This window comes from Glycine max, chromosome 8, assembly GCF_000004515.6.
Source record: "Glycine max cultivar Williams 82 chromosome 8, Glycine_max_v4.0, whole genome shotgun sequence".
NCBI classification, from domain to species: Eukaryota; Viridiplantae; Streptophyta; class Magnoliopsida; order Fabales; family Fabaceae; genus Glycine; species Glycine max.
The window spans coordinates 15,170,422-15,239,727 of NC_038244.2; the positions used below are offsets into that span (position 1 = coordinate 15,170,422).

The 69,306-nt window shown below is 33.0% G+C and overlaps 9 protein-coding genes, 1 non-coding gene and 2 pseudogenes across 13 annotated transcripts in view; 8 read left to right on the plus strand and 4 right to left on the minus strand.

Moving 5' to 3' along the window:
• LOC100800006 (ATP-dependent DNA helicase Q-like 4A) overlaps positions 1–6,294 on the minus strand; it is an 8,448-nt gene extending 2,154 nt beyond the window's left edge. Inside the window, exons 1-20 of one of the 2 annotated variants that reach the window (XR_005892604.1) lie at positions 5,997–6,294; positions 5,858–5,895; positions 5,610–5,771; positions 4,951–5,008; positions 4,308–4,601; positions 3,646–3,816; positions 3,428–3,558; positions 2,804–3,173; positions 2,602–2,733; positions 2,358–2,444; positions 2,132–2,259; positions 1,888–2,008; positions 1,650–1,801; positions 1,443–1,578; positions 998–1,121; positions 852–922; positions 700–768; positions 406–534; positions 161–319; positions 1–33 (exon numbers count right to left, since the gene is read on the minus strand). The exon at positions 1–33 is cut by the window's left edge and continues 48 nt beyond it. Coding sequence is in view for 1 of the 2 variants with exons in the window: in XM_003532945.5 (XP_003532993.1) it covers positions 1–33; positions 161–319; positions 406–534; positions 700–768; positions 852–922; positions 998–1,121; positions 1,443–1,578; positions 1,650–1,801; positions 1,888–2,008; positions 2,132–2,259; positions 2,358–2,444; positions 2,602–2,733; positions 2,804–3,173; positions 3,428–3,558; positions 3,646–3,816; positions 4,308–4,601; positions 4,951–5,008; positions 5,610–5,771; positions 5,858–5,868 (2,538 nt within the window). In the remaining variant the exon portion in view is untranslated. The remainder of the gene's footprint in view (positions 34–160; positions 320–405; positions 535–699; positions 769–851; positions 923–997; positions 1,122–1,442; positions 1,579–1,649; positions 1,802–1,887; positions 2,009–2,131; positions 2,260–2,357; positions 2,445–2,601; positions 2,734–2,803; positions 3,174–3,427; positions 3,559–3,645; positions 3,817–4,307; positions 4,602–4,950; positions 5,009–5,609; positions 5,772–5,857; positions 5,896–5,996) is intronic. The other variant, XM_003532945.5, reaches the window with a different exon arrangement.
• A 3,157-nt stretch (positions 6,295–9,451) lies between these two features.
• LOC100811722 (thiamine biosynthetic bifunctional enzyme TH1, chloroplastic) lies at positions 9,452–14,827 on the plus strand. The gene is made up of 9 exons (XM_006585433.2): positions 9,452–9,603; positions 9,778–10,101; positions 10,236–10,311; positions 10,689–10,764; positions 11,031–11,165; positions 11,677–11,741; positions 12,369–12,496; positions 12,655–12,908; positions 14,028–14,827. Exons 1-9 carry the CDS (start codon positions 9,547–9,549, stop codon positions 14,536–14,538), a joined length of 1,626 nt encoding a protein of 541 aa, XP_006585496.1. The 5' UTR covers positions 9,452–9,546; the 3' UTR covers positions 14,539–14,827.
• Positions 14,828–16,299: 1,472 nt separating this feature from the next.
• Positions 16,300–19,669, minus strand: LOC100812259 (serine/threonine-protein kinase SRK2A). 2 transcript variants are annotated; one of them, XM_006585434.3, is made up of 10 exons: positions 19,589–19,669; positions 19,099–19,255; positions 18,814–18,888; positions 18,591–18,692; positions 18,000–18,053; positions 17,799–17,891; positions 17,611–17,703; positions 17,132–17,236; positions 16,946–17,044; positions 16,300–16,770 (listed from the first exon to the last, which is right to left on the minus strand). In XM_006585434.3, the coding sequence occupies exons 2-10, from the start codon at positions 19,216–19,218 to the stop codon at positions 16,453–16,455; spliced, it is 1,059 nt and encodes a 352-aa protein (XP_006585497.1). In that variant the 5' UTR covers positions 19,219–19,255; positions 19,589–19,669; the 3' UTR covers positions 16,300–16,452. The 2 variants fall into 2 exon arrangements, with proteins under 2 accessions (XP_006585497.1, XP_025985454.1); XM_026129669.2 differs by lacking the exon at positions 19,589–19,669 and having other exon boundaries at positions 18,591–18,700; positions 19,099–19,150.
• Positions 19,670–25,019: 5,350 nt separating this feature from the next.
• LOC100800535 (transmembrane 9 superfamily member 1) lies at positions 25,020–31,174 on the plus strand. The gene is made up of 12 exons (XM_003532946.5): positions 25,020–25,200; positions 26,414–26,606; positions 26,697–26,801; positions 28,161–28,178; positions 28,272–28,369; positions 28,457–28,609; positions 28,746–28,880; positions 29,021–29,187; positions 29,417–29,511; positions 29,600–29,973; positions 30,210–30,483; positions 30,657–31,174. Exons 1-12 carry the CDS (start codon positions 25,123–25,125, stop codon positions 30,722–30,724), a joined length of 1,758 nt encoding a protein of 585 aa, XP_003532994.1. The 5' UTR covers positions 25,020–25,122; the 3' UTR covers positions 30,725–31,174.
• Positions 31,175–31,330: 156 nt separating this feature from the next.
• LOC100812803 (ferredoxin-A-like) lies at positions 31,331–32,952 on the plus strand (annotated as a pseudogene).
• A 474-nt stretch (positions 32,953–33,426) lies between these two features.
• On the minus strand, positions 33,427–37,827 carry LOC100801624 (MLO-like protein 4). Its single transcript, XM_014779097.2, has 15 exons — positions 37,581–37,827; positions 37,425–37,482; positions 37,086–37,306; positions 36,776–36,892; positions 36,302–36,362; positions 36,037–36,128; positions 35,700–35,774; positions 35,312–35,397; positions 34,979–35,028; positions 34,853–34,893; positions 34,587–34,757; positions 34,466–34,501; positions 34,309–34,376; positions 34,127–34,187; positions 33,427–34,044 (listed from the first exon to the last, which is right to left on the minus strand). The coding sequence occupies exons 1-15, from the start codon at positions 37,704–37,706 to the stop codon at positions 33,637–33,639; spliced, it is 1,671 nt and encodes a 556-aa protein (XP_014634583.1). The 5' UTR covers positions 37,707–37,827; the 3' UTR covers positions 33,427–33,636.
• Positions 37,828–40,730: 2,903 nt separating this feature from the next.
• LOC100813339 (multiple organellar RNA editing factor 1, mitochondrial) lies at positions 40,731–43,257 on the plus strand. 2 transcript variants are annotated; one of them, XM_006585435.4, is made up of 5 exons: positions 40,731–41,235; positions 41,385–41,482; positions 41,565–41,630; positions 41,783–42,621; positions 42,877–43,257. In XM_006585435.4, exons 1-5 carry the CDS (start codon positions 40,859–40,861, stop codon positions 42,883–42,885), a joined length of 1,389 nt encoding a protein of 462 aa, XP_006585498.1. In that variant the 5' UTR covers positions 40,731–40,858; the 3' UTR covers positions 42,886–43,257. The 2 variants fall into 2 exon arrangements, with proteins under 2 accessions (XP_006585498.1, XP_006585499.1); XM_006585436.4 differs by having other exon boundaries at positions 41,783–42,587.
• A 1,121-nt stretch (positions 43,258–44,378) lies between these two features.
• Positions 44,379–49,681, plus strand: LOC100813876 (cleavage and polyadenylation specificity factor subunit 3-I). The gene is made up of 3 exons (XM_003531546.5): positions 44,379–45,342; positions 45,584–47,340; positions 49,434–49,681. Exons 1-2 carry the CDS (start codon positions 44,911–44,913, stop codon positions 47,216–47,218), a joined length of 2,067 nt encoding a protein of 688 aa, XP_003531594.1. The 5' UTR covers positions 44,379–44,910; the 3' UTR covers positions 47,219–47,340; positions 49,434–49,681.
• TRNAR-UCG (transfer RNA arginine (anticodon UCG)) lies at positions 44,715–44,788 on the plus strand. The gene has a single exon. It is a non-coding gene; the product is annotated as a tRNA-Arg (tRNA).
• A 1,899-nt stretch (positions 49,682–51,580) lies between the features above and the next one.
• LOC100814414 (dnaJ homolog subfamily C member 2) lies at positions 51,581–55,774 on the minus strand. The gene is made up of 2 exons (XM_003531547.4): positions 55,624–55,774; positions 51,581–53,742 (listed from the first exon to the last, which is right to left on the minus strand). Exon 2 carries the CDS (start codon positions 53,674–53,676, stop codon positions 51,763–51,765), a length of 1,914 nt encoding a protein of 637 aa, XP_003531595.1. The 5' UTR covers positions 53,677–53,742; positions 55,624–55,774; the 3' UTR covers positions 51,581–51,762.
• Positions 55,775–67,195: 11,421 nt separating this feature from the next.
• On the plus strand, positions 67,196–67,636 carry LOC102668663 (zinc-finger homeodomain protein 6). The gene has a single exon (XM_006586338.4). The coding sequence runs from the start codon at positions 67,196–67,198 to the stop codon at positions 67,634–67,636; it is 441 nt and encodes a 146-aa protein (XP_006586401.1).
• Positions 67,637–67,656: 20 nt separating this feature from the next.
• Positions 67,657–69,306, plus strand: part of LOC113002390 (linoleate 9S-lipoxygenase 1-like) — an 8,567-nt pseudogene continuing 6,917 nt past the window's right edge.

Consider the following 69,306-nt stretch of genomic DNA (forward strand, 5'->3'; position numbering starts at 1 on the left):
GAACCTCTGTCCTGTTAGCTTAACAAGTTCAACCTAAGCATAAGATAACAAAAAAAAGTAGTTGAAACTGAGAACGAGAGGACTCAAATATTACAAAACTAAAAGAAATTCAATAAATGGAAGGATGAAAAAAATATATAGATAGAAATTGCTTCCAAACCAATTGATTTGCAATCTCAGTGACATCCTTCTCAATGAAACTTGTGATCTTTAAGCAATTATCACATGTTTTCTGACAAGTTGAAGAATTGAACTTCTCCCCAAAATGAGCAAGCTGCAGAAGGCGCCGACAATCAACATCATTTTCACAATAACTGACCTGAGACAGTTCAAGAGAAAGAATTAGTAACATAATAAAAATTTAAAAAAAAATATAGAATCTCAAAGTTCTTTTAAAAAAATTACCATTCGCACAAGGTTTTCAGTGTTTGTTTCTAGTATCCTTCCTGAATTTATCATATTTGAACGGTTGTATCCAGATGTCATGGAACTTTGCTCTATTGCTCCTTGGCTTAACATATGCTTAACTCGTATCTGAAAATATGAGATGCAATTAGATATAAGCAATAAAAGAAGGTAAGGAGATAGGATCTCAATCATCACTTGTTTCATATGATTTGCCAATAATGAGTGTTAACTTAGTTTCAAGAAACATACAAATTATAGTCAAGAAGTAAACAGGTTGTAACTGATACTAACATAATCACTATAGTTATAGTATAATATACAGGATGAACGTTGACCATCTCTACCAGCTCGTCCACATTCCTGAAAGGAAAATATATATCATACATGTAAGCCAACAGAAGCAAAACCTATATGCCAAACACATTTTTATGTTCTGTCAGTACCTGATGATAGCCTTCAATAGATTTTGGGAGGGAATGATGGATTACAAAGCGGACATCAGGTTTGTTAATACCTGAAATACCAACTTTAAAATATGATCCCATTCAATTAACCAGTGCAGCAAGCCGTAGCAAGGAAGTAAATATACCCATTCCAAATGCCACAGTAGCACAAATTATATTGATCTCATCTTTGCTCCACTGCTTTTGAACAGAAGCACGTTGAGCAGGGTCCATGCTACCATGATAAAATGCACATTTATGCCCACATTCCTGAACAATGAATATAACTAGATAATGTATTCACAAGCCAAAAAATAGATGTCAACTTCCACAGTTTTTTTCATTAAAAAAAAATCAAGCAGCTTGTTAAAACCGGGCTTCATGTGCAGGAAGGTCACCAGAGTGCACTTATGGTTTTATCAGATACCCATATCATCATGCAGAAACAGCAAAACATAACACAAACATGAACCATAATGAAAAAAAGAAAGAAAAACAAGAGCAAGCTAGAAAACCACAGCCAATTCATCACATCATACATTCTAGTCAAATATACAAAATATAAAGTAATGGCTAATGAAAAGAACTAACCTGTAATTTTTCAGCAACCTTTTCACAGTCCATACGTGAAAGACAATAGATAATGCCACATTCATCAAAATGATTCACCCTAATGAATTTGTCAATGTCCTCCAAACACTTTTTAGTCTTGGGGACAACAGAATACCTGCAATGTTGAAAATGAACATGATTTATCCATTGAAGGTTTAGTAAGAAGTCAATCTTCGTATAACGCACCATAAGTTTGGGCGATTAAAACTTTGCCGAAAAATGATGCAGTTAACAAGACCAAGTGCTTGCACTACATCTTCTTTTACACTAGCTGTTGCTGTAGCTGTTAAAGCTAAAACAGGAGTATTTGGGAATTTCTGCTTCAATATACCAAGTCCCTGGGAAAATTAACAGTGGCAATTAAAATTTAAGCAATATATTATCATGTGATTTGCATGAATTTGAAGGGTACCAAAGCTCCAACCTGATAATCTGGTCTAAAATCATGCCCCCATTGGCTCACACAGTGAGCCTCATCAATTACTATCCTTGCAAGCAATTCACGAAAATGTAAATTGTCCAAGTGGCGTAGAAGATTATCACTTCTGCAGTCAAAGTAAAAACAATAGCATTATGGAAAAAGAAGACTATGGTTCTTAAGTTAAAAAATGCATATGTCAAGTAAAAATGTTTCAAAGAGTAGAACAGCTATAAATAATGGCACTCACCTGGCAACCTTTTCGGGTGTCACATATAATAACTTGTATTTACAATAATCAGAATTAAGTTCTCGGAGGATCTCCTGCTGTTCAGCCCATTCCATATTGGCACTTAAGTAAGCAGCTGGTATATTTGCCTGTATACAAGCCAACAGGAGCTAATAAGCATATGTCCATCTATCAGAAAAACACATGACGTAAAAAGAAAGCATATTAGTTACAGAATCAGCAATACCTGCAATAGGTGCATTATTTGATCTTGAATAAGGGACACAAGGGGAGAAATTACTAATGTTATACCAGGACGAATAAGAGCTGGTAACTGCATGGCAAGACAATCCAAAGTTGGAAGTTCGCAACATTAGTATAATCTAGACAAATCAATCACTAAAACCAATTAAGTATTATCTACAGTCTATGTGTAAATTAGAAAGGGAGAAGGCCATAACTCAAAAAGGTCTCTTGAAAGATCATATTACCTGATAGGTCAGACTCTTTCCACCACCAGTGGGCATCAGAACAAAAACATCACATCCACTCATTGAGGCATTAATGATCTCTCTTTGATTGGGGCGAAATGAGTGATTTCCAAATACTTTTTTATTATTAACCTAAAAGTAAGGAAAAAGTTATAAAGATGAGTTACATTCACTGGAAACTGACAATAATTCAGTTAAATACCTCTAACTCTTTTGTCCAAGGAAAATCGTAGCTGCTCCAGCGTTTGTCTCCAGAACCTTCAATGTAATTAACTTCAATAATCTTTGGGATGAACGCTTCCCTCCCCACCGAACCTAATGGCATGTTACAATTATCTACAGAAAAAGATGGAAGAGACTGGAACGATGACCCATATGTCTCATTACCCATATAAGCCTGGGTATCATATCTCTTAGATCCATTACAGAGGACAGTTTGCTGAGGTGTTTCATACACAAAAGATGTAGGTGGTGCCGTGGATGCAGAAAAATGTGACTTTTGCCTTTCCTCATTAAGATTTCCAGAATGAATATATTTTTCAAGCTGCTGAATTTGCTTATTGAGCTGTGACCTAGCATTAGCAACAAGTTTTATTTTCAACTCAAATGCTATTCAATTTAAAAGGAATATGCTGTAACATTTTTCTTTTTCAAGTATAATGATTCAGCATAACTATATATATATATATATATATATATATATATATATATATATATATATATATATATAAATCGATGATGAAGCCCTTGAGCTTTTTTCTTGGATTGTATGTGGTATATAATGAAAATGCTAAAAACAGGATGTAATCCCCAGAGAAAGGCACACCTATCATGGCGAAGCTTTGCTATCTGTGTAGAATTGAGGTTTTCACCATTGTCAAGCAGCTCATTAGAGATTGCAATTAGATTATCCTTCATTTCCTGCAAATGACTTGCTGCTTCAGGGCAAAACCCTAACTGCATCCAGTTTTAAGATTAGGCATATCAATCTGACAAATAAACATGGATAACTTGTGAAAGATCAAAATGTCTGAACAAAAATACCTTGTAACCATGGATGCAATCTAAACACAACTCTGGTGGCAAAACATTATCCCCCTGTCTAGCAAAATTATCTTTATCTGCAGTTGGTGTTATAGGAGGAAACTTGGATATTGATGGTTTGGGAGTGCAAGTTGACTGGTGTTCCTCAACAATTTGGTCAACATCAATGTTCTTAAAGACAGTCAAAAGCAGGACAGAAACAAAAAGAGAGAAATCAGCATCTACATGGATGTAAACAGTTAGGATACACTTAAGTAATGGCTTATTAATAAAAAAAAGAAAGAAAACAAACCTCCTTATTAAAAAAACAAAGAAAACAAACCTCCTCATTGGCAAACGAGTGAATAAAAGAACATAATTATAATTACAGAGTGAATAAAACAAACCTCCTCATCAGTTGTGATTTCACAAAATAATTGGGCAAACTGTTACCTTCAAGTTGGAATAACTCAATATAAATTCATCAGCAAACTAGTAAAAGACTAAAAGTTAAATTGTATAAAGCTCTGTATCAATGTGACTAATAACTTTAGTTAGCCCTTTGATGTTATAATCGTTCATTAAACCACAATCAAATCAAGCAAGTTAAAATCAAGCAAGCCTTGTAAGAAAAATCCAAATGAATTTGACTCATTCAACTTAACCAAAGTGTACTAAATTACCGCAAGTATGGCATCATCATCATCGTCAATATCTACAGCCATGCAGTTAGAAGACTTGATGATTTGGCCTGTGTAATTAGTATGATTGTTCACCAAACCATCCAAACCCCGAGAACTATGATTGTTAACAATCGGAGTTACAGTGACATCAGGACATATCCGGCTGTCATTCTCATAGCGTCCATGGAAGGAAGTTGTTCTCCTATCTTCATGAAGCTGAGGAGTAACCTGTGTTTTTCCTAGTTGGACATAGATCCTACTAGAATTTTGTAGACTTGAATGAGCAGTTAAAGCCTGTTGGGAATTGTTTCAACAGAAGTCATTGCAAAATTATAGAAGTCTCATGTAAGAACATTTACATTGATTCAAGTGATTCAGAACCAAGAGATAGGAAAATAAATGTCAAGTTCAGGTTGATCTATATGATTATAAGAAAAACCATGACACAGAGAATGCAAGTTAGACTTAAACCAGCATATAGATTATCAGAGAAAATATATTGGTTTCAAAGGAAACATGTTTATCAATAACATGGCAGGAAAAAAACATCCCAATAAACAAAAAAAAAATGTTAACCAAAGAGAACAAAGTGATAACATGTAATAAAACTACTCACGCTTATATAACATTTATACTAGTATACCTTCTCGACTTGTACTCTGTGTGAACCTTGAATAGTTTCACTTCGTCGAAATACAAACCTGAAAGAATGAATGCATTAGAGAGCAAGTTGAAAGTGTGCTGAAACCCAGATACATTTGACAGAAGAAACAGAAAAATGAAAATCCTTTCAGAAATGATCTATGCACTGACTAGCAAAAAGTGGAATAAAAACATCATAATCCAAAATGGTAACTTTGAACTGAAACACATTATACTACTTATACTACTGTGTTAGCAAAGCAATAATTGCCTATAGAAGTAAATGAAATGCCTATAGTGTGCAGTGCAGCCACTAGGAACGAAATTGCTTCCGTATATTCAGCCACATATATGATGCCTAATCATTATATGCAAAAGCCTAAATCCCATTGTCTAGGAACTATAGACATGAAACTTTCAACCAAGGTTTTAAATATCAATCTCGGTCATGTTCGGTTTCGTCGCGTTTGTTGAAATATGGCAGATGCAGTCCCAATTGCGGAAGCTGGACAAAGTTAAAAAAAACCTTGATGTTGTGGCCCAAATCACGGTCGCCGACCGTTTTTTAAAAACCTTGCTCTCAACTAACTAGCAATAGAACAAAGAATAAAATTGGGTGATTGTTGGTTGTTGAAGTAAATAATAAAAAGGCAAGCATACCCGGCAGTCCCAGGGTTTGGTTCTGCGTGGTGTGGCGGCTTCTTAGGTGGGACAGAAAACAGAAAAGTGGAGCTCAAAAATTTGGCTTGGGAGGAGAAATTCTCAAGAGCATTGGCATGCTGCAACAAATTGACCTTGGGACCCTGGGTCGAATTGGCTTCACTGACAGCATTCAAAAACCTTATTAGAGACTAAACGATGAAGTACAGTGAATGGTGGAAACGAATAAAGGAACAATAATACATTACCCTTGTCTCATTTCAGTAGCAACCAAACAACATATTCCCTGCAGATTCAGAATTCAAATTCAAATGTAACGAAATAATAATAATGATTTCAGTTTCAGCGGTACAGAAAAATGTAGAAAAAAGCGATGACATAGCATACCTTAGCTTAATTTCGGAAGAGAAATGCGATAGAAAAGAAAACCCTAGAAAAAGTGATTATTGCGACGATTGGATTGAAACAGAATGAAAGAGGGTTCTCTACTTCCAAATGCTACTGCAACAAAGCATTGGCGGGATTTTTCATTTCATCTCTCTCTGCAAAAACTCTTTTTAGTATTTATTTACTTTTTTTCTGATTTGAGTGTGTAACTCAATAAAATTAAAATTAATATGTACTTTACATGACGAGAAATTTGGATCATTCGGATTCGGATGCGTTTGAGTTTGAGATTTTGCGCGGTGAGGAGAAAATGAGGGAAGGGAGAAAATATTTAAAAATTTTGCTTTTTGAAAAAAAAAATCTGACCATGGTATTTTTTGTATTTTATTTTCTCTTGATTAAACATACCATTTAGGTTTTAGTACATAATTAGAAATTTGGATGAGTTTATTTAAATAACTTATATAAGAAAGAAAATTTGAAAAACAAAAGTTAATAAGTATCTTGATGATAATTACTTTTTTTAAAAAGGATGATAATTATTAAAGAAATGAAAAAATATATATTTTATAAAAAAAACCGTTATAAACATATTTTTAATATAATTTATTGTAATTTTTAAGAATTTTTTCCTTATTTGAGAAAATTCACTATAATTAAATTTATTAACTTCATTTAAAAAATGAACAGAATATCTAATAATTACTCAAATAAATAAATATAAGATTGCTTTTTTTGGTATTACAATTTCATAATTTCCAAGAACAACATTATTAAGAGAGCAACCAATATGTGTGGGTTGGTATTTTCTTTTTTGAAAAATAAATGTATTTTGAGCTTGTGAGTATACAAATACTACAATTTTTGTCAAAAAATTATAATTTATTTAACAATGTTTTATTGAGTGTTTATGAGTATGTCGTATTAAAATAATAAATTTAATATATTAAATATTTTAAATTATATTTTTATAAAGTATTAAATACTTTAAAGTTTGAATTTTATTTCAAAGGTATTAAATATTTTGCATTCTTCCGTACATTAATATTTTTGACATTTTTAATATAATAAATATTTTTCAAAAAAATTGAACTTTTTGTTACGCATTTATTGGAACATTATTTTTTTTCTTCAATTCAACATTTTCTTGGGATTTCATATTAATCTAGTTCTATCCGATTAACAATCAGATTCAGTTGTAAAATTTTGATACTCATCTTTAATTTTTACGAATAAAAAAACTCATATTAACTAGTAAACAATATAGTGAGATGGAATAATAAATAAAATTTTTAATAATGTTCCAATAAACATGAGCATGAATTTTACGCAAGTGAAAATAAATGGTTTCATCAATATAAAAAGATTAAAGAAAGAAAAATAAATGGTTTCATGCGAGAAGTTAGTGGTTTGTTAACTTTTTAACCATTAAAATTTTAAGAAAAAATTGAGATTTATTCCGTTTACATTTCACTTTTTATTTTAAAAACTCTTTTTACTTTTGTTGAGGTAATTGAATCTTGGCTTAATATAACTTTTTTATTATTATATTTTATAATTGTTTTGTTCTGATATATTAAATTCACAAGTTTCATTTTGGTCTATTTTGATGTTTTTTTTTTCAATTTTTCGATTGAAACATTAATCTTTTGTTAACACTTAACTTTAAAAATAATTATTTTACCATACAATTAAAAATTATCACTATTTAAGAAAAAAGAGAGATCTCACAAGAAAGATGATGGAATCATCCAAATACCATTACCATTGTTCATTATCAAATTATTTTCCCCAACACTATCACGCGATGGCATGCACAATGATTGACGGTGGTTCTACAGTTAAGTGAAGGCGCGTGGGAGTTGTTGGTGGCGTGCACCAACTATGAGGTTGGAGGGAGAGGTGGTTCTGCGTGTATATTTGGGCTAACGGAACTCGCAATTTTCAAATCTAAGAAATAGAGGATAGTTTGTGATTTTCCAAATCTGAGAAAGGGAGGGCAATTTGTGATTTTCTAAATTGAGAAACGGAGGGTGGTTCGATGGTGTCGTCCTGTTAGTTGGGAAGAGTTCATCGTTGTCGTTACGGTTACGGATGTTGTTGTCCTTCGATTATGTTGTCATGGTTGACTTTCTTTGATGATGTTGTTGTGGTGGTAGTGATGGTGGTCTATGACGAAGAAGAAAGAAAAAGGAAGAAGATATAACTTGGGTGGTAGTTCTCAATCTTGGTTGAAGGAAATGATTTTTTTTTTTTTGTGATTTTTAATCTTAAAAATAAAACAGAGATAGTCAATATTTTTAGCTGTCACTATATTAATTAATTATTTTAAAATCTAAGTGTTAACACGATACTAACATTTGGTTTGCTAGCCGAATCGGAAGCAATAACCAAAATGAGACACTTTAAAAACTCAAAGCAACAAAATGCAACTTTTAAAACTTAGGACTAGTTTGTTGGATGAAATAATTATCATATCATGTTAATATATTGTTTGTTTGGTGCACCAACATGATATGATTTATTTATCTTATTATCTATCCTATCCTGTTTGGGTTGTGTATTTCTTATCTTATAGGGGGAACTGAGTTAGGAAGTAATTGGATAGGACAGTCGCTATCTCTTCCTCTCTCTCCCTCTAATTGGCTCATGCCACCACTACCACCTTCGTCAATCCTATCATCATTGTCGCTGTCGTCACCATCACCCTCAGCATTGTCGTTGTCGTCACCGTCACTACAACCATATCCATCTCCATCATAGCAACCACCATCATCCATCACCGTCATAACAACCACTACCACCGTTGCTATTATTGCCGTAACCACCGCCGTTGTCATTGTCAATACTTTAATTATTACTATTATCATCATTGTCACCATCGTCACTGTTATTACTGCCATTGTAATCATCATTGTCATTGTCACCACCATAACTATTACCACATCATCATCATTGTTATCATCATCATTGTTGTCATTTTCTATCATTCTTTGGTTCGTATCATATTGCATACCAAACACATTGGATAGAATTAAAGTTAATCATACTCTTATCATTTGGTGTTCATATATCTTATTTTATCATATTCTGTATTGACTACCAAACGAGTTCTTAGTGTATTAAATGAAACAATGAAAAAATATAATGGATAAAAAAAATTATCATGAGGCCTTGAGATCTTTTAAATAAGTAAGTCTAATTTTTGAAACCTAAAGAAAATAAAAGTGTAATTAGGTGAAATCTAGAAGGAAAAAAAAAACAGCAGCTTTTTCTAAATTTAATTCTGCACGACTAAAATTAATTTAATTTAATACAGTATATATGAATTTTGATTCCTTTATCAGTTTTTCTCTCTATTTCATTATCTTAATAGTATCAATTATTACTGTATTTTATTATCTCAGTGCTGTAACTTTCACGCATCCATCCAAACAAAACTTAATCCCGTGATTAAAGTTAGGTCAAATGAATGAAAAGGCCAAAAGGGCAAATTTGTTGGATGGATAGATATAAGTCAGAAGATGATTAATTATGCGGTCTGAAGCTAATGGCGACTCAGCTGCTTTGTATGTGTTGCGGTGCTCAGCCTCAGCCTCAGCCTCAGGTAAGTAAGGATTCATTCACCACTTCACTTTTTTTCTCATGAATATAATATCATGTCACTCATTCAACAATAACAAACCCAAAATCATTGAACAACACAAGATAAGATTTAAGATAGATAATTCATAACTTGTCGTCGGTACGTGTATGAAACATGTGTTCCTTGTCATGGCAGGCAGCACCGTTTATGAGGTTCCCATTTTGGAATTCAGTTCATCCAAAGAATCCAACAAGTGTAGTAAGGGTGCAAGCAGAAGCAGCAGATATGAATATGAATTCAATCCCACACGTGCTGAGTGTTGCTGGGTCTGATTCTGGGGGTGGTGCTGGAATCCAAGCTGATCTTAAGACTTGTGCGGCTCGCCGTGTCTACTGTTCCACTGTCATTACTGCTGTTACTGCTCAGAACACTGCTGGGGTTCAAGGACTCAACATTCTACCTGAGGATTTTGTGGCAGACCAGTTGCACTCTGTGCTCTCTGATATGCATGTTCATGTCGTAAGTCTAACTAATGTTTTAAATAGCGGTCGTGGACTGCTATTTAAAACCATGAGTCTAACTAATGACTGTCTGCAACTCCTATAATTTCCAGCATGTTATGGATTGCTAATGTTGTGTTGCTATGTCTCTAGGTCAAAACAGGCATGCTGCCCTCTCTTAATATAGTCAAGGTCCTTTGTCAGACCCTTAGGAAATTTCCCATCAAAGGTATTAATTCACTTGTTCAAAAATTGCTTCCCTGTTTAGTACTCCCTCCTGTCTCAAATATATAAGCAACAAAAGTGTCTTATTTTTTTTGTCTCAAATATAAGCAAATCTCAATTACCTATGTCTTATTTAATCAGACTATCTCCAAAATATCCTTCATTTTATAAGGTCAAAGACTTTTTTTATGCTTGATATCAAGTTCCACTGAAGGATAGTTTATAAAAAATGTTTATTTTCTTAATTGGAAATGACACAATTTAATGAAATTAACTAATTTTCTTAATAAGTGTGAAGTATGTCTTTTTATCAAGACTAGAGGGAGTATTTAATTGCAATTGGAGTGACTTCTATGCTTTCTTCGTCTTGGCTGAAGGCAGCTCTTGTGGTTGATCCTGTCATGATATCTACCAGTGGGGATGTACTTGTTGGTCCTTCCGTTCTTGCTGGATTTCTGTATGTGTTTCTGAACTTGAACTGTTCTGTATCTGTTTCACATCAAAGTATTATTCATATTCTTCAGTCTTCACAACAGGATCTAGATTCAAATTATGTCTCTTGGTTTTTTCAGTTATTGGTGGATAACATTAAAACAATGATATATTCAAAATTCAATTTTATTTTTCATCTTTGTTACTGTTTCTAAAATTATTTCAAAATTCAGATTTATCAATAAAACTGTAGGAAATTGGCTCCACTTATTTATTGGATCCTGAGTGCAGGGAGGAGCTGCTTCCCATGACTGACATTGTAACCCCAAATATAAAAGAGGCATCAGTTTTACTTGGTGGTGTGCCGCTGAAATCAGTTTCTGACATGCGCACTGCTGCCAAATTGATACATGATTTGGGTCCTAGGTTTGTGGCTCTTTAATATATTTGGTTCTTCCAGTCTAACCAAGCAATGTTTTAAAACTATTTTTTGTCTCTTACTGTTTACTCATAATTTTTTGTCTATGCTTTAAGAAACTTATATTAATATCAAAGAAGTTTTTTCCTTTAGCAAAACTTACCTGCATGAGTAGTAGACTTCCAACCTTAAACTGCTTGTTTGGTAAAGCTTGAACTTTACAATATGATTCATGGACCTTTTAAAATTTCATTTCATATTTTTGACGAAGTTCAAACTGTGAGGAAATAATTACTGAGGGCCTTAGTAGTAGTACTTTTGGAGTTGAGAATACATTCTGTGCTTATCATACCACTGTTTATATTGACCTGCACAAACTAGATGATTAAATTGTTTCCCTAAAGTAATGATGCCCAACAATTGCTTTGCTTGCTTGCTTCCTAGGTCATAATAATAAATATAAAAAAACCTTCAACTTCAGAGTATTGTGATTTTACTGATTCTTAATTTTCATTGCAGGAATGTACTTGTCAAGGGTGGTGACCTCCCTAATTCGTTAGATGCTATTGATGTATTCTTTGATGGTGAGATTCAAGTCTTCAATTCTGAGACACAATGTTTCCCCAAAAATTAAACAAAATCTGAGACATAGCAACTTCTTTCCTTTACTTTTTGCTAATGTATGTTTAGGCATGGCAATGGGGCCCGAACCCGTGGGGCCCGCCCCGATTTTGACGGGAGAAACCCGAGTTGACCGGGGTCGGATTTTCCCCGACAGCCAAAGTCGGGTTCGGGGATGGGATTATTAATATCCAACCCGAATCCGTCCCGCTAATAATTAATTTTAAAAAATATCATTACATATATATAACACACTAAAACATGAAACTATTGGATTGAATTTTATGCTACTGTTGGATTGGATTTTATGTTGTCATGTACAATCTAAAAATATGTTATGATTGTTATTTAAAATTGTATTTTTCATTCTATGAAAAATTATAATTTTTATAGAATTTTATAAGCATGTCGGGGGCGGGGGCGGGAGCGGGACGAGGAAAATCCGACCCCGTCAGGGGCGGGGGGAATGGGGAGTCGAGGGCAGGGGTGGGGTAAGCAAAATCTGGTCCCGACCCGTCCCGTTGCCATGCCTATGTATGTCCAAATCTTTGTTAAAAATGAACTCAATTTCTAGGTCTTGAGTTTTGCAGGTGAGGAGTTCTACGAGCTGTGTTCACCGCGTGTAAATACTCGCAATAGTCATGGTACTGGTTGTACCTTGGCATCATGCATAGCAGCAGAGCTGGCAAAGGGTTCATCAATGCTTTCTGCAGTTAAGGTTTGTTCAACTATCTCAATTGAATTCATATTAATATTGAAGGATCTCATTGGGCAATGCCCATGATTTACTCCCTTCTTTTCACTCGATAAATAAAAGAAATTGAAAGATGGACTATGGTATAATTGTAATATTTTTACATATTTGGATTCTGGCAGACAGCTAAACATTTTATTGAGGCTGCCTTGGATTATAGTAGAGATATGACAATTGGAAATGGAGCTCAAGGCCCTTTTGACCATTTTTTGGCACTTAATATCAATCAGAGTTCTTGTAGGCTGAATAGGTTCAATCCAAATGACTTGCTGTTATATGCTGTAACGGATTCGGCTATGAATAGGAAGTGGGGCCGTTCTATTGCTGAAGCTGTTAAGGCTGCTGTAGAAGGAGGTGCTACCATTGTTCAATTAAGGTTTGCTTCTTCAAATATGTTTTACTTTTTTTGTACTATCCTACACGTGTTAGCGAATATCTGAGATTCTTGCCATCAGTATTTGATAGCAGATATAATTCTCCATGGTTTAATATGCCAAGCAGACTATCCTAAAGATCTGGAAATTAATAGCACTATTTTGTTTCTTGTATTTCCTTCTCTTTCATTCCCTTCTCTGCTCAATACAAGAAGAAAAATGATTAAACATCCAGTAGAGTCAGGTGTTCAATTTCTTGGCTGAACAGTTGAACTCTAGCTAGCTATTACGCCAGGAATAATTCTTTTCTATTATTTTGTCCAGATTCCTCATCTCTTGCACGGGCAATTAAATACAGGGGATAAGAAAAAACTCTGCAAAGTATATGCTATATTCCACTTGATATTTATATCAAAACAGTTTAAGCTGCATTACTGCATGCAGATCTTGTTGAAGTTTGTCTTGCAAACTTTCTTGTGGTGCTGCCTTTAACTGTTTGAAATCAACTAATCTCATTCAGCTAATTTTATCACCACCAAAATCTGTCTACTCCATTTCTTTCTTTGATCATATCTCAGCTCGGCTTAACCTGTTACTTAACCTAAACATCTCAGGCTGGCTATCTAACATTGTGCCTTCCATGAAAACAGATAGGGTATCATTAGGCTATCTTCTAAAGAAAACATTCCGCTGAGACTATAATTCATGTTGTGCCTTGACTACCAAATACCAATTTATAAAGTTAATCCTCAGGCCAATGATTGCCTGATCATTATTTGTCTTTGTGATTACTAATATTAATTGAATTAAGAAATGTTTGTTTTGTCACTTTATTTGAAGTGTCTGATGATGCGTGTTTGATTTTTACTTCCTATTAGGACTTAACTGCAGGCATTGTTACATTAAATGTAAAACATCCAAAATATCTTGTTTTATTATTTAACCAGGATTGAAAGTCTACTACACATATAAACGGAGAGTAATGTTGTCTTCTGGATCACTTAGAAACACAACATAATATTCAGTCCTTATTCTCTCCTTTTCCTCAGTCAATACCTAAATCTCCACAATTTCAACAGGCACAAATTATTTTATCCTGATTTACGTCAATGACTTTTCAGGGAGAAGGATGCTGAGACACGAGATTTTCTTGAAGCTGCCAAAGTGTGCCTCGAAATATGCCATTCCTATGGAGTACCTTTACTTATAAATGATCGTATAGATGTGGCCCTTGCTTGTGATGCTGATGGTGTTCATGTTGGTCAGTCTGACATGCCTGCACGTCTTGCTAGAACTCTCCTTGGTCCTGAAAAGATAATTGGTGTATCGTGCAAGACGCCTGAGCAAGCCCACCAAGCATGGATTGATGGTGCCGATTACATTGGTTGTGGTGGTGTTTATCCAACTAATACAAAGGCAAATAATCGTACTATAGGCTTAGAAGGCTTGAAGGAAGTATGCCTGGCCTCTACACTTCCTGTGGTTGCAATTGGTGGCATTGGTCTGTCAAATGCACGTGAAGTCATGAAACTTGGTGCACCAAATCTCAATGGGGTTGCTGTTGTTTCTGCTCTATTTGACAGGGAATGCATTTTGACTGAGACAAGAAACTTGCACGCATTAGTAAGTTAGGCAGCATTGTTGATACAATGAATATATTAGAATGTGGGAGCAATTTTGCTTGGTTCTTTCTAGTCAAGGAAGTGATTACTAAAGTTGTAGTTGCTTTTGCCTCTAGGATGGAAATATATAACTGCATATTCTTTTCGGCACCGTGCTAAACTTACAAAACATACCAATTAAGTAGTTTATGATTGCTCGATACTGGGGCAGAACAAAACATTTGGAGGCTCATTCATTTGCCTATGTTGGATGTTCGTACCTGTTGATTTACAAATAATGGTTTGATTGTTCGCGAAAATTATTCTGCTTCGCATTTTGTTTTTCAGCTGTGCTAGCAGTATTATCGATCAGACAATTTTCAACACTGCCGTTTTCCAATGATATATTGCCCTCGAATCCGAATATCAAAGTTATTTTAGGTGATGAGAGAATTATAGTTTCTACTAATTTTTACTACTCGCGTAATTGATTATTCTTTTTTTCATAAATTGAAAATTTTGTATATCACATAAAGATTAATTGAAATTGGAATCATATATTCTCCCTCTATCCTTAATTATAAAATCTTTTAACTAATTCACATTTTTTAAAGAAATTTAATTTAGTTAATCATATTAAATTTATTGATTACTTGTATTATTTTTTTAAATTTTTTTTCTTATATTTATTGATTACTTGTATTATTTTTTTTTTAATTTTTTTTTCTTATCTCTATATTCACTTAATTACATCTTATTAATATTTTAAGAGAAAATAATTAATAATATATATGAAAAAATAATTAATGTATTTAAAAAAATAAGAACAACAAATCTTATAAAAAGGGACAACATCTTATAGTTAGAGACATAAGGAGTATGTAATAATTTTTTTTTTGTCTTAATCCTCCAATTCATTTGGAAAAATAAATTTTAACTAATTCTTCAGCTAGAAAAAATAAATAAAGTTTGATAAAAAAATATTTCAAACTTACATAATTGATTCGATCTTATCTTCAAAGGCATTAATTTCTTTCTTATATATATGTAATATTTTATTGTTACTTAATAATTTCTCTAAAACGTTAACTAAATAGAGTATTTACCGAATAAAAACTTTTTTTTAGCTGAATGTCAAAAAAGTTTTGTTTTTTACGCACAAAACGTAAAACAAAATGCCCTTTAGCTCAGACTTGTTAACACCCTTGTCAATTGTCTATTTTGTTATTTCTTTCTCTCGATTCGAATGGGACGTGCGAGCTTTGTCTATAAGGTTGCTTGCTTGGTGTAAGAGATTCTTGATATAAAAATAAGTATGAATCGGTACAACAACACTGACCCTTTTCACTTGCGTTCAAATTAAAAACTTCAGAGTTGTGTACTTTTGGTAAATAACAAAATATCATACAAGTAAAACAGTTTGTTACGTTAAAAAGTTATGTTGAACTTGAACTAAACTATATTTTGCTTTCCAAGACGTCAAGTCGGTTATTATATAGCTGAGAAACATATTGCTACAAACTGAAACAGGCATCACTACTAGCATAGTCAAAAAACCAGATTTAACACAGGAAGCTCTTTAAGGCCTGAAAACTAAACCAAAGGGAAAGGAAACGGATACAAGAAGACACTACACCTAGCATTTTGACCTCCAAACAAAAGCATATGTCCCTAAATCCCTACTGTGAGATAAATAGGGAGAAGAGAGGGATGGAGAGCAAAAGGGACAGGTTAATAATACTTATAATATGATCACAATTAACAACCATGCACAACCTTACCATGCACAACCTTAAAAAAATGTACAGCCATTTATTAAACTATATGTCCCATGCGGAAAACTTAATTTTATACATACAAGCAAAACACACTCACCTTAGTTGAACTTAGCTAAGTGCAAAGGAAACCAAGAATCAATTGCTCTCTATCTAAAAATAAACACTTTTTAACTGACATGAAATTCCCCACTTGCTTGTGCTTCCTTGACTCTCTTTTCGTACTCATCTTCTTCAGTCTCAGCCACTGCTTCTTTTGTTTCATCCTCTTCTTCTTCCTCCCCTCCCCAGCCAAATCCTCCAATTGACCTGGATGCTGGAGGTGGAGCCTTGGCCTCCTCAACAATATTCATGATGTCCTCTATACTCTGAAGAGAAAAGGTTGGGTTTTCTTTTCTGTAGTAGGCAGCTTGAGCTACTTCTGTTAATTCTCTGGGCAAGTTCTTTACAAACCATGGGTGGGACTTGATTTCCTTAATGGTGATTCTCTGCAGTAAATCACAATATAGAGTGAAATTTAGCACTACACTTCATTATAGGACATGTCTGAAACTTAGCAAATGACTGAAAAGACCACTACAAAACAAAACTATGATTATGAAATTGTTGAACAATTATGAGCTAACTTCTAGTGAATATCATGTGCAGGTAGTATGTGCATACCCTAGCTGGATTTGCCACAAAAATGCGAGATAGAAGATGTCTACAGTCTTGAGATATGTGAACGTAGTCTGGAATCTTGTATTGAACAGCCATAATTCGCTGTATAAGAATGTTAAGAGTCAGAAAGTGTACACAGTTTATAAATTAATCAACTGAGATGAAAAAAAAAACAACTAAAAAAAGTACATTGATGGTTTTCCTGAAATTTTTGGGATCCTCTTGGTCTTCAAATGGGTATGCTCCCACCAGCATTACATAAAGAGTCACTCCACAGGACCATACATCTGCTAACTGAGCAGAAACAAAACAGCATAGAAGAACTAGAAAATGAACATCATTGATGTATCATACACAGAAAACTCATCAAGAAAGATTTAATCTATCTGTGGCCAACACCTGTGCTACAGATATTGCATCATAAACTACCCAATTCACACATACTATTTTGTCCATATTATTCAGCTAGTTAAATGTGGACACATCAAGTCATTGTGCATAATGCACAATTTCAAATATGTAATTGCATGTGACACATCAAGCATAACTAAATTTGCTTAAAGACCTTGTGCCAATGGAAATTATTATTATCATCCTATGAGAAATCCCTACGTGTTGAACCATTCCATGGCATTCTTAATCTTATACAATGATAGAAACAAAATTACCTTTCCATCATACTCTCTACGTGAAAGAACCTCAGGTGCAATGTAGGCCGGGGTTCCCACCGTTGACTTAGGCCTAGAATGAAGCAGAGATGACTGGAAAATAAAAGGTTATCAGAAGCAAAACTTATAAAAAAATGACTTAATAATTTATTAAAGCAATCGGTGTTGATATCACTCCATAATCAAACCTTAGAATAGCCAAAATCACAAATTTTGAGCCGTGGGGCTGGGCTGCCATCCAATAATGTGTTCTCCAGCTTCAAGTCTCGATGACAGATTTGCTACAAAAGAATGAAAATTCCAAAGAAAATAATCACAAAGGAAACAAAAAAAAAAAAAACAAATTACCAGCAGAAACAATCCACACTCAATATAATTATTCTATTCACCATGGAATGACAGTAGCTAACTCCTGAGATGAGCTGCTGGAAGAAATATCGAGCCTGGAAAGGTAAAGGAGATAACAAGAATGAGAACCAAACTATAGAATCCCCCAGCACTTGGTTCCAAGAATGAAGTGGGGGAAGAAAGAAAAGCAGCTGTGTGTGCCTTTAACAAGTAGGAAAGGGAAAAAAGTACAACTTCACAAATTAATGTAGTTAAGCCTCAAAATTTTAATAGCTAAAATTTGTTACTTCAGTTATCTTAACAAGTAGTATTTGTTTGAGATACAATGCCATTTCATTTTCAACAGAGGTCCTTATATCCACTCAAAAAATGAAAAAAAAAAATCAGTTAAGAAATTGTAAATTTTTTTTTTTGAAACTATGTTATTGGTATAGAGTATCTATCGGCTTTGCCAGTTAAAATTTGGCTGACCACCTTTAGTGGGTTTTTCCCCTCTCAACCACATTTTTTTCCTCTCAACCACAATTTTTTCATCCACAAGGTTCAAACATGAGACCTTGCTGAATGGGACTTGGGTTAAGAACATTGTAATTTGGAAACTCTTAAATAATTTTATTTGAAAAATGACCGACCTCATCTTCGCTGAATCTTCCAGCACTGCAAATCCTCTCAAAGAGCTCTCCACCAGCCGCATACTCCATAACAATACCCAGATGGGTTGGAGTCAGAACCACCTGCAAAACTGAAATCACATGTTAAACAACCTAAAAACATGGCACTCACTCTCGGCCTCAGCCACAACACAACAATAAGAATCATATATATCATATGCACAGAGTACAGTACAGTACAGACCTCCTTGAACCGAATAATATTGGGGTGCCGAAGACTTCTATGGTTTATGATTTCCCTCGCAACATTCTCATCAATCTGGAAAACACCAATCAATTAAAAAAAATAATCACAAAACAAAACATAATAATAATAATGATAATAATAATAATACACATACGTATATGTGCTATCTTAACTAACTTGAATCGTGTTTGGACTAATAAATAATAGACAAAAAAAAGATATTTTTTTTTTAAAAAAAGGGGGATTTAGAGTGAAAGTGAAAGGAGTAGAGTAGAAGCAAACCTTGTGACCCCGTTCAATGTATTTCATGGCAACAAGCTCCTTGGTGTCTTTGTGTCGCATGAGCCTGGCCACACCGAAATTCCCAGATCCTATATCCTTCACGAGCTCGTATTTCTCCATCCCGAATCGGAAATTTCAGAGCTTTGAAAGCGGGGAGCTGCAGATCGAAATGGAGAATTGGAGAATGGAGAGAGAGAGAAGAATCAATAAGGTGCAGAGCAGTTACGCAAAAATACAAAGGTGGCGAATTTATTTATGAGAGAGAAAGAAGTGGGATTTGGGAGAGTTTCGAAGGAAAGCAAAGAATCGTGAGCGCAATTTGCAGCGAGATTAAAAATGACAATTTCGGGATTTGAAGAATTGAAGGAACAGACAGAGGAATTGCAACTTTAACTTTAACGCAGGGGAAGAAAATACTGATAAGAAAGAGACAAAAGAATTCTTGTGTTTGTGTTTGTGTGTGCGTAGCATAGTCAGAATACAAACTCACTCTAAAGAGAATATGAATATGCCATCTATCTATGTATCTGCCTGCACCTGCATTCACGCATCCTTTTCAACCTTTTATATATATATATATATATATATATATAGAGAGAATCATCCTTTTCAAATTAATCTCTCAGATCTTATCATTATCGTCCAAAATTATGTTACAATAGGTCCTTTGGTTGAAAAACAAAGTTTGAATATGTTTTTTTTTTTATAAATGTAATATATTATATTAATTTATCCCATCATCTCTTAATTCACTTATACTTATAACATGTATTAAAAATAAAAATTTAAGAATAAGAGATAGTCAAATAAAAAGAATTTTAAAAAAATATTACATATATGAAAAATTAAAAGAAAATTAATTAATTTAATTAATAATAATAAATTTATCTTAAATTAATAACTTTTTTTTAAGATTATCATTATTATTGATATTTTCTCTTTTCTGATTATTTGTTAATGTATTATCTTTCTTCTTTTAATTAGATTAGAGATATTTTTAATTTAAAAATAATTAACACAATCAATATTATTTTTAACTTGTGTCTTATTTATAAATAAGTACAGTATTTGATAAAAGTTATTCAGCACTAGTCCAGAAAAGTTGAATATTCATTCAAAAATTCCCCAAGTTCTCGTGAGCTGAATATTGGTTGGTATACCTATTAGACTCAGATTCATTATTTGCAAGATTAGAGTCAAGATGTAAAATTGGAAGAAAATACTTTAGGCATTTATTGTCTGGTTATCTATTTTTTTTTTTTAAATTACTCTTGAAGTTATTATTGGGATTCATCGTTTTCTTTTCATCTTTATCTAATTAATTAATCAATCCGTGATAGTCTTCTTCTTTCGCTCTTATAAGAGAGATAACAAAACTCTCCAAAAAATAACAGAAGAGAGAAATCGTGACATTGTCTATCTTCATTAATAAATTAATTACCGATTTAATATTAAACTTACAAAATTACATAAACTAAATTAGAGAATTTAATTCGATCAAATAAATATTTTAGTGAAATATTATAATATTTTTTTCTAACATAAAAAATATAATTAATAAAATCAAAAAGTATTATTTTATAAATATAAAAATTATTTATAAGATAGAATAATATTCTATTAATACATATAAAAATCAGACCATATGATTAATTATTATAGGTGATTATTTGAGAATTATTTTTTATCTCATATCAGGAAGTTTTTAATAAAAATATGAAATAACTTTTATTTTCAAATATAAAAATAAAGAAATATGAAATTATTTTAAATTTTTATTTTTTTAAAAAACTCAAATTCATGTCTTTTTGAAATTATAAATTGAAATATTTACCTAAATATAAAATGTATCATACACAAACTAAAAAAATTCAAACTTTAAGGAAGAAAAAGTAAAAAGAGAATTTACACCAATGGAAAAAATTGCAAAGGTAGAAGGATCGTATGAATTGTTTCCAAGAGAGCAAGTCGATTGGGGGTTCTACTTTTCAAGGGGCATAAAGAGAATTGCTCTTAGGATTCTAATCGATCGTATTGTTCCTCTATGGCATTTTGGTTCATCACCTTATTGTCGTTTGACCATCATCCAATGATGAATTGAGCAAACTTGTAATGCATATTGCAGAACATGTTTAGATAAAAGTTAGAAAAATACTCTTTTGAATTCCAATACAATAAACAAAGAAGGAAGAAGAGCGTGTTATATTTAAGTCGGGAAAGTTCAAAAATATTTTTACTCCCAAAATAATAATTTCGTTCTTATTCATTTTGTGTATTGGAATTTGAAATTGTGTATTAGAATTTGTAAATGTACTTTCCTAACTTTTATCTAAACACAATCGAAGTATTGTTTGAAGAGAAAAAAAAAAAAAAACACTTTTGAGTTCTTTTAACTTGAAATCCAATTATCCGAACATATATTGTTTAGATCAATGAAAAAACAGAGTTATAGTGAGAATTATCGCATCATTGTACGATACAAATCACAGAAAAATGGTTTAGAACTAAATGAAAAAAATATAGTACATGCATGTGTGTTAGGTACTAGAATAGAATAGAAAATGAGAGAAGCATAGAATCAAGTGGAGAATGGATTTGCATGAGCCGCAAAAAGGAAGTTGCACGAGTCATGAGGTTTGACAATATGAGAGTAATGTGGAGGTGGAACTAATCCATTTCATAAATGAAATCCATCGTGACGTGCCTCATCATTTCATCTTTCATTTTTTTAGCATTTTCTCAGCTTCTGGAATTTCCTTGTCCCTCACTCCAAAATTCATTCATTTTTCTAAATCACATGATTAGAACAGAGAATGACATTTCTATGCGTGCCTCATCATTTTTTGACTTCTTGCTTAGTACTAACCAAGTCATCTCTTGGAGTTGGAGGTATCCATTTTGTTTCCCCTTTTTTAGTTTTTCCTACCTCATTGTCGTATAATGCTGTAATTTTACTGCCTTCCACGACTCTTATTTCTTCCATTTTTGGTTATGCTTCTATTTTAGTAATTCAGTTAAGATAAAGTTATTATTATTATTTAAAACTATTTTCTTAACCTTTATCTCGACATAACAATTGTTGAAGAGTAAAAAATAGAAGAGAGAAATCGTGATATTTAGTGTATTGATAATATTTAAAAATATGAATCATTATTATACTTATAGTATTATACGCTCTATTTTTTATATTCCAAACATATGAATTGTTACTATAGATTATTTTTTGACACTTATACCTATTTTATCCAACTTGATTGTTTCCGATAAAAAGTATACGTAATCTATAAAAAAAATTCTCACTGTTACATAATTAAAAGAACTTTTTTTTTAAGTGAGACTTTAAAGAACTTATTAACACTTTCCTACAAAATTATAATAAAAACTTTCTTATTATATATTATTGTCGCCATCTCGCATTTATGCGTATGGGGTCCCTTTTTTAAGGTCAACAGACGTGAGTGCCTGAAGCTTCATGAATCAGAATCTAGCAATGGCCCATTGGATCGATATTTTTTTTCATAAGATCGATTCTTTTGCTTTATTGTTTTAGGGATATGCTAGGTGCACCCAGCAATATTGCTGGTGCACCCAGCAATTCAATGAAAGGTCAATTTTGCCCTTCATTTAAAAAAATAAAAAGCATTTTTTTCCCGGAAGCATTCTCTCTTTTTCACTGTGTCTCTTCCGCAAAAGCTTCTTCTCTTCTCTCTTCCCCGACAAGCTTCTTCTCCGCGAGCTTCTCCGACAGCCCTTGGACCCATTTGCTTTCGAGGTAGGTGGCCTTCTTCTTAGCTTTGGTTTTGTTATGCACTACATTAGGGTAGGTTAGTGTAACGTTAGGTTAGTGGAACCTTAGGGTAGAAGACGGAACCTTAGGGTAGAAGACGAAACCTAGGGTACGGAAAGTTTCCGGAAGAAGTGTTCTTCCGGAAGTAACAAAACGTTTTCCGGAAGAACACTTCTTCCGGAAGACTTCCGGAAAACGTCTTCCGGGAACTTTCCGGAAGAAGTGGTTCTTCCGGAAGAATTCCGGAAGACGCGCACTTCCGGAAGAACTTCCAAAGTTCCGGAAGACCTTTCCGGAAGAACCCCTAATTAAAACAAAAAAAATTATAATCCACAATATATATCATTATACCTAATTAAACCAATAATTCATTATTAACTAACAGAAATATATATAAAACAGAAATTAAAAAAATTATAAAACAGAAATTAAAATAAATTAGTAATAATTTAACATTCCGGAAGACCTTGATCCGGAAGTGGTCATTCCGGACCTTCCTCCTTCTGTGCCTAAAATTTCTTCCGGATACATTTTTTACTGTTTTTCTTCTCTAAAAGCTAACCGGAAAACGAAATAAACGCGTACCTCCGACAAAATAGGAACAACAGCCACTAATAAAACTTCAAATACGGAACACGGGACCACCAAATCTTCAAATACTTCACTTCACGGGACCACCAACAGACTGCTGAAGGGACCACCACCGAAACAACAGCAAACGGAAGAAGAAACAAAGCAAACGGAAGAAGAAAGAAAGAAAGCGCAGTAAAACACAGCCTGAAGACGTTAATTTAAAGAAATTTACACAAGGGCAAAATCGTCATTACATACGCATTAAAAAAAAAAACTAACTTCCGGAAGAAGCTTCTTCCGGAAGACAATGGAATTCTTCCGGAAGAAGCTTCTTCCGGAAACATTCCGGATGACGTTCTTCCGGAAATTGTCTGTGAGTATTTCCGGAAGACACAAATTATTCTTCCGGAAGAAGATTCTTCCGGAAACTTTCCGGAAAAATTATTTCCGGAAACTTTCCGGAAGAACCTTCTTCCGGAAGAATAATTGCTGAAGGGCAGTTTCGCCACTTCACTGTTTACTGGGTGCCCCAGCAATAATGCTGGATGCACGTAGCAACTCCCATTGTTTTAATGTGCGTGAGACACCAAAAGCCCAATTGAAACACCAGGACCAAGTTTTCCCCACACACACAAAAAAATAATATAGTCACAAAATAATACTTTACTCATGTGTATTCTTACATTATAAATTAAAATACACAATTTAAAATATTTTAGAATTAGACATTTCAATATTTCTTCTTCTCTTTTTCAGTATTGTAATTAATTATTTTTCCCAACCATCTTAATTTTTTTTATATTTGTAAATTTATCAATAATAAAAAATAATCTTATTATGTGTTTATTTCAAGAATTAAAAATTCATTTTCAAATATAATTTAGAAATATAATATTTCTATATTGGTTACAATTTTTTTGTTAATAAGTTACAATCTTTTTACTAAGTATTTGGGAAAATAATAATATTATCTTTGACTTCATTCTTGTTAATGGATGAAAAGTGATATTCTCGTAAAATGAAAAGTTATTTATAACATATTTACAACTTTTTTTACTTGTTTTTTTTATTCCAGTTATTTATAATTTTTAAAAATATTTCCAAAAATATTAAGAGATAGTAACTAAATACATTTTTGAATTTAGTTAAATTTTTTTATTATTATAATACTATAGAGACTATCATCCCCTAAAAAGTATAAATTTATATTTTAAGATAAATGTGACCTTATATTTTTTTTCTATATCACAGGTATTTTTTATTAAAATTAATTTTATTCGAATCTAAACATAATTACATTTAGGACTAAGATTCCAACCTAAAATAGTTAGGAGAAAAAAAAATCCTCATGCTCGGTGGCAAACGTCATCTTAAATAAAAATTTGGAAAATACAGCCTATATATTAAAAATATTTATTTTCTTTGAATTTTAAAATTTTAATGATATAAAAATAAATATTTACTGTCAAATATGATCTTTCCTTTACTGTAGCGTAGGAAGAAAAAAATTGCAAGGTTGGTTGGATTGAACGTAAAAAAAATAAAAAAAAAAATATTAGTAATCAGTGGCACACAGAAAAAAGAGAGAGAGTCTCAATCCTTCAAGGGCAAGTCCTCCTCCTCGTCCTCGTCGTGTTTCTCTCTGTTCTGATTCGAGATCCGCCATGTCCATGCTCTTCAGATTCTCTCTCCTCCTCCCTCTCTTCCTCTCTACGGCCTTTGCTTCCGAGTCAGATCATAGGGTAAGGTTTCCCGATTCCACCGCTCGATCCACTTTTGCTTCATTATTTATTTATTAGATCTACCTTTCAATTTCGCTTTGGTTTTCTCAGCTGCGTGCTTTTTTTTTTTTTTGTGTGTGTGTGTGTGTTCGTTCGTGTTGTAAGTTAGTGACATGGTTTGGTGATTTGGCTTTAGATCTCAGCTGTTTGCTTACTCGTCTCCATTAATAATCATTGACATTATAGTTTTGGATGTGATTGGATTTCAATTTCAGCTCTTCCCTGTTCTGTTATTAATTCATGGTTTTCGCTATGTTTGGAATTCTAAGTATTCTTTCCCTTTCATTGGACTCCACACGTGAGAAACCCGTGCGGTTGATGTTCAACATTTAGGGGAATTCCTTGTTGTTTGGTTGCTTAGTCTTTTAGTTTTCATGCATGATTTCGACGTACAAGCTTCATAATTTTGCAATCTTTTTTTCTTAACTTCAAAATTGCAAGAGCGGTGGTTTTACAGTTGTTTGTGTGTTTGGTTTTACTTTAAGTCATCCAAAATGGCGATGAAATATCATCAACTAACGTGATTTTAGGTAAATGTTCACGTTTTTTTTTATTTCGTGATGAAGAATTGATCCCGAGTCTAGAATTGGTTTCAAGTTGAAGCAATTTTATGTAGCTTTTGAGTTGGATTGGAAATTTTATACCGTGTTTTACTAGTAACTTTCTTTTAGAATAAAAAGGCATCCAAACATTAGTGGTGGGTTTTCTTTTGTGCCGTCTATTAGCAATCATTTTTGTATTTTGAAGGTTGAAATTATGGACAGACCTATCCAATGGGGAAGTTCAGTTTGAGAACAATTTGAGTGCATAATCTAGGACTTTCTGCCTCTCTGAACATCAGGAGCTTGGGTGTCAAGTCTTACCTTTGCTAGAAGCTTGTCAATGTTGGGTTGGACTTTGACTGGTAGTGTTTGTGTTTTGTTTCATAGATGAGCTTCATGTTAACCTCAATAAATCAATTCATGGATACAACTTAGGCGAAAATAGTAATTGGTACACTTACATGAATCCTTTTCTAAATGTCTTTAAGCATCTGTAATTTTAATGGTTTTATCACTGGATCTCCCTCATTTCCTTGAGCTAGGAGTAAAGATATATATGTTTCCTTTATTCGTAAGTAGCTCCCAGTCAACAATGGCTATCTGTTTAAAACATGTATTGCATTTTATTGTAGTATCAACAAGATGACCCAGTTATCCTTTGGGTGAACAAAGTTGGTCCTTATAACAATCCACAAGAAACGTACAATTATTACAGCCTACCATTTTGCCGTTCACCTGGTAATCCTGCACACAAATGGGGTGGTCTTGGTGAGGTCCTGGGTGGCAATGAACTCATTGATAGCCAACTTGAGATAAAGTTCCTAGGTATGGAGGTTTCTTTCATCCTATTTATTTCATAAGACCCATCAGTTGACAAAACTGGCTTTAACAGTTATTTTATAATTAATTTTTAAGGAAATGTGGAGAAGACCACCTTTTGCCGTATAGAACTTGATGAGGCAAAGGTTAAACAGTTCAAGGATGCAATAGAGAATAATTACTGGTTTGAATTTTTCATGGGTATGTTGCACTGTTTCTTTCTTTCACATATTACTTAAGAGAATTGGTAGAATGATTATACTTCTATGTAGTGAAGAAATTCTAGACACTGGCAACAATTTTTTTGTATTTGGCCATTGCATAATATCCACTCTGCAGGATATTGCCCTTAACTCTGGCTTAGCTGCCCAATCAACTGCTGTAACTTGTTGGATACAGCCCAAAACCAGTTTCATTCAGGGATATGCCCCCGGAAGTGGCTAACAATAGATTTTAATTGTGAATGATATGTTAAATCTTACAATCAACCTGGATGAGACCTGCTGTTATATTCATGCAATTGCTTTTGAGAGTCTGAGAAGTCTAGTTCAATGCTGTTAGGGAAGGAGAGGCTTGCAGCTAGGGCTTTAGATTAAGTTATTGAATGTTGCTTTTACTGATTTTTGTGCAATAGTCTCAGTTGAAAATGATTTATCAGAGTCCTTTAAAATTAAATAAAAAGATTTAACTTATGGATTTCTCTGTAACTGTTGTGGCATTAATGTCATGGGAATTCTTTCCCTAATTCTAAGAACGATAGACATTTATATTTACCATTTTGTCATTTACATCCATAGAGAATTATTCATGAGTAGTTACTACATTTCATCATGTGGGAATATAAATTATTGATGTATAAATGATGAAATTTATATTTTTAGATATTATACAGCATGACACATCGATTAAATTAGAAACACTTGAGCCTGGAAGAGCAGTGCCCTGCTCAATTTTGATCCTTCAAATTCAATAACTACAACCACAAGTCCCATCAGGCTGGGTGTTTTGTGATGTACATATTTTTGAACGCTGATAGAAAGGATGAAGTTAAGAATTCTTTATGTGAAGTCATTGCTTAAGCATTCTTGACTAATATTATAATATCCTGAAGTAAAAAAGGTGTAAGGGAATCTTGATGCTGTAGAGCTCATCCTATCCTATGTGGGGGGTCTAGGGATGGGTTTCCCCTGATAGGTAGGTCTATAGTAGGCAGCTGTACTTGGCACTTGCAAAAGGTTGATTCCATGACTTGAATGTGTATTGACAACCCAACCTTAGCACCAAGGTTCTGTTTCAATAATATGAAAAATCGTTTGTTTAAAGTTATTCATTAAGCATTTTTCAATACCTTAGCAAATGTTGGACAATTGATATTATGTTGTTTTGATAGGTGTAATGATGTGAGTCAGGGTTTCTTCTATGGTTTGCCCCTTATAATGTTTTCATTTTTATTCATATATATATATATTTTATAAATTTTCCAAATAACTTACTCTTGGCATTCTTTCTTTCCATGGTATATCTATTTGTTGGTCGTCAATGTGCTAATCACAAGTTCAGATGACCTTCCATTGTGGGGTATGCCTACAACTGCCACTTTCTCTTTATTTTGATTTGATTTTGCATTTCATTGATTGATCATTGTAAAAGGTTCTTTTATTCATGTTTAAGGGTATGTTGGCGAGTTACATCCTGATAAGAACGGTGATAATGGCAAGCATGTACTTTACACACACAAGAACATAAATGTTCAATACAATAAAGATCAGGTCAGAAGTTATTTAAGTATCTTTGCTACCTTATGCTGTTTTGGGATTCATGGAGTGCATACTTAGGTTAGGTCCATTTCATTGCAGATCATTCATGTTAATCTAACTTATGACAACCCAAGGCCTCTGGAAGTAGGAAAATCTTTGGACATGACATATTCTGTCAAATGGTCTCCTACGAATGTCACTTTTGGACGCCGATTTGATGTATACCTGGACTATCCGTTCTTTGAGCATCAGGTGAAAATCATTGCTGCTAGCTTTGTATTTTAGATTGAAGAGGTGTTTATTGTTGGTTACCTGCTATGTGTTCAGTCATGTGGATCCTATCTTAGCCATGTCACTGAGAGAACTTTGATCCGTTTTCTTTCTGTAGATTCACTGGTTCTCCATTTTTAATTCTTTTATGATGGTCATCTTCCTTACTGGATTGGTGTCAATGATATTAATGCGAACATTGAGAAATGACTATGCAAAGTATGCCCGGGAAGATGATGATTTGGAAACTCTGGTTAGGCTTTCTTGATGTTTGTCTGTTACTATTATTATTATTATTTTTAAAATTTATGTGTGGAACATAGATTCTGTTTTCCTGGAAAGTTCATTGTGGTTCTGATTGTCAATTCTTGTTCAACCCCCAAATATTTCCAGGAAAGAGATGTTAGTGAAGAATCTGGCTGGAAACTTGTGCATGGTGATGTTTTTCGGCCTCCTCGCAGTTTGGTTATTCTTTCAGCTGTTGTTGGTACAGGTGCTCAGCTTGCATTGCTGGTTCTTCTTGTCATCTTGTTGGCTATTATTGGGATGCTGTATGTTGGGTAAGTCCATATCCTTAAACTGACCTGTAATATTGCTCTGAATAATGCTTTTGTTAATGAAGTGTGACTGTCTACAAAATGGACTTAAATGCTACATGTGCATATTGTTTTCTGCTTATACATTTCAACTATCACTGAATGCTCCCTTCCTCTAGTTTTCCTATTGACTATATCTTTTATGTCAACTTCTTCTCCCATCATTATTATGTAACTTTCCTTCAATGTGCAGACGAGGAGCCATAGTCACAACCTTCATTGTTTGCTATGCTCTCACATCTTTCATTTCTGGTTATGTGAGTGGGGGAATGTACTCACGTAATGGGGGTAAGAATTTGCATTGATCTTTGCTACATGTTTGTTTGGGTGCTTCTCTCTCCCTCTGAATGATTATAACCGTGCTTATAATTTTCAGGTAAAAATTGGATTAAATCCATGATCCTTACAGCATCACTGTTCCCATTCATGTGCTTTGGAATTGGTTTTATTTTAAACACAATTGCTATATTCTATGGATCTCTAGCTGCAATCCCCTTTGGTACTATGGTTGTTGTCTTTGTTATATGGGCTTTTATCTCTTTCCCTCTAGCACTTCTTGGCACAGTTGTTGGAAGAAACTGGAGTGGTGCTCCAAATAATCCATGCCGTGTGAAGACCATTCCTCGTCCCATTCCTGAGAAGAAATGGTACCTCACACCATCTGTAGTTTCGCTGATGGGAGGACTGCTTCCCTTTGGCAGCATATTCATCGAGATGTATTTTGTATTCACTTCCTTCTGGAATTACAAGGTGAGTTAAAATGCAATTACTTTTCTGGGCCATAAAAGATTATTTTTTCTTCCCTTTGTTTGGTACAAGGTTTACTTTTACTTTTTTAGAGCCGAGCCAATAATTATTTCATGAGAACAATATTTCTATATAATGGTCTTTCAAGTAGTAAAGTAATTCTTAATATTTCTGTGAATGCTGAGTAAATATAAGCAAAGTTTCTTATGCGTTTTTTCCCCTTCCACTATGACAAACAGGTGTACTATGTCTATGGCTTCATGCTACTGGTTTTTCTGATTCTTACCATTGTTACTGTTTGTGTGACAATTGTGGGGACATACTTTTTGTTAAATGCTGAGAACTACCACTGGCAATGGACTTCTTTCTTTTCAGCTGCCTCAACAGCTGTTTACGTGTATTTGTACTCAGTATACTACTACTATGTGAAGACGAAGATGTCAGGCTTCTTCCAAACCAGCTTCTATTTTGGATACACTTTGATGTTTTGTCTTGGGCTGGGAATTCTGTGTGGTAAGTCTTCAGTTTAATTGTAATCTCTGTTTGGATTGTGTGTTCACTCTGCAGAATTGGGATACCTTGTCCTTAGTCAATTGCCAAATACCTCTTTTTTATATTAATATTAATGCTAGAGTAGAGTGTTCTTAATCTTATCATATGGATTAAATTTTTCTCCAAATGTGCAGGAGCTGTGGGTTATCTTGGTTCGAATTTGTTTGTGAGGAGGATCTACAGAAACATCAAGTGTGACTAAGGCTTTTGTAGGAGTCTGAGACCAGAGCACTTCCATATGTTTGTTGCTGGAGACAATAAATTTCTTAGAGGAAGCCTCTGGTCATGTGTGGGGACCAAACAATGTTTGCAGGTAGTAAGTATCACAGGGTTGAGGATGGATGGGGATGCATTTTTTCTCTATGTCTAGGGGATGTATTCTTTTCTCTATACTAGGGAGGCCCTGAGGTTTTTTCCCTGACTGTTTGAAAGCCTAGATTAGAATGCAGGGATTGATCTTTATAATTTAGATAGTTAGCAAAATATCAGACTCGTTGCTTTTTTTTTTTTTTTTATATAAATAGGTGCCCTATTGACGGACTGATGTCTGATTCCCCTACACGGTTTAGCTATTGTACGTAGAGGGGATGAAGTCTCGGAAATGAATTTTGTGCTTCTGAATTTTGTATCAAATCTGAATATCCTCTCTTAACTACTTCCTGCACATCTCTCCCTCTTTGAGTTTTAAATCATTGATGTGCTTTCTTTTTGCTTTTCATTTTCGCCTTATAACGTTTTAGGCTGATGCATAGTCGGTTTCTTAACCCGTGCTGTTTAGTATTTTTTATTTTTTATTTTTACTTCTGGAGGTTTTCGTAGAAAACATGGGATGTAAAATGCAGCACTGCAAGGATAAAACACGAACATTTAAAAAATTAATTTTGAAATGAATAATTTGTGTTTAGATGTTTTATCTAACACAAGTTATTTGAAGTTGTTTTAACTTCAAATTAATTTTTGACTTAAAATCAATTTCTTGATACAAAATCATGTGAATATTTACTTAAAATTAGATTAGTTTTTTTTAGTTTGATTTAAGCAGACTCAATGATTTGGTTGTATTGTAGTCTTCGATGGTCAAGTGTTAAGCAATATAGTTACATTGGAATTTGGTAAGACTAAAATTCAATATATTTTTTTTTTCACAATTACTTATGTGCTTGGAAAATTTTCACAATGCAATTTCACAAGTCGCAAACTAGTAGTTAAGTCGTAATAGCATTGCAAGTATCGGAAGCTGGATTTTGTGGTTGATTCCTTCTGGCGTAATATTCAATGTCATAGTATCATTAAATGTGATAGAGAATATTCCTAATATTTCTCATAAAGCCATTTAAATAAAGCATAACATGTTATTGTGGGGTGAGGATAGTGGCAGCTACCATGGTGAACAATCTGTGGTGATAATAGACATAGATAGATTGAGGCATAAAACATTGGTACGCGACAGATAGGGTGACTCACGTTGGTGTTGGTTGTAAGCACATCACTAGCATACACACTATTTCCTTTCCACACAAGCTGTGTTATTGTTATCTATCTATCAATCACAAGAACAAACAGCATTAGCAATGGCGACCACAGCGGCGTTGTGTGGCACTATGTTGAACACCTCCTTCCTGAGGAGGCAGGCTTCAGTGAACATCACAAGCCTCAAGGCTAACGCTAACACTGTGTTTGGTGTAAAGGGAGGACGTGGAGGCGTGTGACTGCCATGGCAAGTTACAAGGTGAAGCTGATAACCCCAGAGGGAGAGCAAGAATTTGAATGCCCAGATGATGTATGCATTCTTGACCAGGCAGAGGAGAAAGGCCTTGAGCTTCCCTACTCATGCAGGGCTGGTTCTTGTTCTGTCTGTGCTGGCAAAGTGGAACAGTCAGATGGTAACTTCCTTGATGATGATCAAATTGTTGCAGGATTTGTTCTCACCCGTGTTGCTTACCCTACCTCAGACGTTGTCGTTGAGACTCACTGGGAGGAGGAGCTCACTGCTTAAGGGCCTGTTAGTTTGGATACAAGACTATAAGTGTTTATGAGAGCTTCTCTACTTATTTGAGAAAAATAGAGCTTTTTTCCTACAGAGAACTTCTCAAAAGTACTTTTCGTCTTAGATCCAAACAGACTCTTAAAATCTGACCACTACAGTGCGTGAGACCTAAAATAAACTTTGAGCTAGAGGAACTTCCATCTTTACTTTAAATGAGAACATATGTGTTGCTGCCTTTTTACTTTGTAAAATCTAGTAACACATGAATTTTTGTTGGTGAGTCTAAACACTTTAAATGAGAACTTCCATCTTTACTTTGAATGAGAACATATGCTTGATGAGCTTCAGTAGCCTTATCTTTGGACTGGCTCTGCCACTTTCTTCCTTAATTTCCCCCATCATGTCTGTTGCGTTTATCATGAAACTTATTATGCATTTATTAATTACTTCCACCTGTACCTGTAGTAGCAAACTGAACTTCATTGTTGTGTTGTAACTATATTAATCTTTTCCCTACTGTTTTTGCACAGAGTGGTTCAATAACAACTGATTTTCCTTGTTATATATATGCAATCAAATTTTTTGTGCTTTGTGCATGAATTTTCTTTCTTTTGTGGCATACCCTGCCACTGTCAATGATGCTAACTTGCATCTTACCCACGTTCTCAACATTTTAATGATTTTATGACTGATAATGGCTTCTTACCAGTGTTGGTAACTTCTACAAGCCGATGGTACGTGGCTTCTCATTCGAGTTCTTAAATCTCTTTTTTTTTTTACGGACAAAATGTTAGTTGTTAAATTATTAGTGAGAGAGATTCGAACCCACTACCTCTTCCTTCCCTCTTCCCTCTTCTTCCTTTTCCCTTCAACCACTAAGTCAACCTTATACAAAATAGTGTTAATGCGGAGGATTAGAGTTTCAAAATTGTACGGCCAAATTTTTTTAACCTTCATATCACTTAAAAGAGAGAGAGATGATATATCTAATTGTATCCGCGGTACAATGCAGCTTCTTCATTCTTGACTACTTATGTGTCTATGCTTGAGAACATTTAAGAATGATTTGTACATCTATGCTCTATGAAGTTCCAACTAGTTCTGAAGTAATATGAAACATTAATTGATCATGTTTTCTGAAACAAATCAAGAAGAGTGATAGCTTTTGCTTCCTCTCCTCTGTTGTGGGATGGTTGTGGGGGATTAGTATATACAGATTCTGACGACAAATACTCAGCCACCTTGGTTGAATTTTTTTCTGGGTTGTTATTAGAAGAAGTCTCAAAGTTCAGCTGGTCTACTGAAGTCACTGTTATCTGATTCAAAGACTCTAAGGACGAGCTTCGAGTTAGAGTGCCGGATACTACTGTTATTTCGTCCCTCTCATCAATTGTTGATTCGAGGGAACACACTGATCTTGCGGTGTGTGAATGCAACGAATCATGCTTAGACTTGTGTTTTACTCTTTTACACCAACTATGCAGGGACTCTCTAACACTCTCCGTTACTAAGGCCTTCTTACATCGAGAACCCATCTGCAGTGAGTCATCAAATCAAAATGGGATCAAATAAATTTTCTGTTGTAACACTAATACAAAATATGAGAGTTAAGCCAACCTGTGAAACTATTACGTTCAGGGGCACTGTCATATAGCTACACCAGAACTGAACAAGAGCACTGCAAGTTGTTAAAAAAAGAAAAGAAAATGAGAGTCCCTGCAGATTGAAGTATTGGAGAATCCGGAAAATTAGTCAAGAAAATAAAACAAAGCATTCTTGAAAAGAGAGATGAAACCAACCCAGATGCCAACCGAATGATGATCATGTAATGGTTTCTCATGAAGCACGATCGTTCTTGGAATCCCCACTAGACAAACAAAATCAAGAAAATTCATCTAATAAAAGCATGTGATAAGTGATAAGGCCTGATATAATCTTGAAAAATTGAATTCTTACCAATGTCCAAATAAACGTTGCCATTTCAAAGGCATTCTGCATGAACAGTAGAGAAAATAAGAACAAAGAACACAATCATGCAGCATGACCCGACTACAAATAATGTGTTATCATTTTTTACCTGAAATATGACAAATTGTATCACCCATAACAGTATATCCGGTTTTTTGAACCAAAAAAGTTCATCACGTGGCTTTACTTGTGTCCGAGCAGATGGACCTGTCTGCTCCATAATTTCAAGTGCTAAAGTGGATACAACATGCTGAAGTTTTGTTCCTATCAACATGACAAGCTTTTACGAGTAGAGAAATCAGACCTTAAGGGAACTAAATTTCAATGGACTGTCTCATTTTGATTTGTTGAAATATCAAATTAGAATATACATACAATTGCAGGGATAAATGATAGCCAGAAGTATATATTCAGACCTGCAAATTCAGAAACTTAAATATCTGAGAAAGTTAAGCAAAGTCACTAACAATATGCAAATCTTCAATTCTGAAGAAAAGTTACCATGGATGTTCACGAAGATGCAGACTATGGCATAAATCCAAAGAGGCCAGCTGCAAAATTGAAAAAAAGAAAAAAGGTTATTCAGCTCTAAGTTTTCTCATTGTTTTTCTTTAATAAACCTTTGGTAGAAGTCTAATGTTGATTAGAAAAAAAAACATTGGTATTTGCTACAACAACTTTGGAGTTTCTTACAGGAAACATCATTTCTATTGACTCCATTCCCTATGTTAATCACGAGCATTCTACGTTAACTAAGCAATTTACTTTTAATAAGTTGCAGGGGTTTGCAACACACCAATTAAAAGGAGAAATCCATTTCAAAAGGGTTCATACCTTATTCCTAGAATGCCATGAAATTCATCTTCCATGCTTCGAACCATATATTGATGGAAATTATAAGACAACGGCAATTTGTGTTCCTGTAAATTTACAAAGCAGAGAACAATTAGACTAGTGGTGTGGATTAAAGCTAGTGAGGATGATGACAAACAAGTTAATCCTTAAATTCTTATAGTATGAAGATCTTTTAGGTGAAGAATGGCATGAATTTTTGTGATTTGTGAATGCAAAGTTACAGCTCAGTCCACCACGTTTAACATTTAGAAGGTTTCTTCAATATAGAAGAATTTAAAGATTAGGCCATCAGGGAATAGTAATGGACAAACAAATTTCCAGGCATGCATTAATTTATCCTAAATCCCTCAGCAAATAAAAAACTTACAGTTATGAAACCTAAGCGGAGTGCAAGGTAATCTGATTTTTGTATAGAGCTTCTAAATTGCCGCACAAAACAGAGCTACAAGGTCAGATCACAAATTTTAATCCATCATTCAGACGTTCAAAATAAGCACAAGGCTGAGACTAACAAAAATTAGAATCAAGGAGGAAAGTTGCTAATAATTTCCAATCCAATATTTCCTTATCTTGTCATACTATATAAACCGAAAGATGTTTAGATAGTTCAATTGCTGGCGGAATGATCTATCAAAATGTCATCTCAGTAAAAATAAGCACACGAATAATTAAGGATGCTCTATTTATGTTGATATATATATTACCATCCAGTTTAGGATTGGACTCCTGCTCCATGGATGAGAAGTGTGATGGAAAACAAATGTTGTCTGCCGCCTCATCACCTTGATTTTCTTTCCTGTTGAACAACAGTTAGTAAAAGTATAGGCCATATTACATGATGCAGAAGTTATTACATGAGAAACAAGCAAAAAAACCAAGCTTGGAGGGCTGTACCCTCAATCATTCGTTTATACATTGACAAGATTCCCATAGTGGTTGGTCAATGAAGTACCATTATATGCTATTTACCTTGCAAGTTTCCACCGGTTGCCATCGCAGCCTGATTTTCCCATCTGCGCCAACTATAGATCTACAAACACATGCAACAAAGAGAAAATAAAGGCATGCAAGCAAATTGCTGTATTGTGTGTCATTTGTGTCCAGTAAAATATTTCATAAATTGATCTCAGGTGCTCTATCAAAGGACATGAACCTGATAACCAAAAATAGAAAACAACAGCAACTAAGACAACGCCAAGTGATTGGAACAAAGATCTCTTATAAAGAAAATCACTTTCGTTGTTCCTAGTACACTATCAAAGGCTCAAACAAAGACACTGTTAATATATGACCATTACTGATTTATAAGAACATTGACACATTTGATAATTTGTCAATATACCTGTACTGAAGTTGCTAAAACACCTCAAGGGTTTATAAATGTGCCAAGGAGAAATGATGTACATAATCCTATATAATAAGGTGGAAATCATGATGACTGACCTTGCTCATTGCTAAACCAACAGCCAGACAACTATACAGAACATGAGTGATCCCAAGAACAAATAAGAACCGATGCAGCTGCTCAAGACCCTCATATGAAACAAATGGTTCATGGCCCTGCATTCATTTATTAAAATTATCAGAAGAGCACTTTGTAGTATTTCAAAGAAACAGATATTTGATCTCAGTTTGTTCAACAGAAGATAATGCCCTGCCGTTTGTTTTCCTGTATGTTTTCAATCTTCAACTAATTTTTTTTTGTAAATGAATTTCTTGTGAAGGCAGAAATCACTTTACAGCAGACTGTTACCTCTCCACATTGGTTGAATGCTCCACTATTAATTTCTTGAGGGAAGGAGGAGGAGGAGGAGGAGGAGGAGCTTTGATGCATGATATTCTCATTGATGCCGAGGTCTTGCTCAGAACAAATATAAAAGCGACTGCTAAAAAGTGAGGAATTGACACAAATTTCAGAGATCCACCTTGCACTTTGTGCCAATAGCAAAGAGATAAGGCCAAGCAGCATCAGTTCTAAGAAAGGAAAGGAGTAATCCAAGTTAAAATACAAAAATGAAAATTAAAATCAGTAAAGCGCGCTTAGCTGACATAAGGCATAATGGAATCATACTTAGTTAGTGTCCTTCTTTACCTTCCTTAATTTTCTCCAGTGAAGCAAAAAGTGCCTTCCTTCTTGTGTTCTTCAACCACTATATAGGAATGAATGGCATTAATATTGAAGTTAATTATATTATGATGGCAAGTAGCAGCTAGTAGCAAGAAAGGAAAGAGTGAAAAAGTGTTTAACCTGTCCAAAGCGATAGATTGAACGCTCAACCAAGAAGCAAACAAAGACCATAAGAGTAACAACAGAGGCAACTGAATATGTTGGCGTCTCAGCCAGAGAACGACCTCGTTGCAGCACCTCTGCCATATTTCACTTCAAACCAACAACAAGTTGAATGCTTAGTTTTGATTCCACCACATAAATGCCAGCCAGATGGGATCCAGGAAATGGGGAAGTATCTTAGTTTATTCTTAGGTGAAGGTGACGAAGTGCATGTGGCCATTGGAAACCTCCCTTGCCTTTCATCACAACAAACTCATTATTTTATTCTTATTTTTAAGACTTAAATATCTTTTTATACATTGAATATTTGTTATCATATTATATCATTACTTAATGTCTCTATAAAATTGTTAAGTCATCACTCAACAGAATAAAACTAACCATAATTATAATAAATAAAAATTTGAAAATATTAAATAATAAAATAAAAAAGATAATAAATTTTAAAAAATATATTACATGTATAAAAAATATTTTTATTTCTATTTTTAATTATTATCTCACACAGCCTAACACAACCTTGCTCACTTTCCACTCTCCTCTCCAAATTCAAAACCATGCACATGGAGGCTTTCCCACTTTCCCATGTAAGCTTGTTAGCAAATTTTAAAGTTGCAAGGGTCCCAAAAGAAAACCGGTATATTCTCTGGATGTGGATGATGTAGGAATTTACAGCAAACCAAACAAGTTCTGCCAAAACATCAACAACAAAAAGGAAACGGAGAAAGTTAGGTTAATGATTATTATGGCTATGTTACGATTAAATTACCGTTGGTCAAGTATTTTTTGTGTGTATCTTGATCAATAATAACAAATTTTAATGCACAAAATAAAAAAATAAAGAATTTAATGTTTTGAAAATAAAAATATTTGTAAATTTCGAGCTAAAATCCAAACACACTTAAAATGTTTCTTCTAACAAATAACTGGCACACGCTTTTTTTTTTCTTTTTCCTATGACATAACTGACACGTTACATAACTCTAGGATGATATTTTTTCTATGAATAATGTTTTGTGGATGTGATTTTTATTTTTTCTCTCTCTTAAGAAGGACACCCAAAGTTAGAGTTTTTTCAAGGTACTTTAAGTTCATATTTGATTTGGAAAAGAAAAATTATAGAATTTTAAGTCAAAAGATAAGGCATATGTATATTGAGAATTGAATTTTTATTATTAAAATTTAGATGACTTAAATGTAAAATAAAATATTACATTTTACTAGATGAACTTTAATTGAATGAATGTGGTGAAAGTTATTTTTGTTTCAACTTTCAAAAAAACTTATTTATTATAGTAAAATATTACATTTTACTAGATGAATCTTATATTATTTTAATAATGTTAAAAAAATCAATATACTGTTCCTTAGATTTGTATTAAAGGGGGTGTAATTTAGGAATTTTTTGAAAAAGTAGTATATTTTGGAAAAAGATAAGAAAGAGAAGGTGTAGTTTGGGAAAAAAACCCTCTAAATGTTGGTATTGAACAACCGACCCTCAATTTCATCTGTGGTGTATTATTTCCGCATGTGAAAACAAACAGCCTGAAAGTGCATTAGAGAAAAAGACATTAAACAGGGTAATAACTTGAGACATGACAATGTAACATAAGTAGATAAAAGATGTTAAATGAATTTTTATATTACCGATGTGTCTATGTATTATTGGTTTACTTTGGTGATTGTTAGTATTTTATAACTATTTAAATTTATAGTATTTGATTAAAATATATCATATAAATAATGATGTTGTGGAAATGTTGTGGAGGACACTTTTTAGTTTTTATATACCATAGTTTCATTTTAATTCTTTTATTTGGGTCGATTTGATTCTTTAACTTTTAAACTGCATTTTATAACCATTGTAAATTGTAAAATATTAATCTTATTTTCAAGTTGACCAAATGGCCTAAATTGAATTTGAAAGTTAAAAGATCATATCATATTTCTTAAACGATAAAAAAACAAAATTAAATCTAAAAAATGAGATAAAACTTAAAAGACAAAAGTATAACTTGGCCTTTATTAAATTATATAAAATTATTCATGACTTAGTAACTTTGATAGAAAAATGCATAAAAAATTAAAAATAAGAAACCAAAAGTATAATTTAATTCTCATGTCAATAATCGGGACGGATCCACTTGAGATACAATGGGAGATAATTACTCCCACAAACTTTTAAAATCCTCTTAATGTGATATATAAGTGAAATTATAAATTGTTCTTATAATATGGAATTTAATAAAAAAATTTAATTTATAATATTAGTATTTTCTCTACAAAATTTTATATATAATTATTATCTCCATAACATAATATTTCTTGATTTGTCACTATTAATAGTTGATATTATTATCCTGTATAAATCATGTTAGCGTTAGATAAGTTATTATCAAACTTGTTATGTCAGACTAAACTATTAATAATGAATGATGATCTAAATTTAAGATAAAATTCACAAGTTTTTTATAAATTAATGGACAAAATGTAAAAAAAAGTTAAAGGATAAAATTCGTGAAGTTATAAAAAATCAAAATTTACAATTAAGCCTTCTATATAAAAATATTTAGTGAATTGAATTAATAGAATATTAATAAGTGAACATTATTAGTTGGTTTAATCGATTTTGCAAGGATGATATTAGTTTGTATAGCAGACAAACTTTCAAAGCTTAATTTTCTTTTTGGTGAGAAATATAGGTGGGAGGATTCACCCCACCAAATTTCCCCTCTTGTTGCCTTTGATGCATCTCACCTTATTTATGGTTGACTAGTATAACTATACAAGTATCCAGTTAAAAAAAAAAAAGATTTTGCAAGGATAATGTTATCTAGAAAAAAAAATGATTGGCAAGGATGATCAAACCAATAAAAAACAGAAAAAAATGTAGAAAAAATAAATGAATGTAAAAAAATAAATATAAAAAATAGAATTTATTTTTTCTTTACACATTTTTTGACACATTATTAGTCATTGATTGACTATAGATGTATGCAACATGTTTTTTTTTTTGCTTTTTTCGTGTAAAAAAGAACTATAAATTTATGCAATAATTTATCCTCTTAATAAAAAAAGAAGGGGCATGTTATAGTATTTACCTAGGTGCAATTGCATTCATACTTTGTAGCATTTCATTTCGTTCCTTAAATATTCTTCACTTACGTCCCTCAAAGTAAAGAACAGAAGAGAAGAAAACGCCCTACCTAAAACCCTAATCTCTCAAAACCCTACATATGGCGTCGTCGTCGTTAATTCGCCTCCGCCGCACCATCAGAACACTCTCGGGCATCTCCCACTCCTTGTCCGCGACTCATGCGGCGTCGTTTTCCTCCCCCATCGGGTGCGGCGTTTCATGGAGTTTGCAGTCACCGAAGAAGGGTGTGGTTCAGTCCCGTTCATTCAGGTCAAGCTCAATTTCACTTCTATCTTTTCGATCCTCGCAGCGGCAGAACAACATCCCCGATGAGATTGGTCCCGATACCATTCTCTTCGAGGGCTGCGATTACAACCATTGGCTCATCGTCATGGAATTCAAAGACAACAACAAACCCTCTCCCGAAGACATGGTTCGCGTTTACGAAGAGACTTGTGCCAAGGGTCTTAACATCAGGTTCCTCTCTCAAATAATAAGTCTTTCTCATAATTATCAGAGTTTTTTTTTTATCGGCAAATGTTAGTTTGTTAGTTTTGTTAGAAATATCAGTTTTAGTTTGTTTCTTAGTCGTCGTGGTTTTTCTTTGAATGCGTGCGTGGTTTTAGTTTGGAAGAGGCCAAGAAGAAAATGTATGCGTGCAGCACAACAACTTACATAGGCTTTCAGGCAGTCATGACTGAAGAAGAGTCCAAGAAATTTGAAGGTATTTATTTGTTCCTACTTTCAAATTCCATGACCCAGTCCAGAGAAAATCATTTGATGTTTGATTTGCTGCATCTTAACAGGTCTTCCCGGAGTCGTCTTCGTGCTACCAGATTCCTATATTGATCCGGTGAACAAACAATATGGAGGTAAGTTTTGTTTCTTTCTTTTCAGAAGTTTGGTCATGCCATAATAAGCTGATTGAATTGAATCTAATTCATTAGTAGTTCAATTTCAATGGTTTGCTACCCTTTTGATTGTAAGAATGTTTCTGAATGACATTTTCTTGTGTGATAAATAGGAGATCAGTACATTAATGGAACAATTATCCCTCGACCTCCACCAGTACAGTATGGGAGGAATCAGGGAAGACGAGACTGGAATAAGAGTCCTGGTCAATACAACCGGCATGAGAATCCAATGCCAAGGCCTCAAGGGAATCCCTCTTTCAATAGTCAGGGACCCATGCCAGGGGGTGGAAGGAACTATGGGCCTTCACAAAATTATCCACCCCAACAGAACTATGGTCAAGCAACCCAGAATTATCCGCCCCAACAGAACTATGCCCAAGCATCGCAGAATTATCCACCCCAACAGAATTATGGCCAAGCATCGCAGAATTATCCACCCCAACAGAATTATGGCCAAGCATCACAGAATTATCCACCCCAACAGAACTATGGCATGACATCACAAAATTATACACCCCAACAGAACTATGGCCAAGCATCGCCAAATTATCCACCCCAACAGAAGTATGGTCAGGCACCACAAAATTATCCACCCCAACAGAACTTTGATCAAGCACCACAGAATTATCCACAACAGCAAAGGTATGGGCCATCTTCACCACAATATGCACAGCAGCAGAGCTTTGGACCACCTGGTCAAGGAGAAAGAAGAAATTATATGCCACAACAGAACTTTGGACGGCCGGGACAAGGGGAAAGAAGAGATCCTGTGCCTAGGCATGGTGCTTCAGAGGTGAGGGGTGATACTTTTACCCCATCATATGCGCAGGATTTCAAACCAGCATACATGGAGGGATTTGAACAGGCTAAGCTGGGGAACCATCCTGCCAAAGAACAGGCAGGGTCACAACAAAGGTATCCACCTTCTGGCCCAGGCTTTACTGGAGAGGTATGGTAGAGACCTAAAAATCTAGAAATATTCGAGTTTCTGATTCTGGATCAAATTAGTCATAATAGAGATAAAAACGGATGCTTCTCTCTTTTCTTCTTTTTTTTTTTTATATTAAATATAGTTCAATATTTTATACTTGTGTGAAATTGTAATTGGTGAGGCTACATCTCTGTATTCTTTGCTAGTGGAAAAATTATTAACTTTGTCTCAAATCAATGGAAAAGATGACTTGTTTTTTGTTGTTTTTTGCAGGGAAGATAGTGATAGTAATTGAGTTAGTGGGCGGCTTGTATTAAAGTACTAATCACATTCTAAGATGATTGTTTGCCCTTGCCATTTGGTGGAACATTGATTTATTGAGCTGTCGTTGTGTATCCATCAATTTTTAGTTGCACTATTCTGTGACAAAGTTGGATGTGGTATGTAAAGTTAGTACTGGCTGCAGGCTTGTTGTTTGAACATGCTTGAACTATGAATTTCACGTGGCTCTTTCCTGTCTTACTCCGCTCCCATTCTCCTTCTCATTGTAACGGATAGAACAATGAATAATGTGGATTTGCGTTCTCTAAGTCATGTGACAATGTAATCAGTTTCCGTAAGGGCCATTAATGCTACAGCCCACAATCATGTCTTTCTCTTTTTGCTTGATTTCCTTATACTTCATTTGGGATTGTATTTCAAGTTTTGGAAGTTCTAATACTTCAAATGTTAAAAGTACTTAGTGCGGTTGAAGTCAAGTAAAAAAGAGATCAGATCAAAGGATTCTTGTGTTAGTGACTGAGAATCGTTGGCAATAAAACATATTCAAAGAATGGTCTTACTTGGAAGTCTCCGAGACTGAGGCTTATTTAACAGTGAAAGTATAATCTTGAGGGTTCCTAAAGAAAATCAGACTAAAAAGTTTATATTATCTGTGGAAGCGCTTGTGGCTAAAGTTGAAATGGATTTAATAATAAAAAAGAATGACATGGATTCATGTATGCTGGTTTGAAAAATTTTATGCGAGTCTCTTATCACATGCAAAATTTTACCCCAACAGGACTTGGCTAGTATTTAATGCGAGTCTCTTTAAGTCTTACCACAAGGAAAATTTACCTAAATCCGGACGTGTTGAAAAGTGTAACTAAAATTCCTATAGCACTGGACTTGAATAAAAAAGGAGATCATGTGAAAGTAATAGCATAGAAAATAAGTTTAAGGTATATATTTTCATCTTTTTTTTGTCTTTATATATAATTGGCAATTCCACCAAACTTGTGTTTATGTAGGTAGGTGTTACAGAATGTCACTTTTGGGATGAGCAACTTGATGGTCTTGTAGAACCAAATAGCCTAGAATTCGTGTCTTTGGATTGTTAACGAATTTAAAAAAAATGATGGTGTCGCACCATGATTTTTACCGCACCAGACCTTGATCCACCGCATTTCTAAACACTTGATAATAGTGTTTGGATTGGCTTTATGATGAGAAATAATCAATTAATTTTTTATGTTAAAGACAAAACATTAAATGGTTGTTTCTATTTTTTCATGATATCACCATGATTTTATGGGATAAAATTGATTATTATAAGTTATCGAAGCACACTATATTTTACATGTCAAGAATATAGTAAAAGAAAAAAAAGAACAAAAAAACTGGAATGCGTATGTGCATGTTTTAGATTGATGATTCACATCTTTGGAACCAATGTTTCTGTGCTTTATAGCGGTTAACGACACACACATTAAAATATGTTCACGTCCAAATCAATGATTCACATTTGATTTTGATGTATTATCTTGTTCAGGTGTCAGTTAGAGAAAGATAAAGAGGTTGAAGAGGATCAAGTCTATTGAACTACAAGAATTTTCCTGATTATGGTGATAAAATTCTTGGATCACCTAATTTTCTTCCAGATGCACTTACCACATGATTAACCATAACAAGCCTACAGTTCAGAATTTACCACAATAATTCCCGTGATCAAGAATTTCAGCTGAAAAATGTGTAATTATTATTTTTTTTCTCTTTCTGTAACCTTAGATTTTTTCCTATGTTAAACACAACTAGAGAATCCAAGAAAGATTATCAGTGACTAGTCCATGATGGACCGCATAGCGCAGTGGATTAGCGCGTCTGACTTCGGATCAGAAGGTCGTGGGTTCGACTCCCACTGTGGTCGTATAGTATTTTACTTCTGAACTGAACTTTTAGGGAAACGACATCGTTTTGAATGTGAGGCTGCGAGTGAGTGTGGGTGGATAAGTGAAGTTAACGTAGTGTTCGTCTGCGAAATTGAAGGTGATGATGGATTGTGGAGTGAAGAGACGTGAGAGTGTGAGAGAGGAAGATGATGAAGTGATGATAGTAACACCATTGGGGGCTGGAAACGAAGTGGGTCGTTCATGCGTGTACATGTCCTATAAGGGTAAATCCATATTGTTCGATTGTGGAATACACCTAGGTTTTTCAGGCATGTCCGCCTTGCCCTATTTCGACGAGATTGACCCTTCCACCCTCGATGTTCTTCTCATCACTCACTTTCACTTGGATCATGCTGCGTCCTTGCCCTACTTCCTCGAGAAAACCACCTTCAGAGGCCGCGTTTTCATGACCTACGCCACTAAGGCCATCTACAAGCTCCTCTTGTCTGACTTTGTCAAAGTCAGCAAGGTCTCCGTCGAAGATATGCTTTTTGATGAACAGGACATCAATCGCTCCATGGATAAAATTGAGGTTCCAATTTATCTTTTCTTTTCTTACTCCTTTCCTTAGAGAAAATGTACTTATCTTTTTAGTTCATAACATTTAGCATTTATTAAGGGTATTGGTGAAAAAATAGCATATAATGTTATGTTTAAAAGCCAAATAATACACTTTGTTTGGTACAATTTTTTTTCCCAGATGCAACACTTATTTTGGGACGGAGGGACCTCTAAATTCCAGTATATCTGCTAACAGAAATTAGTGACTGCAGGTTATTGATTTCCATCAAACAGTGGAAGTGAATGGTATTCGATTCTGGTGTTATGCTGCAGGCCATGTCCTTGGTGCTGCTATGTTCATGGTTGACATAGCTGGTGTTCGAGTGCTATACACCGGAGACTATTCACGTGAAGAAGACCGCCATCTCCGTGCTGCTGAGATCCCACAGTTTTCCCCAGACGTATGCATCATAGAATCCACCTATGGTGTACAGCATCATCAGCCTCGCCACACACGAGAAAAACGCTTCACCGATGTTATCCACTCAACCATTTCTCAAGGGGGTCGTGTGTTGATTCCAGCATATGCCCTTGGCCGTGCACAGGAGCTCCTCCTCATCCTTGATGAATATTGGGCAAATCATCCTGAACTCCACAATATACCCATCTATTATGCTTCTCCACTTGCAAAAAAGTGTTTGACTGTTTATGAAACATACACCCTTTCCATGAATGACAGGGTCCAGAATGCAAAGTCAAATCCCTTTTCCTTCAAGCACATATCAGCTTTAAGTAGCATTGAAGTTTTCAAAGATGTAGGACCATCTGTGGTGATGGCAAGCCCTGGTGGGCTTCAGAGTGGCTTGTCGCGACAATTGTTCGATAAGTGGTGCTCTGATAAGAAAAATACTTGTGTTTTACCAGGATTTGTTGTTGAAGGGACATTGGCAAAAACCATCATGACTGAACCAAAGGAAGTGACTCTCATGAATGGACTCTCTGCACCTCTTAACATGCAGGTGCACTACATTTCCTTTTCTGCTCATGCTGACTCTGCTCAAACAAGTGCGTTCTTAGAAGAGCTCAATCCTCCTAACATAATTCTCGTTCATGGGGAAGCTAATCAGATGGGCAGGCTCAAACAGAAGCTCACAAGTCAATTTGCTGATCGCAACACCAAAATCCTTACTCCTAAAAACTGTCAATCTGTAGAAATGCATTTCAATTCACAGAAAATGGCAAAAACCATAGGGAGGCTGGCTGAAAAAACACCAGAAGTTGGTGAAACTGTCAGTGGTTTGCTAGTAAAAAAAGGCTTCACATATCAGATAATGGCACCTGATGATCTTCATGTCTTTTCACAGCTATCAACAACAAACATAACTCAGAGAATTACCGTTCCTTACTCTGGTGCCTTTAGTTTCATACAGCATAGACTCAAACGGATATATGAGAGTGTAGAGCAGTCAGTGGATGAAGAATCTGGAGTTCCAGAATTGCAAGTTCATGAGTGTGTTACTGTGAAGCATGAAGCTGAAAAGCATATCTCCTTGCATTGGACATCAGACCCCATTAGTGACATGGTATCAGATTCAATTGTTGCTCTGATTTTAAATATCAACCGTGATGTCCCCAAAATAATGGCTGAATCTGATGTGATTAAAATTGAGGAAGAGAATAAGAAGAAGGCTGAGAAAGTTATGCACGCCCTCCTTGTTTCACTCTTTGGAGATGTGAAGGCAGGTGAAAACGGGAAATTGATAATTAACATTGATGGGAATGTAGCAGTGCTCAACAAAGAAAGTGGGGAAGTTGAGAGTGAAAACGAAGGTCTCAAGGAAAGAGTAAGAGCAGCTTTCCAGCGCATTCAAAGTTCTGTAAAGCCAATTCCTCTATCTGCACCGTAACTTTCTCCTCTCCTTACATTGTGTTGGGAAGGTGAAAAGCCATTGCTCCCTCATCCCATCGTATCAGGTCCTGCCAGATTATGTCACAATTGCAGGCCCCTCCTTCATCCTAACTGGCCCAGGTAAGACTATCTCACTCCCTTGTTCTGTGTTTTGGCCACTGCTATAGCAATTCCATTTGTGTGTTTTGTTGTATGTTTGTGTGTATGGCAACTTGCCATTGCCATGTAGTGATGTAGGCTTTATTTTCTCCTCATTCCATTAAACAGCAAGCCAATAAGTTGGGGGTTTCAATACATTATGAGTGGTTCAGTTCTTGGAACTCGCTATCTTGGAAAGGAAGTGTTATTTGGACTGATTAGATTATAAAGCAATAACCCAAAGTGCTTATTATCAGGGTAGTTCTTGCATAATAGTCTGTCACATTGGACTCATCTCTATAACCATTTAGGCATTGAGTTCCTTGTGCTTAATTCTAGTGCCTTTATCTCACCTATGTTCTTTCTGTTTGTCTTTGATCTGTTTGCATAGATAAAACAATTTCACATCATTCTTAAATTTTGTAGTTCATATATCACATATTGCAGTCTGGAAGTTGCATTATATCAGCAAGACATTAAGATAGATGTATGTAAGACATGTTACAGGTACTAGTTAGATAGATTCTAACTCATTTTTAGGAAGTTATAATTAATAAAACTGATAAAATATGTAATGTAGAAGAATGGAGGCAACAATTCAGATTCCACTGGGAATGGATAATACATTGGTTAATAATAGGCCAATCAAATTGGGTATGTGAAATGAAAGAACCGGTTTGTTTAAATTAATTGAAATCATACCAACAAAATGCTTCTTACGCTAGACATTTCCAACTCATAAAATTAAGAGACAGACCCATGCCCCTTAACCTGAATGTGGGAATGAAAAATGAAATTGACTTGTACAAATAATTAATTGTAAAGAAAGGTGATATTGTTAATTGTTATACAGCTATTGTTATATTCTATTCTTGTGTGTTAGTTATGTTTGTTGGACAAGTGGTCTCAATAACTTAAGAGGAGGGGGTGAATTAAGTCTTACAAAATTTTTCACTAACAAATTTTTAATTCCCTTTTAAATGATAGGCTTCAGAATGCAGAAGAAGAAATAACAATCAATTTAATAATGTTCTTTAAACGTGCAAGACAAGATTGATTGCAATAAAATAAATGAGATAAGGGAAGAGAGAAATACAAACTCAATTTATACTGGTTCAGTCACTTTCCGTGCCTACATCCAGTCCTCAAGTAACCCACTTGAGATTTTTCATATCTCTGTAAATCGATTACACAATTATATTTTGAAGAGTCATGTCTTTTCAAAGTGTTTTCTGAAGTGCCGTTGCTGGTAATCGATTACAAACATCTGATAATTAATTACATGATTCAAAATTCAAATTCAAAATCCTTTTTAAAAGTTGTTTTTCAAAATTTTCTTCTAGTAATCGATTACATTGCCTGGTAATCGATTACCAGAGCCTTGATCTCTTGGAAACACTTTGTTTTGAGGCAAAAGTTTGATCTTGAATTAATCTTGAAACAATGTTTGTTGAAGAAACCTTGTATTAATCTTGAAGCAATGCTTAACCTTTGAATGTTTGTTGAAGTAATCTTGAAAACAAACTTGTTTAATTATTCTTTGGCATTATCAAAATCATGTTTTCATACATTTATATTCTTCTCCTTTTTTATGATGACAATTATTATCAAGTGAATTTTTTTCAGCATCATCAAAACCTGCATTATTCACATTCTCCCCCTTTTTGATGATGACAACCATTATCAAGTGAATTTTTTTCAGCATCATCAAAACCTGCATTATTCACATTCTCCCCCTTTTTGATGATGACAACCATTATCAAGTGAATTTTTTTCAGTATCATCAAAATCTGCATTATTCACAATGTCACATTGTTATATATAGCTACATCAAGCAAAATGTCACATTGTTATATATAGCTATTGTTATATTATATGTTTCTATCTTAGGACCAGATCTCAATTAGTGTCTCAGGTTGCTTTACTAAGTTTACTTGTTCTAAATTTCTTTCCATTTAAAACAAGTTGTAAGCTCATGAGTACTTTTATTGTTTCGTACGGTGCAATAAAATTTATTTCTTTTGTCAGGGCAGCCATTCATATTTGTATTTAATTTGCTAATATTTTGGTTGTAGGAACTAGGAAGCATGGATGCAGGATGCTCCTAGTGATAATGCAGCTGCTGAAGCAACTCCTAATGTTGTTAGAAAGACAATTTACAAAGGATCTACTACAATTTCACACAAAAACTGATCCTAAATGTAAGCATTTTGTATTTAAAAGAGTGAAGAACTAATATGTATATTTGCCTTCACTGTGCACAAACATATAGGGGAGACCGGGAGGGGGTATAAATAAAATGAAGCATCATCTTACGGGTAAATCATGTCAAATATCTTCTTGTAAAATTGTTTTTATTATTATTTCCCCTCATTTCTAGGGAAAATAGGGAAAAAAAATATCTATGCTGAAATATTGCAAAAGATTCTAAAATTGGCATGTATTTCAAGTTTTGGAACTTCTAATACTCCAAATGATAAATTTACAAAGTTTAAAGTGTAAAACCATAGTTAGTGCAGTTGGAAGTCAAGTAAAATAGATTAGATCAAACGTTTCTTGCTAGTGACTTGGAATCTTTTGCAATAAAACATTCATAGAACGCATGGTCAATGATCATTGATAAATAGGTGCATCATGCATGTCTGGATTAAAATTTAAAATTACTTTTGTTCTTGATGCAACATTTTTCTTCTTCTACATTTGGTGCATTGGAATTTGTAAAAATACTTCCAAACTTCAATTCAAAATAAGAGTTGAGTTATTCACGAACTATTTCAACTTGGCTGGATCAATTAAACTCGTTTGTTTAATTAAATTAAGAAAGCTCAAGTTTGACATTAAGTTTGATTATTTCAACAAGTCAAATCTATCAATCTAAGCTTTACATATTTGACATTAATTATCTCATAAGTGGGGTATTTAATCTTAAGTGTCTATGATTTTTTATATTAATTTAATAGTTTTAATTGGCTATTCTTATATTCTTACATAAGCAAGTGTTTCACTAGAGTTGCTACAATAGTAACTTTGAAAAAAAACTCTTTATCCTTCATTATTTTAACTTAATAGTTTCACTAAGTACCTAATAATCAAAGATTGAAAGAAAAATGAAGGATAAGAATGAGGAGTAGTCATTATCCGATATCATTGTGGTCAATGGATTAAAGGTTTTTCAGATATGTATGATTGTACAACTAACTTATATGTTGAATTGTATGCCATCTATCAAGATTTGAAGCAATTTTGGAAGTTTGGTTTAAGACACATCGTATGTGAATCTGATTCCCTCTCTTAGATCTCATTTCGAAGGATAACATGATTTTCACCCTCATCATGTCCTTATCTGTTGCATTCGGGATTTGGCAGCCAAGGAGTGGAACATTACTTTCAAGCACACCTTTAGAGAAGCCAACTAATTTGCTGATTGGTTGGTTCTCCATTGAGCTTCTTTGGGCTATTTCTTTGTGCACCCAGTTTTTTTTTTTACACCCAGAAGATTTTGGACAATTCCAACATTATCCTTCTGTAAAGTTCTTTTTTACACCCAGCAGATTTTGGACAATTCCAACATTATCCTTCTGTAAAGTTCACATGGATTGACAATCTCTAAAATTTACGAATTTGCAATTCATATCTCAAATATGTAACTTTCGTGTTATTAGTATCACATTCTAATCAACTGAACTAATAAATCAATTATGTTATAAAATAATTAGTGTTATTATATATAACACTAAAATTTCTAATATATATTTAATATACACATAAGTTTACATAATAAATTTTATAACAATTAATTTTGATCTAATAATTTTTACATATATGAAATATAAATAAAAATCATAGGTTTAATAAAAATTTCTATATAAAAAATACATTATTAAATCTATGATTTTTAAATAAGAAAAAGAACAGAATAGTTAATAATATACTTCCGTTCCCATTCATTTAAATAATTACTTAGAATATTTATTCAATTGCTACAGATCAACAGCTAAAGCTTTCCTGCTAACAAGATCGACTCTTGGGCCAAATTATATACACTTTGCCTAGTATCTATAGCACACAAACATAACTGTGAATGGTGTACAGTATGGCAAAAAACAAATGTAACATATACCAACTGGTGTATGATACTAGAATATTTGTTTTAAAAACAGTTATGGTTAGAACTAATGAAGTAGTCGTCGGTTTGATCAATAATAAACAATTATATTTGCTATTTCAGGCAATAAAAGTGAATGTATTAATTCCAAGTTCAAAAGTACGTTATCAAAAGCAACCAATAGTAATACGATAAGAAAACTAGAAATTTTGGCTCATAAACTAGTATATGGATATTCGAAACTAGCCTATACTCTTGAGAAAAAAATTTAATAAAATCTAAAATATCACAACAGAACATTAGACTGCAGTTTTCTTGTTCCTGAAACTCTCCTTCATCAATGCAAATTTTTTCTTACACTGATTCACAGTCTTCCCAGGTACAGCTGTTGCAACACGCTCCCATCTCTGGCTTGTTTCCTTTGGAAAGGCTTTTAAAGCTTGAACTAGTGCTCGTTCCTGCACCGCAGACCACACATCCTGTTCTGAACTGGAAGAAACTCCATTAGCAGGGGAGTTCTGATCATCAGTACCTTTGTTCTGAGAGTCTTCTGCATTATTTGTAGAGGAGGCAGGAGCTGGCACTCCTAATTCTTCTCTGGTTGTCAATGGAGACTCAATTGATTGTGCACCAGGTTTCCTTTTCTCAAGAAATGTGTCAAAAGCTTTTGACGAATCAGGTTTCTGAAGGAGTACAGTTTTAGTTGCCTTCATAATTTCTTCAACAGATCTTCCAGTACCAATGTATTCTGAAATAACCTCCCATCTCCGTGAGGTTCCTTTGGGATATTTCTGCATTCCTTTCCTCAATAGATCAATCTCTTCTTTACTCCAGGGTTTCTCCTTCTTCTCAATGTTGCTTAGTGAAGGACTGCCATTAGCCTTGATGGAACCATTGGCATTTTGTTGATTAGTTTTCTCATCAACCGCCTCTTCTTTCTTAGAACTCAGTGCATCTCTCAAAACTTTTGCTTGCTCTAATAACATCTGTCTGCCTCCCATGTTCTCACAGAGACTCCTTAGCTGCTGTATATCTAGTGACATGCAAAGCCTTTCTACATCATCATCAGAAATATCAAGTAAATGGTGCGATAAAATAGGTCCTGAAAGAGTCCGAAGTCGTGCTCGCTCCTTCCGCAAGAGCTTTTTCTCTTTCTCTTTCACCTTCTTCTGTTGTAAAGCAGCTTCTGTGGCTTGTCTCTCTTCCTCCTCTTTTCGCTGCCTCTCCTCTTCTGCGATTCTGGCTGCCTCTTCTTCCTGCAACTTCTTAGCTAGGAACTTAGCCTCCTTTTTCCTTTGTTTCTCAGCTTTTTCTTCTTCCTTTCTTCTCAAAATTCTGGGGTCTCTCTTATAAGCATTATCAACAAGAGTGCGTATCCGTGCATAGTCTTCCTTCCTAGCTTTTTCTGTCAATTTCGCATTCTGCCTTTCCATCCATCTCTTGTGGTCTCGTGATTCAGCTTGCTCAAGATCAAACTCATCAGCATGAGGAAACTCCCTCCAACTTTTAAAGGAGTACCAAAAATTGTAGAAATTATCAACTTCTTTTATCGGAGTATTATCATCACCTAGTGATGGAATTGATTGATTAACTGACCACCGCCCATTCCTCATAAAAGCAGGACCAAACACCTTGAAGAAGTCTTGTGGAGCACAATCAGTGGGAATCTCATCATCAAACTCATCGGTGGAATCATAAATTCTTCTCTTCAATGGATCAATCAACACTTCATATGCTTCTTGGATTGCCTTAAAGTGACTTTCTATTTCATCCTTTTTTGCTTGTTTTGCAGCTTCAGTTTCCTCAGCAAGAAGAAGAGCAGCCTGTTTGTCAGGATGAAACCTCAAGGCAGTTTCACGATAGCTTTTACGAATTTGATCCTCCGTAGCAAGATACCTTAGATGACCCAGACCCAATAATGCATAGTGATCTTGCTGCATGTCTCCAGTGCCAGTTTTCTTTTTGCTCTTGCTGCTATAAGAATCAGATGGGAGATATGTTTGTTCCTTATCATCAACCACTTTTTTATCATCAGCATCTTTGTTATCTTCCTGAACACCAAGAAGTTTAAGTGCAGCAGAATGGAAAGAATGACCTGCAGGTTCAAATTTCAAAGCCTTGATAGGAAGACAGTTTGAAGAGACAAAAATAGGCTGTCCATCTACAATCTCTTGTGAGTAAGTAATAAGACGGAATTTTGTATGTACAGCCATATAATGGTGGCCTTCAGAACCAAGAAATATGACTCCCCTCAAATTTAACACTGTAATAACTTGAACCTGCATTTCAAATAAAATTTCAATTAGACAATTCCCAGTCACCTTGACGGTAACAAATCATCCATCCAAATCATTATTTTTAATAGAATAAGATATTTTATTAGAGAGTAAAGAGAACTAAAACTAGGAAGACAACGAGAAATTCTCCAAAAAAGATAGTCTATAAACAATGAAGTGAAGAAAAGAAAGGCTGAGAATGCAACAAGGATGCTCAATCTCAATGCATATTTGATACAGGAACTAATGATGCAGCAATGAACCGATTAATAGAACACAAAAGACAAGCACACTGTAAAATAAAATTTTAGCATCTGCATTTACAAAAAAAATTAAGCCAAACCACCAAAAACTGTTCCAGAGTACATCAAAACACCCACTACTCCTCAAAGACCCAAAAAAATATTCTTTCATGGGATAATAGTCATCTTACGATGCAAAAAGAGAAAATACATAACACTGTCTCTGAGTCTGAGATAGATCTCCAGTTCTCCACATAGCAAACATATTAGGAGAAAGAGAAAAGTGAGGCATACAACCATGAACAGAATAGAAGTATAGCTTATGGGCAAGTTATGCAAAGTACAAAGATGAAAAAGGCAAGGATTAGCCCCTAAGACAGAACCATATTCCCATAAAAAATGTTCTCCCAAAACAATATATAACCAGCAAACTAAAACGAGAAAGCATTACAGGGAGTAGTTATTCATTCATTTATTATACCTTAGGAGTAAGGCACAAAATAAACGCACTGAAAAAGACAAATTAACTTGACATCAAAGACGCAAAAACTCAGTGATTTCACAGATAGTACTGTGTCCGATCCCCAAAACTAATTAAAGATCTGGCTTCACATGCATAGGAAAATATTGCTACAATCTACCCATGAAGCACGAGCACGAACTCTGACACGGACACTTCTACACAGCTAATGTCTAAAATATAGGACATAGAAATATGGCACACACACAAACACAGATTCTAATTAAATAAAATATGAGAAACATATAACAAAATATCTAAATTAATGATATATTCATCTTTTTAAACAACCCTTCTATGTTTTTTTCAAGTGTATTAGTTTGTAAAGGTGATAACTTGTTCAAACCACCAAAAAGTAATTTTTGAATCAGACACCTAATAAGAAGTGTCTGGGTCAAAAACATGTCCAACACACTTCATACAAGAGAGGTGTCTATGCTTAATAGTAATCCACTCAAACTGAAAGGCAAAAACGGTAAAAAAAAAAAAAAATACTGCTTGACATTCTCAGGAATACATAGCACTGCGCATTCTTCCCCCTCCCCACCCCACCTTCACGTAAAGAATAAAATAAAAATCATCCCCATGCAATGACAAGAAATATTAAAGGAAAAAACATATCCAATGCATCGATATTCTATAGTTAATAAACAAAGCTGTCTAAAGCTACCATTCAATTAACAAGAAATCCATATTGTAACAGTGGCCTTGTAGTTAATCTGAAGAAGAAGAAGAAAAGCAAGGATTTATTTTTGAGGGTATAATAAATTTTATTTCATTACAGAATGTAATTAACTAAAATTTGTGGATTTCATTTGTTTAGATGACAACGCCGAAACTAACAAATCATTCAATCTAAGAAGCTACGGAAGATGGGAGAAGAACAACAAAAAATTATAAAAGAATAAACGAAACAAAGTTGAAAAGAACGCCAACGGAATCACATCACAAAGGGCCGGTCGAGCCAATACCCAAAGGGACTTTTAGCCTAAAACCCGGAAAAGTGTAGGTCTAATCAGAACAGATCGTGATTCGTGAGAAACATAAAAATCATGGCATGTGATGCAGAAAATGATCAGATAGAAAAACGGGGAGGAAGAAGAAGAAAGATGAAAACTTTACCAAGAGAAGAGAAGAGAAAAGGAGGAATCACGTAATGAAGCCGATTCTGAAGAGCAGAAGAGGAAATAAGCAAAGCTTTTTGGCCGTTTTATATATGCCACCAACACCCGCTGCCCTATCTTACTTCTTCGTGTCCCAAGTGAGAAGAAGAAAATAACCTAATACATTTTAAAGTTTTTTTTAATCTTTTGTCCTGAGAATTTTGTTGATTTTATATTGAATAATTTATTTTTTTACTGCAATAAAAACATATATTTAAAATAATTATTAAATAGATGCACACAATTGATTTAATTAGAATTTAAAATTGAGTTTAATTTTCATAACTTCAAGAAAATAGGTCATAGTGATGTGAAGTTATAAAAATTAGTTATGTACATTATAATTATCATTATATTATAACATAATTATTATATCAAAGATTTGATAGTTAATACAAGCAAAGCAGTGACGGACGATCTTGCTCCAAAATTTTGGGGGTCAAATGATGAAATAAATATATTTAAAATATTATAGTTTTATTTATAAAAAAGTTATATGCTTATAATAGGAGAGGGCCAAAAATTTGGGAGGCCATGGCTACCCCGCTCTCCCAAGAAGCTCCGGCATTGAATATAAGAATGATTGAAATTATTTAACAATCACAAAATATTTAAAAAAGATAAACTTAGATAATTAAGCAGCTAGGAGATTTATGTTTATGCATTTGATTATTTTTTATTGATAATTATTAGTTTGTTAATAAAAAAAATTAAATTTATGATTTTTTCTGTCACTCTCTTTCTACCATCAAACCAAATTTTATATTTGCTTCCACAAAGTTTTAAAATTTTCTTTAAGTAATGCAATATATATATATATGTAAATTATTCCATTAATATGAAATACAATATAAAAATTCAATCTATAAATTTATTTATATATTTATTGTTATTTTTAATCCATTATATTTTATAATTATATCATTTTAATATATTAAATTTTAAAAATTTAATTATGATCTTTTAAATTTTAAAATTACATCGTTTTGGTCTTTTCATCCAAATTTCATTAAAAACCTTAATATTTTTTTTACTTTTAAGTTTTAAAACAATTAATTTATAATATGATAACTAAAAACCCCAAGACTCTCTTTCTCCGTCGAACGCCATAGGAACCTTCCATCTCCTCTCCTACACCATGTGGTGCCTCCCTTCCCTCACCCCAGATCCGTCGCGGCACCCTCCGACTTACACAATTCTTCTTCTTCTTCTTCCTCTGCTTCGATGGCTACTGTGCAACTCCAATCCCTAACCCTTGTTCACTCTTTCGCACTCCCTTCTGCCACCTTCTCCCCTCTGATCGCCGTCTCCTGCCCCCGCAACTCCGCTGCGCTACGCCGGCCTCCGGCTCTAGAACCGCTCCTCGCGGTGGAGGTGTCAAGTGCGAGGCAGGAGACACCGTTGTTGAAGGTTAGGCTTCGATTTCGTTGCCGAAAGTCGTTTAGTTTTGTTACTGTTAGAGTTGATTTGTTGTTTAGGCTTTGTGTGTGTTTTGCGATTCTTTGGTAAGAAGATAAACAAGATGAGGCATGCTGATGACAATGTTTTTTAGAAGTTTACCAGTTTAAAATAAATTAAAGATAGTGGCTAATTATAGCTGCTACTAAATTAAATCAAAATTTTTAAAATTTATAAGTTAAGAGAAAATTAATATTTTTAACAGAAATTAAAAGAAAGAATCAAATATGTACTTTGAAAACTTAAAGATGAAATTAAAATTTTGAAAACTTAATATTAAATTGATACATACATAATAAATCAAAAATGAAATTAAATCTTATTTATATCATTATTGTCCCACTAAATTAAATTTATGAATATGTCATTACTTTTATTATTTACTCAACCATGTCTGTAACTGTTGTTGTATGTCCAATCGCCAACTTTATGATCATTATTTACCGGTGATGTTTAATTGTTTTAAAGTGTCATTTCTTATATATGAATCATAGTAACTTGGTCAAAAGACTATATTTCATACAGCATTCTTGGTGGGATAATATGTGAAGACTAGATATATTATATATGACTCTTGTGTGGTTATAAGTTTATGCACATCCTAGTCTCAATGTATTATTATAAAAAATTTAACATTAATACTTAATTAGAGATGTATAAGATATAGTGTTCCATATTATCCATTTATTTTTCCGAAAAAATATACTAACTAATATTTTGTATATAAATTAATTAACATGATAACTTAACTAGAGATCTTTGTTTATGTTTTGAAGCTTTGTCGAGTATAACTGTTTTACTCGACTCAAACACAAACAAGAGGATTCTAAGGTTCGTTCGATTTTTCAAAGTGAAAGAATGTTTTGTAAATTTTTTACAAAATGCTTTAAAATCTTGTAAATTTTCAAATCTTATGATTCATATGTTATAAATTTATTAAAATTTTAATTATAAAATCTTTTTAAAAAATCTTATAAATTATTACATTTATATAAAATCTTTTAAAGATTTTTTATACTAAAATAATATTTTAGAATTCTAATCTTATATATCTCTCTGAATCTATCTAATGATTAACATACTGCCTAGTGCGTATCCGTCTAGAATCATAATCTGTACTATAGTCCCCACCACTATATATAGATAAAAGACAGCCGACAATTAGTTTTAGCCAATGAATAACTAGAAATGTAATGTTACGCTGAAGTTGATCCATCCTTCTAAACTTGGTCTAGAAGAATATTGGGAGTGTAAGATTGAAAAGAAAAGTATGGGAGGACTTGTTGTGGCAACATGATAAGCTATGTTGGGTAGTCTATGGTACGTGTCAAGAGATGGCATGACACATTCATCGCCATTGAATGAAATTTTTCTTGGAAAAGTTCATCCTTCTTTGAAGGTTAACTCTCCTTGTCTGTGTAGTAACACTTCTGTTTGTGCTTTCCCATTGTCCCCATGTGCCAACAGGATGTCGTTGTACTATGGTAGCCCCCAAAACATCCCTGTGTCATCTGAATTAATGAACAAAAAAATTAGTCATCAACCTCAATTTCTACTATATGTTGAATGAAACAAGACATAATGGCTAATGCAGGTGTTAACTTACTGAAATTTCCATAAATTGGTAGGGGTTGGTAGTTGAAACTGAAAACTTGGGTTACACTCTAGGGTGTAAGACGACCAAATTCCATTGGGAATAGTTTTTGACAAAGTTGAGGTTTGTGATTGGATCTTGACCCACCAATGCTCTTTATAACTTCGTTTCACATGCCAATGAACACGAATGGGGCACATTTGATGTGAACACTTGATCATTGGTCTATGATTTATATGTGATAGTTGGAACATTGAAGTCTTATTAGAACTGAAAATTTGAAACAAAAAGTTAATTTGCAACATATATAACTTGATATATACAATAATAATGAAAAGAATTTAATCTCGACCATACCATAGAAATGAACAAGCAGAAAAAAGTGAAGGTGGGAAGAATTAATTAATTACTCGACACAATCCGCTCCCGGTAGCCCTTGGCAATTACAGCTGCATGTGGGGCAAGGAACAATGATGCTATTATATAATGTAGACAAGGAAACACAACATTTTGGAGCAGGTGATGCTAGAAATTGGGAGTAAATACAACTCACATTCCACGTCTCTGTAGTGCAATGATGAATCCCCAACGTTAACATATACTAGCTCAATCTTATTTATAAGAAATAAGTTGTAGTGTAATGATATATGACGATGACTGACCCAAGACTTGTTGCCATTGATGTCCATCTTTGGTAAACTTGATTGGTGGGACTTGGAATGGTGTCCCACAGCTATAGCCAGGAATTCCAAACGTGAAATTTACAGGCATGCTAAAATTGGTGGTGTTGGTGCTAGTTGAATCATAAGTCATTTGGAAGGTGGCATTGCATTTGATTTGTCTTGTGTCACGGATGTTAATACCCCTCCTTTATAGCAATTTGCAGACTGCATGTTGTAAGGGGGGGGCATAAGATTAATAATAGTGGGCTCTTTCTCACAACAATGTGGTCTCTCTTATTGTCCTCTTAATTTTGTGCAATCCCCTTCTCCCTTGCCTTTGCTACTAACATTCCCCAAATCACCTCTTCACTTTTCCAACCAGGCTCATCCACCTGACGAAATAATTGGTAGTTGTATATTGATACCCTTACCTATGTGTCATCAAGTCATTGGAACTTAACCAAGTCGATCAGTTAATTAGTGAGCTATGACTCTGTTGTGCTCAACACATCTATCTCATCCAAGCTTTTAAATTATCAGTCGCAGTTGCCATTGTTGATATCACGACAAATTGCAAATAAATGTGTTTTCAATTGTGATCGTAACATGATAAAACCTAGATTTTGCAGTCCAAACCACAACCACAAATCATTTTTTAAAACCTTGATCTCATCGATCATTTCCTTAAGAATATAAAAAATTCGCAGACATTCTAAAAACTTTCTAATTTTATTTATTTCATCTTACTATTGATAAGTGTTATGTGTATGTCATTTGTATACTTAGCAACAATTATCTCATCTTCTCTTTTATTGCTTCTTTTGTGTTAAAACAAGAAGAATTAGGTTTTTTTTCTGAATTTTTATCCAGAAGATGCTAAAGTTAATGATTTTATAGCAATTTTAATTGTATTTTTTTGTTGAGATGCAGCAAAGGCATAAAAGAGGATTGAAGAAATGAAGTATCGCACTTAGCGCGACCTCTTCGTTTAGCGAATCAGAACCATTCAGTCCAAGCAATCCGCTTGGTGCATAAAGCCACATTAGAAGATAGATGTTGCGCACATCTTGCAACTTAGGGCGTGACCACTTAATCCAGTTGAACATGCGCGCTCAGTGCGAACGTCGCACTATGCGCACAAGAAAGTTCTGATTGACCAATCAATTGGAGGAGTATTTAAAAGGAATGAAACATTCAAAACAAATACTCGGCAATGGAGAAAGCCAAGAAGCAAAGGAGCAGGAAGCAAAAAAGCCATTGTTGAAGGGAATCCATTTCTAAAGCTCTGGTCGATCCGTTTCACTCTATTTCTCTTCCATTTTCTTTCATCTCATCTCATCTCATCTTTTATGTTTGTAGGTCTCTCATTACAATTTGAGGCTAAAATCACACGTTGTTGGAAGCTCTGCAAACTAAATCCTCTTTGATGTAATAATTCTAAACTATTTATTAATATGATATTGATATTCTTGTTCTTTCATGTGCTCATTCACATGTTTGTAGTCTGATCATCCATTTTCGTGAACTGTTTTAGGAATTTAGGCATTGATAAATGTTTACATGTTAAGAACTTGTGATAGAGTGGTATTGTCTAGACTATTTATGCATCTCTGCTCATAATGTAAATTATTTAATATAACTCTTAAGGAATTAAAAGTGATATTACGTGGTTTAAGCTCTTCCACTTGAGAGATCGTGATTAAAGTATGTTAGAAGATGCCGGAAATAATCATATTCATGTTAAAAAGAGAAAAAGTTATTGCAATTATATCAAAAGTAGTTCGGGTAAGCGAAACCTACAACACGTTCCTTAACTTGACATAATGTTATCTCACAACTTTGAACTTTTGTTTTCTTAATATTTCTGGTTTCTTGTTTTGTAGTTTTATTATATTAACTTATATTTGTATTTAATCGATGAACAATATTTGATTTAAGTCACAAATTGCTTAAACATTATATATATATATATATATATATATATATATATACAAATAAAATTAATGTAGAATCGATACTTGATCTTCACATTTTATTATTATTTAAATTGATACACTTGCCAATAGAATTAGAAATGACTTACATCCCCATTATCGGACAAAAAATCCCATGTGATGATGATGTTGCCAAAAGGATTCAACAAATCGTATCCATCTGCCAATCATAAATAATGAACAGAATAAGAATAAAAAATAAAAGATATCACCATAAGGGAAAGCTGAGAAGAAATGCTTACAAGAGGCTGGTGATATGGAGACAAGGACGGAGAAGAATATCAAAATCAAAATGTTAACCATCAATTAATATAAAGCAGGAGGTAAGAATTTGATCGATCCTCCTTCACTAACAAAATTTAAGACCGATCTGTTGAAACTGTGAAAAAATTGGGTTGGCAGCTATATGTGCTAATTCAGTGCTAATCAAATCTTTGTCTTGGAATGCTTATTATGCAGAACTAACGCACAAACGCCAAAAAAATAACCAAAGACACAACAACATTTGTAATTTGTAGTAATGGTAGTGCACTAATGCATGCTCGTTTTCTCTCTCTCTCTACCTGAACCAAAAACATAATAAAAATAAATAAATAATACTACATTTAATTTTAATGGATGTATATTTAAGGGGTCCATAACTCCATATGAGATACGTCATGTCTCGACTGAACCATTAGAATTCCAACACGCATTTGATTGTAGTATTTTTTTAAAAACATAAAGAGCTTTTCTTTCTTTAAAAAAATATTAAAGATTATTAATAATTAATTTGTTATTTTTTTAATTGAAAGGATTGAATTCTTGACTATTTATTGAATTTTAAGGGGTACATATATGGGCCTTTTTTATAATCTTTTTCACTATTTTGTCTTTTATTTGTTATTATTTTTATTTATTATCATCTAATTTCTTTAAATATCATTTTTTCATGAAACATACAAATATTTAACAAACAAAACAAATGGATCGTCATGATAAATATTATATATAAACAATTAAAATATAATGAAAAAATATTTAAAAAATACCAAATAAAAAATTGTGATATTTAAATATTAAAATAATATTTATAGCCTTTTCATTATATTTTCTCTTCAATTATAATAATCACCGCACGGAATGGTTGAATTGAAAATGTAGTACATTGCATTGAGCAATGCATGGCCCATAGACTATAGTAAAAGAGACTTAAACCAACGACAACAAACTGATATAAATTTGAACATTACATAATACATAGATATCAAATATAATTAACAAAAAATTAATTGCTTACATTTTACATTATTTATTATATAATAATTTTGATAAATTTAAAATAATATATATATATAAGAGTTTAATTCAATTGATTAAATAGAGTGTGTAGTGTTTAAGTGTTATAAATTCCCTAATGGATGAGTACTTACTCAATTAGTTATATGAGTGTTGTAGATCCCCTTGTAGGTTGGTACTCTCCTTAATTTCTATAGAAAACAAATTAAAAGGTGATAAAAACATAGATAGATATATAAATACTATAATAATCACACAAAATATTATAATATTACAAAAAAAGTTATATATATTTCAAAACTAATGATCTTATAAACACGTAGTTAAATTTTAAATGATTCTAATATTTTTCTTTAATTATTAATTAAAAATATAATTTAATATGAATATATATAAATTTATTTACTTTAAAACATATTCTATGAACACAAATAATTAAAAATAAGGATTTTTTAGATAAAAGTTAGATACATAAAAAAACTATAGTAATAACATTAAATGTTATAATATTATAAAAATTATATATATTTAAAATTAATTGTTGTATAAATATATAATTAAATTTAAATTGATGCATAATATTTTATTTGAATTAATAATTAAATATAAAAATATGTAGTTAAAGTTGCACATTGATAAGGAAGTATAATAATATTAAATAATGTTAACTGACTTTGTTTGTTAGTGTAAATTCGTGTTTTCTTATATGTTAGAGTGAAAAAAAATGTTTATTTATGATAGCATCATAGTGTGTAATATATTTTTGAATTATGTAAGCTAATAACTAATATTAACTTTTTATGATAAGTGGGAAAGAAAGAACAAAACAACTACATCCTAACAAAAGGAACTCTAGAGGCCTCAGCAATCAAGTGGTGCCTAATTGCAACCGTTTAATTAATTGTTGCACAAGGGTGCAAATGAATGTCACTTTGATTGAGTAATTGGAGAGTAGTTATTCAATCAATCTTAGAGATAATAACAATTGTGTATCTAAACTCTCAAGCAATACTTAAGCCATGAAAAATAGTGGGTTAAATAGTTATTTTTATTTTTAGATGTGTAAAATTCTAATGAATTTATATCTAAAAGATGAAAATTTAAATTTTAGTTCTCTAAGAGGAAAAAAGTGTGAAAAATTCATTTATCTGTTATTGTTAATGAAAGAGTCTACATGACACATCTAGGGATGAATTTGTCAGCACTCTACATATTTAGGAACAAAAATGATTATTTATTTAAAATATAATATAATTTTTATTTTTTCTCCTCTTTTAATCGTTACAAACATGACATTACACAAAACACTAAAACAATAGGAAAGCAAGCATAAGTTAAAACAAATATAATAATAAACACAATCTATCTATTGTTTTGAAATTTTTAAAGTACTTGACCTAAAATATAAGACTCAAATAAAAATATACCGTCATTAAGTTAATCCTTATAAAAAAATGAAACTCAACTTAATTTTGTCACTACTTAATGTTGTCACAATAAAAATTTCAAAGCAACAATCAGATTATGCTTATTAATCAATATTATGTTCATTATTATGTTTGTTCTAACTTATGTTTGCTTTCAAGTATTTATTGTAATGTTATGCTTATAACAATTAAAAAAGAGAAAGATGAAAATTAAATTATATTTTGGGTAAATAGTCATTTTCATCCCTAAATTTGTAATGCGCTGACAAATTTGTCCTTAGATGTGTCTCGTAGGATCTTTCATTAATGATAATAGATGAAAGTTAACACATGAATATTTGTTGCACCTTTTTTACTTTCAGGAACAAAAATTTGAATTTCCGTCTTTCGATAGGGAATTTGTTAGCGCTCCACACATTTAGAGACAAAAATAATTATTTACCTTAAATAGTAACATACAACTCAACCTGTATAATTATAATAAAACCACAAGATCTCAAAAAACCCTTGAATCAATGATCACCATCATGATCATGAACGACCTAACGAGACAACCAAAACTTGAATCTTGTGATTCTAAGAATAACTTCACAACCAATATTCTCTCCTTCTTATGTATAAAAGACTCAATATTACTTGGTTTATCAAAATTTAAAAAATAGTTAATTTAATTAATAATAATAAGTTTATCTTAAATTTATGAATTTTTCTAAAATTATTTTTGTCATTAATATTTCTCTCTCTTTTAATAATTTGTCAATACATTATCTTTCTTATTTTAAGGAATATTATTTCTAATACAAAAATAATTAATACAAAAAAATGTATAAATAAAATCTTATAAAAAAAACATCATTTTAAACTTAAATCTTATAAATAAGAACAAAAATTAAATATTAATCTAAAGATTAAAAAAATAGGAAAATTCAAATAAGAAAATTATTATTAAAAACAAAGGATTTATTATATTGACAATACAAATATCATATTTTAATATATTTTTAAAATAAGAGTCAAAATACAGAGTATTTTAAGGATATTAATGAACGACATTATAAATACCAGTAGTATTTTTTTATTCAAAAAGTAAGTGTCCAATAATGGACTTAATATTTTTAATATAATAAATATATATTTTCAATAAAGAGTTATTTATGATTTTTAAACCCACGCTCTTAAGATATTTAATATATGTCTTTAAATTAATATAAGTATTTAAGAAGGTATATTTAATGTTGTTTAATGCACTAAAAAAGGTATATTTAATGTTGTTTCATTGTCATTAAAATATTCATTGAATTTGTTAAATATCAATGACTAAGCGTTCACACGTGGAGAACTATATAGTTAACTGAATGATTCATATTTAATTTTGTTTCGCGTGTAAAAATTTATTTGAAGTAACCTTAATTATGGATTGTGAATAAAATTAGTCTTTGTAATAATAAACACTATAAAATTTACAACAATTCACATATATTATTCAACTAATTAAGCTAAATTCTTTTTGATATTATCATTTATAACTCAAGTTGTATAAAAAGTAAATAAGCTTAATTGTTAATAAAAAATTAACAATTAATATTTTAGTATAATATATAATTCGATAATTAATTTATTTAGACATTGGTTAAGAGACCTAATTACCAAATTAGTGTGCCAACATCTTTTATTATTTACTTTTTTTCTAAAATAACTTGTTCACTTTAGAACAACTAAATTCATTTATTATATGTTATGACTTTAAAAATAAAAAACCAAATTCATTAATTAATAAAATAAATTTTTGATAATCAAATTTTATGTTTAACATGGAGGTTCACGATCAACACACATAGACAAATGAGAGCAATATATAAACTAGTATTCTTTGAGAAAAATGTTAGCAACACATATTTATTTTCTTCGAACACATTACTATTACTAAAATTATATAAACCATCTTTTAACACATTTTTTTTATCATTACTCTTATATCATAAATCAAAATACATAACTTAAAAAGTAAGACACAAACTCTCCCTTTTTCAATTATACATTCTTAATATTTTTTTCTTCTCCCTCCTTTAGAGATATATTTCACATATTATTCCTACAACTAGCAAAAAAAATTACATCTCTCAATTACTTTTTTTATCTCTTTTTTGAAATTAAATTTCAATATTTTCTTAAAAAATGTCAGTACTTATAAAAAACATTCAAGATATTTTTATTATAGATTTGAATTATAATATATTTTATATTAAAAAATATTTATTTATTATAAATTTTAATTATTTATAATACACAAACTAAAATACTAGTATAACTATAAATGAATAATCAATATTAAATTCTTAATATTTTTATTTAAAAAATTTCTTGCATTAATTATTTTTTATTAAATATATTCTTAACTACTTTATAATGTTTTTAATAAATCATATATGTTATAATATAATAATCAAAACCTGTTTTCTTTCTTGTGAAGGTTGGAGAAGATGATTAACACACTAATTAATTAACTATAGAGTAAAGAGTGAATCCTAAAATTCTTACATATAATTATAAAAATAATATAAATTATTAATAAATGTAAGGCTAATAATTATATTAGTAACTTTCTTAGTTATTATAAACTAAGTTAAAAAAGTCCTATATAAATAAATAAAGGTAGTATAAGAGGAAAAAATTATACTAATTAAAGAAGTTAGTTAACATTGTTAATTTATTACCAATCTCATTTAAGAAATATTTGTTTTCTATTTTTTTATTTATCGAAACTTGATATTAAAAGTAAAATAAAAAGTAGTTAAAAATATAATTTCAATTAAATGAAAGATATTTTTTAAGATAATATCATTAAATAAAGTAAAACTAATTAATATTTGTTTATTTATTTATTTGAAGCACCATTATTTTTCCTTGACTCATAAATTAGAATCTCCAGAATTCATTTTAAGAATTGTAATATGATGTAATAAGACACGTTTTACGATGGAGATGAGACTCGTCACAACAAGCATCAAAACCATATTGGAAGTGGACACGTACACTCATGTTCTTCCACCACCATTCTATTTAAGCATATTTCCCTCAACACAAATGCACACACATTCATCCATTCTATAATTTCCCAATGTCTGATATCAACCCCAACCAGCCACTACCAATGGATGAAGTGGTGACCTATAAGGAGTGTTGGCACAACCATGCTGCAGCACGTGGTCGTGTCATCTATGATGGTTGTCTTGAGTATCTTGTTGATCAGGACAATCTCATATGTGCTTGTTGTGGTTGCCACCGCAACTTTCATCGGAAGCACACCATTTTCAACGGCATACCTGAAACTCAAACACTAGATCGAGTGCAGGGGATGAGGCCTAAGAGAAAGAAGAGGACTACTTTCTCGTCAGAGCAAAGGAACAAGCTGATCTGTTTTGCTGAGAGTGTGGGGTGGAAACCTCGAAAGGATAAGAAGAACGAAATCCAAAGCTTTTGCTCCGAGATGGGAATGACCCGTAGGATGTTCCTTATTTGGCTTAGCAACAATCGTCACCGGGCAATCAAGAAAGCTTAGAAGTTGTTTGTTTCGCTGTCATGGTTGAATCAGTCTTGGCACTTGGTGTTAATAAGATCACTCTGTTCAAACTCAAAGTGTGTTGTTTAGGAAGTTATGGTTTCTTTTTCAGTTTTTGTTTTTTTGTTTTCACCGTCTTTTAGCTTTATTTTGTTTTCTTAATGTAACTGTAGTGCCTTGGCTTTAAGTGATCATTCAATCCATGTACCTTAATTTCTTATTTGTGTTGTTTTGGAATGTGTTTTTCATTCACCTTTTCTCTCTCTCTCTCTCTCTCTCTTTGAACTACCTTCGAAAAATATAATATTTTTTGTTTGGCTTGATTGTTTATTTATTGAGCCATAATGAGGTTTTATTTTGCTGAATTTCCAGAATGGGGTTTATAAGAAATATTTTTGAATAATTAATTGAGCTAATGAAGATCTTAAAATAAACAAGAGAACAAACTGCAAATGAAATCCACTTGTTTTCAATCTTAATCCTTCTTCCTTCCAATTAGAAAGCGTCACATCAATATTAATAAAAAAGTCACTGATTAATTTTATATTAGATTTGAACAAGATTAACATCTTTTGTATCTTATCTTTGTCACTTTGAAGCCAACCTCTTTGTCGTCTTCTTGTTTTGTATGATGATGGTGTGTGTGTTTCATGTTGTTCCCATTGATGAATGTGTTCTGTTGCTAAAGGTAAAAAGAAAATGAGTAGACTACAATTGAAAGGATGCATGTTTGGTTTGTATTGATATCAATAGATAAATATAGAAGTCAATTCAACAATCATACCAATTAATAAAATTCAATACAATAAAAAATAGTAGAACAAAATTTTAAAAATTAATTTATTTTGAAAAAAGGCATAAATTTAAGGTCAAGAAAGGAAGAAAGAGTTGTGATCTTGTTAGCAATGGACACAAATTAAGGAAAACAATTATGATTATGAGAATTGAGAATTGTTTAGATTAAAAGATAAGAGACATGTTGAATTAATTGAATCAAAGTGAAACAGAGACAAAACGTAAATGACGATGTTACTTTTCTTTAAATGTAATGTAAAATATGATGGCATTATTACCATGACACTCTAATTGGAGATGACAAGGTCATTTTTGTCAACAACTGCAATATGATTAAATTAGTCTACAATTTATATCTTCAATTATTTTTGTATATTTTTATCTATTTCTACAATTTTAATATTAAAATGAAAAAAGTATTCTATAAAATTAAGATATATTACTAATTAAATGACATTAATGAAATTCACTATCAAAGTCAACATTTATTTCAAATCGGTAGAACTAAGTTATAAATTAATAAGAAAAAAAAAACCCCTTCCTTACTAACTCTTGTTGTCACAATAATCCGTCACCTTAATCCCCTCCCTTTTACACTATTAAAAATAACCTTTTTAACGATGGTTGAAATGCACTTTCAACGACGGTTGTCAACAGTTGTTGCCAATGACGTTAAAAGTGAAACATGTTTTACGACGGTTCTATAAATAATCATCGTCAAAATGCGAGGTTTTTAAGACGGTTATTAACCACTAAGACAGTTATTACAAAATAATCATCTTAGAAAGTGATTTTTATTAGAGGTGGGTAAACGAGCCCAAGTCCATGGACTGACCCGCGGGGCCCGCGGTCCGCACGGGTTACGGACCAATTTT

Excerpts from the sequence above, each read along its gene's own strand:
- LOC100814414 (XM_003531547.4), bottom strand. The coding sequence starts at position 53,676 with ATGGCTGTACATACAAAATTCCGTCTTATTACTTACTCACAAGAGATT.
- LOC100811722 (XM_006585433.2), top strand. The coding sequence starts at position 9,547 with ATGGCGACTCAGCTGCTTTGTATGTGTTGCGGTGCTCAGCCTCAGCCT. Across the intron at positions 10,312-10,688 it reads TAGGAAATTTCCCATCAAAG|CTCTTGTGGTTGATCCTGTC; the intron begins GTATTAATTCAC and ends GGCTGAAGGCAG. Across the intron at positions 10,765-11,030 it reads TCCGTTCTTGCTGGATTTCT|GGAGGAGCTGCTTCCCATGA; the intron begins GTATGTGTTTCT and ends TCCTGAGTGCAG.
- LOC102668663 (XM_006586338.4), top strand. The coding sequence starts at position 67,196 with ATGTCTGATATCAACCCCAACCAGCCACTACCAATGGATGAAGTGGTG.
- LOC100813339 (XM_006585435.4), top strand. The coding sequence starts at position 40,859 with ATGGCGTCGTCGTCGTTAATTCGCCTCCGCCGCACCATCAGAACACTC. Across the intron at positions 41,236-41,384 it reads GCCAAGGGTCTTAACATCAG|TTTGGAAGAGGCCAAGAAGA; the intron begins GTTCCTCTCTCA and ends GCGTGGTTTTAG. Across the intron at positions 41,631-41,782 it reads GGTGAACAAACAATATGGAG|GAGATCAGTACATTAATGGA; the intron begins GTAAGTTTTGTT and ends TGTGATAAATAG.
- LOC100812259 (XM_006585434.3), bottom strand. The coding sequence starts at position 19,218 with ATGGAGAAATACGAGCTCGTGAAGGATATAGGATCTGGGAATTTCGGT. Across the intron at positions 18,693-18,813 it reads ATATTATTCGGTTCAAGGAG|GTGGTTCTGACTCCAACCCA; the intron begins GTCTGTACTGTA and ends TCAGTTTTGCAG. Across the intron at positions 17,237-17,610 it reads GTAGAGAGTATGATGGAAAG|TTAGCAGATGTATGGTCCTG; the intron begins GTAATTTTGTTT and ends GTTTCTGCTCAG.
- LOC100800535 (XM_003532946.5), top strand. The coding sequence starts at position 25,123 with ATGTCCATGCTCTTCAGATTCTCTCTCCTCCTCCCTCTCTTCCTCTCT. Across the intron at positions 28,370-28,456 it reads TTCAATACAATAAAGATCAG|ATCATTCATGTTAATCTAAC; the intron begins GTCAGAAGTTAT and ends ATTTCATTGCAG. Across the intron at positions 29,512-29,599 it reads AATGTACTCACGTAATGGGG|GTAAAAATTGGATTAAATCC; the intron begins GTAAGAATTTGC and ends TATAATTTTCAG.
- LOC100801624 (XM_014779097.2), bottom strand. The coding sequence starts at position 37,706 with ATGGCAGAGGTGCTGCAACGAGGTCGTTCTCTGGCTGAGACGCCAACA. Across the intron at positions 36,893-37,085 it reads CATTCAACCAATGTGGAGAG|GGCCATGAACCATTTGTTTC; the intron begins GTAACAGTCTGC and ends AAATGAATGCAG. Across the intron at positions 34,188-34,308 it reads ATCATTCGGTTGGCATCTGG|TGCTCTTGTTCAGTTCTGGT; the intron begins GTTGGTTTCATC and ends AACAACTTGCAG.
- LOC100813876 (XM_003531546.5), top strand. The coding sequence starts at position 44,911 with ATGATGGATTGTGGAGTGAAGAGACGTGAGAGTGTGAGAGAGGAAGAT. Across the intron at positions 45,343-45,583 it reads GCTCCATGGATAAAATTGAG|GTTATTGATTTCCATCAAAC; the intron begins GTTCCAATTTAT and ends TAGTGACTGCAG.